We start from the raw sequence: 68,938 nt of genomic DNA, 5'->3' as shown, positions 1-68,938 counted from the left end.
TTTTTGAGACGGAGTTTCGCTCTTGTTACCCAGGCTGGAGTGCAATGGCGCGATCTCGGCTCACCGCAACCTCAGCCTCCTGGGTTCAGGCAATTCTCCTGCCTCAGCCTCCTGAGCAGCTGGGATTACAGGCACGCGCCACCATGCCCAGCTAATTTTTTGTAGCTTTAGTAGAGAAGGGGTTTCACCGTGTTGACCAGGATGGTCTCGATCCTTGACCTCGTGATGCACCCGCCTCGGCCTCCCAAAGTGCTGGGATTACAGGCTTGAGCCACCGCGCCCGGCTAGGAGCCAAAGTATTTCTATACTGCAAAATACTGAGCACATTTTCAATATGAGGTTTGTGGTATATGGAAATGTAGTTATTTATCTTTTTTTATCCCAACAACCTTAGATGGTGGCTGGAACATGTTCACACTCAGTGCATATTTAAAAGGAATAAAGTAAATAAGAAATGAAGAAACATGGAAGTCAGAGTAAGAAAAAAGGGAAGGAAAAGAGAGAGGGAACAGAGGAGGAATGAAGGAAGAAAAAATGATAGGAGATGGAAGGGGGAAATAAAGGAAGGGAGGGAGGAAAAAAGAAAAGGGAACCAGAAGAAGAGAGAGAAGGAAAAGAGGGAAGGAGAAAATAAAAATAGAGGAAGAAGAAAAGGGAGGAAAGATATGACTATTTATGTGATCAGTTGATTAATTTTGACTTTGACTTGTATATGACAACAACTGATTTAATCATGGTAGCTGTTCTGAGCTCCTCCAAATAAGTTAAGTAAATTTTTCAAAGTGACTAATGTTGCATGAAGTTTAGACCTGATGGTCCTATGTTGGAGTGGTTGAAGAAGTGATATTTGCTACTTTGTTAGTATTAATATTAATATTACTCCCTTTGAAGATGAACCAGAAAGAGATAGTTTCATTTCCAAATGCAGTAGCTAAGTGGAAATGCCTAGAGGAGACTCATACATTAAAGGGATTGCCCCTTTTTTCTACTTTTTACAGGATTTATTTAAAAAACAGCAGGATACTTCCTAAATCTTCTTAGATTCTCAGTCTTAAATTAGAAATAATTTCTTCATTTATTTTGTGCTTAAGCCTAAACTTGATTCATTATTAGGGGCACACAGTACTAGAGAATGGGAGGTATTTGTATCTTGCTTCAATGCAATAGTCAGTTAATTCTGTGTGTGTGTGTGTGTGTGTGTGTGTGTGTGTGTGTGTGTGTTGTGTTAGCCTTTTGACAACCTAATGCAGATTCATTTTTTAAAAGATGGTATTATCATTCCTCATGTAAACCAGTAATTCTGAGGTTGTTTTAGGAAGGAAGTGAGTCGGTGCTTTGGATGCATTTAATGATAGCATTAATAATCATCACTACCATTAATTAAGCACCTGCTCTGAGCAAGGGACTGCACAGATGCTGCCTCATTTAATTCTCATGGGAACACTGTGAAGGTAGCATTTGCATCACAGTTTTGTTGTTGAGGAATCATAGACTCAGAATAGTTAACTTTTCAAAAATACTAGCTGATGGCTCTCCTCATTATGTCCACCTCTCCAAGATCAGCGAGTGACTGCAGATCAAAGAGGAAAATTGCAAAGAAAAAAACCAACATATTTCTACACCTTTTTTCATCTCAGGGAAACAAAAACAACAAAAACCTAAGGTAAATACCGGTATGTGTGTGTGTGTATACACACACACACACACACACACACACACACACATACACACACACAAACATACAACAGTTTAAATGAGACACTTAGCATTGCTCTAAGTTCTTTGCGAAAGTATTTTTGTGAATCCCCTAGCACACTTATAAGAAGGACACTGTTTTCCTTATTTGACCGATAAGAGAAGGAAAGTTTGGGAAGTTAACTTGCCTCCCCCATTTGGCAAGTGATGGAACCGGTATTCGAACTTAAAATGCACATGCCTTGGAACGCTGTGCCCCTTTCCCAGGTCACATTGACCTTCACCGGTGGTACAAAAACACTTTATAAGCACAGGACACTTAAAGTGATACAAAGACAAATAAGACACATCCTTGAACTCAGCAAAGTCTCAGAAAATATCTCAGTTAATGCAACATTTATGAGGAAGTATGAAACGGTTTGCAAAATAGTCCTTTGAGGTCATAAACTGAAACATTAGCTGTGACCTTTGTCCTGTTGAGTAAATTTTTGATAAAGAAAGGGCCTTCTAGCATCTTGATGAGAGAGGACTTTACTGTGATGAAGGAGACACTCACGCTATATCACCAGGCAACAGATTTTGAAAGGTGAAAGCAAGCCTTCCTCCACTTTGCAGAAAAGGGTCATTTTGCATACATACTTTGGAATAGCTCTTGTAACAGCTCTGTGGGATGAGAACTCTATTTTCTCTTTTACAAATGAGAAAACTGAGGCTTGAGAAGATGAAGGAATCACCTTGGGTCAAACAGGTAGTAAGTGGTAGAGGCAAGACTCAAACCAGTGCGTACCTTATTCCAGAGATCTAGTTTTTCCACAGCATCGCCTTGCCCCTCATTGTGTATACAAATGTGTGTTGTGTATGATATGCATGTGGTGAGTGTGCATGTGCAAACAAATGGATGTATCTTGTGGCTCCTGAAGCCTGCTTTTGTATTTGTATTTCTTGTCTCCTGTTGCACTCCCAGGATAGCATGTGCATACTGGATAAATGAGGGATGGATTGAGGGAGGTTGGTGTGCTCAGTGGTAGAGATGATGAGGTCCTGAGCCAAGGAGAGTAAAAAGGCCTGTGGTTAGTAGAAGCTCTTCTCTATCACTGGCAATACTAGAAAACCAGAACAAGTGCCATAGTTCCTGCCTTGAGCATCACCAAACCTGACTTCACTATTTCCTAGATCTGAGTATACTGAGAAGATAAAATTGAGTTCAGCTTAGAACCTCTTATTTGATGTAGGTCACAAGTGTTTAGTTTTCAAAGACTTAATTCAAATGCCAGTTCTTCTAAAAAGTTTCTCTTATCACCTGCCCACTTAATGCTAACTTCAGGAATTTATTTTTCTATCAATATTTATCAAGTAGCTACCATGTGCCAGGAATTGTGCTAAGCACTTGTGTTTATTCGTTTATTTATATTTCTATTTTATAAGATACATCAATGATCATGTTATGCTATAATTGTTTTTCAAAATATCTGTACCATAAACCAACAAGGACAGCCTTTTATCTGTTTAATATTCTTAGCTTTTGGCATGGTTTGGACATAGAGTAAGTATATAATAAATGTATGTTTAATGAAGGTATTCAGGAAAAGACATGATTTCAAGTGGAAATCGTCTTGGCTGGTGATAGAAATCAAAGGTTGAGCTGATCGGTTTACAAGTCCCATGAGTAGTCTCATACTTCCTTGAGGGAACTAGTGGGCAAATGTTATAGAAAGCAGTTATATGACTGCACAAATAAAAGTAGTACTTTCTTTCTATTAAGTTATCCATTCAGAATGGGCTGTCTGTTGAGATAATGTGTTTCTTATAACTGGTGTTTAAGCAAAATATAAAGCATTTGTCTATCTGGAGTGATACGGAAGGATTATCCACATTGATTTTGACACAAACTTATCTAAGGCTTCTAACATTGATGTCTGCCATCCTGTGATCAGAAAATCTTTATGGAGGGAACAGCAATGTCTTAGTAAAGCAGGAGAGGATGGTTCATGTCAGAATGCCCCTCTACCTCTACCAATTCAAACCCTACTCATTTATGCTTAGTGCAGCATTGAGAGAGGTCACTCTGTTAATGGCCTACACTTGAGTGTTAGCACAGAGTTAGTTAATAATTCATGGATAATGAGCAGAAAGTTCCAACCAACGAAAGAATCGCCACTACCCTCTTTGACTGCTGTGATTGTCAACCTTAGGTTTTCACCCTCAGGTCCTTCTGGCCTAGTTTCTCTTTCATACCTCTGTTTCAAAAGCTTCAAACCTATGTTCCTGACTGAATTTCAGAAAAGTTACTACATTCTCTAAAATTAAAAAAAATTAAAAATCACCAAACTATTGTCAGTTAAAATGTAGTAGTAAAGTTCTGACACTGAAGCTAAATCAGTTCACTCAGCCATCAACTTTAGGAAAGTGAGCTTACCTTTCTGTGACTCATCTGTAAAATAAGAACACTGATCTAACAATCACTGAAGAATTTCTTTAGTTTAATTCTAAATAAGTCAAATCGTGGTTTTGTTTTGTTATGTTTTGGAATTCTCAGTCCCAAAGAATTTACCCATTGAGAATGGTAATATAAGGAAGCTTGAGTCCCCAAGAGAGTTACTATGTCATTATAGATTATTCTAAATGAAGATGAAGAGAGGCAAACTAAGCTGGCAGATGACAGTCTGGGACTGCTGCTGCTAAGGAGTTGTGCTTTATTACTCAGGGACAAGCAAGAGCAGACTTTCCCCACAGGGCCTGACCTGCTAATCTGTGAAGGATGACTCATTCATCAGTGTTGAAGATGACTGCAGCACTGAGCTGCAGCTCTGTCTTCCTTTGCACAACCTCACCCGATTCCCTGGGGAACCTTGGCTGGGCTAGTTTGTTTTGAAGCATTCAGGAATAGCAGCAGTGGTAGAAACAGTAGAGGAGATGGATCCAACAGTACAGAGAGTCAACTCAGAGGAGACAAGGAACATAATGAAATGTGGACTTGCATCTGTATGACAAAGTAAAGATTTTGGCTGTACTGTTCCAACTGCTGTTCTTCATATTCATTTATCCCAGGAGGCTTATAAAGAACAACTGCAGGTGGTGATTGCTCAGAAAGAGGTTTCCCGCTAAAAATACAATTGGGGATGTGAGTATACTTACGTCTGTATAATAGACTTGCAGTGTTCTCGATGATCCATACCTGGACTGTGAGCTACCTGCAGGTAGGGATTATATTAAAAATATTCCTACACCCCAGTATTCAGAAGGGAGCATTAACAGAGCTGGTGCTTAATATAGGCTTGATATATAAAAGAAAAATTGAGAATCATTTTTGTTTTAAGGAAATTGGATTATAAATGATTTTCTTTCTTTTCAGAAGTACCAATAACATTGTATATTGCTTTCTACCTGGAGGTGACTTACCTTCAGTATGACTTATCCTCCTGAACAGAGTTCTCTAAATAGAACCTTTTCCTTTGTTAAATTGCCAATCCACATACTCATCTCTTAGTCATACTGTATACATGACATAGGAAAGCATACCATCCAATCTAAGAAGCCCTCCAGCTATCCCTGGGGAAATCACCCTTTCTCTTCCTTAATTTCTAGAATACCCTGATTTATAAATCTGTGAGCTCATAGATTTACAGAGCAAAATGAAAAAAAAATAGCTGGGTGTGGTGGCATGTACCTGTAATTTCAGCTACTCAAGAGGCTGAGGCATGAGAATCTCTTGAAACCAGGAAGTCGAAGTCTCAGTGACGTCATAGATTTATGTAAACCAGGGTATACTAGAAATTAAGGAAGTATACTAGATTTAAATTGTCTTTAAATCCCTTTCTTCCAGTCACTTGCTATCAGGCTTAGGCAAGTTACTTAACTTTTCTGTGCTTGTTTTCTCATCTGCAACACAGGGATAATAACAAAAGCTATTAGCTGAGCAAGATGGCTCATGCCTATAATCCCAGCACTTTAGGAGGCTGAGGCAAGAGGACCACTTGAGCCCGGGAGTTCCAGACTTGCCTGGGCAACATGGTGAGAACTGTCTATACAAAACATTAAAAAAAAAATTTAAAAAGAAATAGCCAGGTGTGGTTGTACACACCTGTGGTTTCAGCTACTCAGGAGGCTGAGGTAGGAGGATTGCTTAAGCCTGGGTGGTTGAGGCTGCAGTGAGCTATGATTTCATTGCTGCATTCCAGCCTATGCAGCAGAGGAAGACCCTGTCTCAAAAACGAAAAACAAAAAAAGAAACTATCATGGTTTTGTAGTTGGGCTAAATGAATCAGCACACATACTTATTAAATGATAAGTGTTCAGAAATTTTAACTATTATCATTAGTAGTATTTGTCCCTCTTTTATGTTGTACTTTTAATAAAAAATTACTTCTCATATTTTAATAAAACTATCAATTCATTCTAAGACTAGCTATTGTTATATAAAATGATAATGGGGGGCAGTCTGCACATCTGATCATGTGTTCTTAAAATAAATGAAAAAATGGAAAAGTCTTCTAAATTCAGTCTTCCGATGATACGCACCTCTTATAACAAGCTGATATTGAGTTCAGCATTATTGGGTATGATTTTACTAACTATTAAAAATATCTTAAAATGCATTTACATGTAATTAAGTCTAATTAAAATTTTAAGTAAAATGCTGAGACAGACTGCCTAGTTTTTTTTTTTGTAAGTGAACAAAAGTAGATCAGAGGGTAAAAATACCCAAAGATTCAAAAAAAATTCCCGTTTGTGAAAATACTGTCAACATGACAGTTAATAGAAACATCAAAGTGAGCAGGAGGAACTTTAGATGATTTGCTTTAAAAAAACAAAGGATTGTATTTTCAAATAGAACCACAAATAATTCTATAAACACTCAATTTCTTCCTATGAAAATAAAAAGAATGAGTAACACTAAATAACACAAATTACTCATTATTCTGCTATTTTTTTGAATTAGATAAGATAAAAAGTAGGCTGGGCATGGTGGGTCACACCTGTCATCCCAACACTTTGAGAGGCCAAGGTGGGCCGATCATTTCAGGTCAGGAGTTCAGGACCAGCCTGACCAACATGATGAACCCCTATCACTAGGAAAAATTAAAAAATAGCTGGGCGTGGTGGTGTGCACCTGTAATTCCAGCTACTCAAGAGGCTGAGGCATGAGAATCTCTTGAACCCAGGAAGTGGAGGTCGCAGTGAGACAAGATCACACCACTGCACCCCAGTCTGGGTGACAAAGTAAGACTCTATCTCAAAAAGACAACAAAAAAGTAAAAGCTCTTCATCCCTATTCATTGAAATCTACCCTGTAGAGGTAAATAGTGTTAACAATTTGGTAGGCTTTCTTCCAGATCTTTTACTTACTCATATTAATCTGTTATATTTAGTTAACTAGTTAGTAAAAACAGTGCTGCATATAACATATTGTAACCTCCTCTTTCCTTTCAACAGTTTAGCATGGACAACTTTTCATGTATATATGTTTATCTAATTCTTTATTTTCCAGCCCAATATTCCCATAGAAAGTAAATTTCATTCTTATTAAAGGCTACATTTTTAATCTTGATTCTTAAAACCATCAAATGGATAATAAATCCGAGATAATCTTTAAAGACAGAAATAATGTTAAAAGATAATTTATGCTATTATGGAAAGAAGGAGGATAGATGCAAGTTGTTTTGGCTTGTCGATTTTTGTTTGAGGTCCTTTCATTGCACCTGCTGTCATCCTTACTTTTAAGTATAAGAAGAAAGAATTCCATACAAGATGAGAAGGAGTAGACAGCGCCACTCAGGCTGGTGCTTTGCACTGGGTTGGGAAATGTGTCCACTCATGCCTGGGAGGGATCCAGAGCAGGGAGGCATTTACCAGGAGTAGGATTGAGAAATCACTTGTTCTTTCAGAGGCCACTGGCCACCAGGTACCATATGGCTACTTACATGTTGTGAATTCCCTGAACACCAGGCACACTAGTATTCAAATGTCAGAACAGAACAATTTTCAAAACCAACCAGAAATTATATTTTGGTTACCCATAGTATCAGTTCCTTCTGTTAGCTTTGATGATTCAGAGAGAATGTATGTATTAAATTAACAAGTCTATTAAGAACTTTTGACATCTGTAAACTTTTCCTTAGCTGGTACACCAAACGCCTCTATAATTCTTGCCTACGATCTGTGTGTTTAACTGTGGACAAGAACAAAATGAGATAAATGTGTGTTCTATGATTAAAGAAGCAGCACCTCCATTTACTGTAAGCAGAAGGGGCCAAGAAGTAAAGAAGAAAGGAGGGTATTTGGACAGTGCACAGGAGGGGTGGGGCAGTGAGGGAGAATGGCAGCCTCCGGGATCATCAAGAAAATCTGAACAGGAAGGCCTGTGTCTGTGTGACCTTTTGCTGCTGCTTCTCAGGGTAAAATTGTTTGCTGTCTCCATGTCCCAGTTACAGGTCCCTAGGTTTGAATACCAGGTCTGCCCCATGCCAACAAGCTATAGCCAGGGAAATTTGCTAAATAAGAGATTCAGGGAGGCAAGGGGAGGGAGAGCATTAGCACAAATACCTAATGCATGCAGAGCTTAAAACCTAGATGATGGATTAATACGTACAGCAAACCACCATGGTACATGTATACCTATGTAACAAATCTGAACATTCTGCCCATGTATCTAGAACTTAAAGTAAAATAAAAAAAGATTCAGGCCGAGAAGCAACAACTTAAGAGTTCTTGAAAACAAGAGTTTGGTGCCACCAGAAGGGAGAGAAAAGCCTGGAACATGGCAAAAAGGCATCTTGAAGAGAAGTTTGTGCAGGGGTTTCTACCATGTCTGGGTAGGGTGGTGGTCCTGCGTGCTTAGTCCTCTATATGCATAACCAAGCTGTCACAACGGGCTCCTTCTATCATCTCGCCAAATCTCTTCTGAACTTCCTTTAGTTCTTCGAATGGATTTTTGCCCAGAAAAGTAAGATACATCTCACTTAGATCGTGGTGTAATCAGCCTTCTGTGAAAACTCCAACAAACCAGTTTCTCAAAGTTTGCTCTCCGCTGTGTTAGATAAGCATTTCGATCCCATCTATAAGCATCCTCTTCTCCCCATCCTTCTGTGTAAGTAGAGCGACAGCTAGTTGTCCAGTGTGTAGGCAAAAACTGCCTGACTCATCTAGTCATACCTTAATGACTGCTGTGCCTCAGGCTTCAAACTGTACTGGTTACTCAGATCATCTAAATTGGACATTCCTAATTCTAGAATCAGCAGCAAAGGGACCTAGGGACTGGTCATCTTACTGACTTTTTATTTTCTTAATTTAGAGTCAAGACATCTTGGTTGCAGTTATGAGAACACAGACTCCACAGTCTGCTAAATTGTATTTTCTCAAGAGCCCTATCAATGCCCTTAAAAAGACAACAGTACCGTCTGTTGTGCACCACCCACAATATCACGTATGGAGGTTCATCATAGAACAAAGATGAATCCTCAGTGAATACAACAAGAAATAAACTGACTCAAGTTCCAGATTAGCCAGGCAGTTGCTAGATACTTTGAAAGCAGAGAAGCCAAATCAAAGATGTGAAAAGAAATAAGTCCTGAGGTAGAGATGCTACAACGTGGCTTTGTAACAGAAATAACATATAGTGGGTTTTTGTTGTGATTGTTTCCCCAAATCCATTTATTTTTGTAGCACTGGTATCGTCATTGTCCTCTGAGCCACTCCTTGCCTACTTCCATCTCATGTTTTTCATGTAAAGCTGATTTCACTCACAGAATTCAAGAGTAGAATATGTGTTCTGTTCTACTCTTGTATTCAGTGAGGTCCAGCATAGTTACCTAATTCTATCCTGCTTGACTGAATGCAGTTTAAAAATGGGCATATGTCCTAAAGCAGGTCTACCAGAGAAGACACAACCTGAAGCCTTCTACTTAATGTCTCAGAAAAAAACAGACTCTCCCAACTGCTAGACAGGAATGAGATTCTGTAAGTGTGAAGCTGCCTTGGTGTTCTGGACAGAAATGAAAGCTGAAGCAGCTCTGAGGAAGCAGAGCTAAGAGAGGGGTAACATTGTCTGAGCTGGGAATCAATTTGTACTTTAAAAAGAATTAAGCCTAGATTTTTCAGTATGCATAGAGCCAAAAAAAAAAAATTTACTGTAAGCTAATCCACCAATGGCAAGACAGAAAGTCCTATCTAGATTGGCATTTTCTAATTTAGGAAATATTAGCTGAAACCCCTTTCTCCATCGAAGCTTCTCTGCCTCTCATCCAAGTCTTTCCTTACACAACCAGTAATGTTCCAGCATGTCTCTGAATTAATCCCCGATTGTCCAGGACCACTCGGTAAGCATCTGAGTAAATTCAGTCTTTTTATAGAGGTCTTTCAAGTTAAACTGAAATCTGGATGTGTATCTCAATTATAAATAACATGCCCGTGTGCTTCAGACAGACACGCAATGACTAAGGGGTAAATCCATGAAACAGTGGCCTATTTATTACCTATGAAAACACTATTTAAGACACAATAGAGGTTTCAACTTGATTCTTTCTAACATTCGACTCTTTCTGGTATGATAATTATGAATTTTCTAGTAAAATTATTTCTGCCATGTCATAATGGACTGGATTAAAAGACAAATGAATTACATGCTAACCTCATAGGTAGCTTGGTGGAAAATCCACACAAAAGTGATATTTTATACCTAGTGGCAAAAAGCTGACCCAATTGAATTTATTATTTGGGAAAATATAAATATCATATTAACATAAAAGGATATTGATTTGAGGCAGTACTCTCATGCAATGCGAAATTACTTTCCTAGTTCAGCCTGTGGTCAGTCAGTCTCAAAGGAAGTGAAGCTTTCAGTCTGTACATCTTCAAAGTTCACTACGTGTTTCCATCTGTGTTTATAAAAATCTTGCATTCATGAATATTATATGAGTTTAATATTAAAGTCTGGTCAGGAAAAAAGAAACCATACAAGGTATTTAACTGAGAAGAAAATAATAGGAAGGTTTGGTTTAAAATAGGTTAGGGAATCAAAAAGATGAAGAAGGAATGTTAAGGTAACACGGAGGTAGCAGTTGTAGCAAACAGCTACAATGGGAAGAGATGGGGCAACAATGAGATGGAATCACAAGGGAAGAGTTTGGAGATACCAGAATGTACAAGCTTGAGGAAGAGGCCATGTGGAGCCTGGAAACGGTCTCCTACAGCCACGGTGTACAGCCTTTGCAGGGCAATGCTGACGGAAACAGCAAGCACGTGGGGAAGGGAAGGTCTGTCCTCCCTTTTTGTCTTCAGTCTTTTTTAAGGGAACACAAACCAAAGAGCTGTTCTAGAAGATTTGGAGAAATGAAGGGTTGTTGTATGACAGATGACTAAAAATTGAATATTGGATAACGTTTTTAAAAACATCTCAGTCATTTCATCCGTGTGAAAATCCTCCTTGGCCTTATTTATTTTGGGGGACTCTCCCAACATGCTCCTGATCCTCTGATTTTGAACTTCCACACATATTCCCCCTTTTCTTAATTTTCTGATGCCTTTACTGTTTCTCTGTTGGGATTCCTGTAACAATTCAAAATTTTTTATTATTCTCAATAATTCAACCCTCTTTACCCCTATCATTTCTCATTTCAGATCATGCCCTTGGGAAGACTTCTTTTTCACACAGATTTCTGTGAAGTTTGTTTTTCTGTCCTGAGATTAATTTTGGTACTTCTTTGGAATAAGAACCAGCTACAATTAATTATTTTATTAATATTTTTATTTTGAAATATAGATTCACATGAAGTTGTAGAAATAATGCCAATAGGTCCAGTGTACCGTTTACCATTTTCCCCAATGATAACTTCTTGAAAAACTATAGTACAGTACAATCAAGATGTTGACATGGATATAGTCAAGATTTAGAACATTTCCATTACCACAAGGATCTCTCTTGTTGTACTTTTACGGTCACGCCCACTCCCCAACCCTACTCCCTGCATCCACTAACCTGTTGTTCATTTTATAATTTGTCATTTGTCGAATGTATGTAAATAGAATGAAACATTATGCACCCCACTTAAAATTAATTTTTGTTCAGTTAGATGGGTTTTAAATTACACTTCTTTAATGACTAATGATGTTGAATATCTTTCCTGTGCTTATTTGCTATCTGTATATTGGTGAAACATCTTATTTTGTCTTAGGCTCATGTTCTAATTGTATTGTTTGGTGTTTGGTTTATTTGCTGTTGAGTTTTGAAAATTTTTTATTATAATCTAAATAGTAGTTCTTTGTAGGTTGCAAATATATTTTCCTCTGTAGTTTATCTTTTCACCCTGTCAGCAGGTTCTTTTGAAGAACAAATTTTTAAAATCTTTATGAAGTTAGGTTTATCAATTTTTTCTTTTATGGATCATGCTTTTGGTGTCAAATCTATAAATTCTTTGCCTAACATTACACTTAAAAGAATTTTGCTTATGTTTTTATTCTAAAAACTTGATAGTTACATATTTTATATTTAAGTTCATGTTTCATTTTGAATTAACATAGAAAGTGTGACACAGGTCAAGCTTTATATTTATTTATTTATTGCCTATGGATGTCCAATTACTCCAACGTTATTTATTGAAAAAGCAATCTTTCCTCCATTAAATTGTTTTTGAACCTTTGTCAAAATATCAGTTGGGTATATTTGTATGGAAATATTTCCGGATTCTTCTGTTCCATTCATTTAAGTGTCCGTCCCTCAAGCCCTGTCACACGCCATCCATACCACACGGCAGTACTGCACACCTAGTCTTAATGAGTGTACCTAAAAAGCAAGTTTTGAAATTTGGGTAGATGAATTCCTTTCACTTTCTTCTTTGTTAAAATAGTTTTAGATGTTCTAGCTAATTAGCTGTCCAATATAAATTTTAGAATAGTTTTGTATGTATTCACAAAAAATCTTGGTGAGAATGTGATAGAAATTACTTTAAACCTGAATATCAATTTGGGAAGAACCGAAGTATGTACTGTATGGAATTATAATTGTTGTATGTTTATTTTATATTATGTAACCTAACTAAACGCACTTATTATTTCTAGGAAGTTTTGTGTTTTGTCTTTGTAAAGCTCTGGGTAATTTCTATGTAGACAATCATGCCACTGCATTTATTTCTTCCTTTTAGATTTGTATGGATTTTCGTTTCTTTCCTTGCCTTATTACAATTGCTAGAACTTTTAGCAACATGTTGAATAAAAGTAGCTAGAATGGATATCCTTGCCTTATTCTTTTAGGGGAAAAATATTCAGTCTTTATTAAGTATAATGTTAGATACAAGCTTTGTTGTAGATGGTCTTTATTAACCAAATTATTATCATGAATGAGTATTGAATTAGGACAAATGCCTTTTCTGCTTTCATTGATGTGATCAGATAACTGTTCTTCTTTAGCTCATAAATATAGTGATTGCATTAGTTGATTTAGAATATAGAACCAGCCTCGCATCCATCAAATAAATTCTACTTGGTCATGGTGTGTGTGTGTGTGTGTGTGTGTATGTATGTATGTGTATGTATATATATATATATATATATGTATGTGTGTGTATATATATGTGTATATGTACATGCACACACACATACATACACATATATATACACATACATACACACACATACACATACGTGTGTATATATACACACACACACACACACACACACACACCCTGAATGATATATATATGCCAGAATTCTATTTCCTAGTATTTTTAAGTATATTATGAGGATATAGGTTTGTAGTTTTTTATTTGTTTTGTATTGTCTTTGGTTGGTTTTCTATTGGAGTATTATCAATTTCATAAAATGTACTGGGAAGTATTTCATCCTCTTCTATTTTCTGGAAGACATTGTGTCAAATTGGTTTTAATTCCTCTAGAATTATCTAATGAAACCATCTGTGCCTGGAGATATTTTAGGAGTTTTTAAAATTATAAATCCAATTTCATGAATAGTTATGACTATATAATCTACTTTGTATTAGGTGAGTTGTGGTAGTTTGTGTTTTCGAAGAATTGATCCATTTTGAAAAATTCTTCTGTTAAGCCCATCTACTAAGTGTTTTACTTATTTTAGTTTTAGACTTAAAATCTCCATTTGATTCTTCATAACATCTTCTATTACTTCACTGTTTTTATCGCAGTTTTTATCGTTTGGCTGAAGCTTTCTATCTTTTCATTTGTTTCAAGTATGTTTGTAACTTCTCATTAGAGTATTTTTTAAATAATGGATGCTTTACAATCTTGTCAGGTAACTCTAACATTTCTGGAATTTTGGTGTTTGTTGAATATCTTTTTTATTCACTTTCATATCTTTCTGGTTCTACATATAAGTGACTTGAATTGAAAACTGGATGTTTTCACATTGTGTATTGAGATTCTGGGATCTTACTGAACGTGTTTTAGCTAGCTTTCTCTGTCATCTTGTTACCTGTAAGTGAAGGTTAAAGTTCAGATTCCTCATTTGGCTTCTTTAACACCTAAGATGAGGACTCCCTGTTATTTCTCGTTGGGATGGGAATTCCAGCTTTTCATGGGATCTTTCCTGACACTACGGTGGGGGTGGTTTCCTTACTGCTGGGCAGTTGTTAAAGTCTTGACTTGGTACTATGTTGTCTTTGACACCATCTTGGTGTGAGGTTGGAAGCTCAGCCTCCCCATGCGGTATACATTGACACCACAAGGGGTAGGGGAAGACTCATCACTGGCTGGTGGGATGAACATGCTAGCTTCCCTAGCCCTCTCTGGCACTATGGCAGCAGGGTTGTCGTGCTTCTTTGCAGGCTTGCAAAGATATGAGTCCAATCTCCCCACTTGCCTTAGCTGCTGTGTGTATGGGTGAGGCCACACTTCTTTTCAGTGCCATTAGGTTGCAGTAGAGGGGTTATTGTTTGAAAGAGTGGTTGTTTGGTTTTTTGTTTGTTTGTTTTGTTTTGTTTTTTTGGGGGGGGTTTACATTGTTTGTGACCATTGGCATTTCCAGATTGCTGGCTTCTTCAACTCCAATATAAGTATATGTAAGGCAAAAAGAAAACCCTAAAATTCACCATTTTGTAGCTCCTTGAGTCCTGAGGTTCCTAGCTTGTCTGTCTTCTTTCTCTATCTTTCAGAGTATTATTATATTTATTTTATAGAACATACAAGGTTTTCAATTGCACTTAATGGGATGAATAGAGAAATGTACTTCTACTGCAGCTTCCCCAAAACAGAAGTCCTTCATTATTTTTTTAAAGTTGTCCTTTACTATATGAGTTTATTTTTAGTACCTGCCAGATACCAAATACTATCTATTTTAGAGTATGTAGCATTGCTTTTTGTGATCAAGTTTGTATTTGTCACTCAGTTCCCAACCAAACCTCACTTGAAATCTATTTCTTTCAGGGTCTCCTTCATTAGAGTTCCCATTAAGCTGCTATTTATTAGTTAGATATTTAGAATGTTGACTGTAGGATGAGTATGATTCTCATTGATGTCTCTTCAATTATGAGTGCTGTGAATCCAGAGTTAGGATAGATAAAATCCATTGATACACACACACACACGCTAATCTACAATTATGTGACCTCCAGGAATCTGTACAATTACTCCATTGCAGTAACACACACACACCACTTGACATCAATACAGAAATAAAGATGTCGAAACAAACTAAGACAGTGTAAAGACTCTTGATATTTCTCAACTTAAATGACTACAGTGGTTTAGTGGCATATTTTGTCCTTCTCAAACTTTAAAACAGAATTAAAGTGATCTTAAAGAGCAGTACATTTGGCCAGGCATGGTGGCTCACATCTGTAATGTCAGCACTTTGGGAGGCCCGAGGAGCGAAAATAACTTGAGTGCAGGAGTTCAAGACCAGCCTGGGCAACATGGTAAGACCCTTTCTGTACCAACAACAAAAAAAAGAAATACAAAAATTAGGCATTGTGGCACAAGACTGTAGTCTCAGCTACTCAGGAGGCTGAGGTGGGAGGATCACTTGAGCTGGGGAGGCAGAGGATACAGTGAGCCACGTGCATGTCACTATACCCCAACTACACTTCAGCCTGGGTGAGACAGTCAGACCTTATCTCAAAAAAACAAAGCTGTCAAATCAATAATTTATAGTTTCACCTTAATAAACTAGAGAAAGAAGAGCAAACTAAATCCAAAGAAGCAGAGGGGAAGAAATATTAAAGAGAGGAGCAAAAGGGGATAAAATAAAAAACAGAAAAACAGTAGAGAAAATCAAAACAAAAAATGCAGTGCTTTGAACAGATAAATGATACTGATAAATCTCTTTTCATACTAATAAAAAAAAAATGTAAAAGGAAAGAAGACGGGACATTTACCCAGAAAAAAAAAAAAAAAAAAAAAAAAAAAACAGCAGCCAAGTTGGTTGCAGTTAATGTCACATTGGGGATCTGTTTACAAATCAGCCAGCATAAGTTGTGTCATGGTCTTAAACTAGTCTGCTTCCTAGTTTACCTTGTATGAAGAATGAGAGAGACACTCATCTCTCTCTGCCCAGACACAGTGAGATGATGAGTGAAATAATACAAGTGCTGATTTCCCTCAATATTTGTTACTAAAATGATCATTTGGAATAGGTCTCATACAGAATATTGCTAGACAACTCCGCAGAACAGGAAAGCAAGGGAGTTAATGGGATATGGAAATTGATATGTGTCTGCCTGTGTTTGATGCAAAAATTGAGAGTTCCTGCTTGTCATATATATGTAGACAGAGAGAGAGAGATGGAGTCTTACTCTGTCACCTAGACTAGAGTGTAGTGGTGTAATCTTCACTATGCCTTTGCCTCCTGGGATCAAGTGATTCTCCTGAGAGTAGCTGGGATTACAGGTGCACGCCACCATACCTGGCTAATTTTTATATTTTTAGTAAATGCAGAATTTCACCATATTGACCAGGCTGGTCTCGAACTCCTGACCTCAAGTGATCTGCCCGCCTCGGCCTCCCAAAGTGCTGGGATTATAGGCATGAGCCACCACGCTCGGCCCAGGGTCATACATGCTTACTTGGTGAATAAAAATTTACTGAACACTCCTACGGTTCGAGCAGCAGATATTTCTTTAGTACCTCTTTTGCATGTATACCTGTCACTGTGATAGCTGTTATGGTGAACCTAGAACTAAAGACAGATTCTTGCTCTTAAAAGAACCTGAAGTTTAGATGTGAAGGTGTATTAGACACTATTTATTTGCTGGAAATAGTACCTTCCAACACTTTGTATCATATATATGATAAATATATTTTGGTAGCCTCTCTTTTCTCACTCCAAATACAGAAATGGCCTAGTAGTCCAAACTGATCCAGAATTTCTCATCCTCTGACCACAGGGATACATGTGCAACTTACACTCATCACAGTCTGTCTGGATATCATCTGGCTGGAGTGAGTTAGAACATTTTCTTTCCTCTCCATTCAGAAAATGTAAAGTTGAGTTTCTTAAAAAGTCAAAAGGCACATCCCCGCCTGAGGTAACATGAAGTAAGATGGGATGATTTTGCTAAAATTACCCCACTACTTGATTCTCTTCCTCATTGCACCAGAAGGACAGAATCTATGTCTTTCGTTTTCATTTCCCAAGCACTGAGCATCCGTAAAATACTCAGCAAGTGCTTGTAGAATAAAGGAATGATGAAAGGAATGGACACTTCTGACATCACATATTTTCAGTAAGTTACAGGTATCAGGAAAAGGTGTGAGATTAACAGGGAAAATGTCAAGTGTTTTTTAAAAAAATTACTGAGGCTTATCAAGGCCAAGTAAAGAATATGCTTAATTACAGGTTGTATGATGTCACATTTCCAGTTCTTCCCTTCTGTTTCTCTGTAGGAATAAAACTCAAGGTCAGACCTCAGAGACACAGCCCCCCTCACCTGTCAGCAGAAAGAAGCTCTGCTCTCACTATCATCCCTGATGGGAATGCTTCATTACCTCTGCTCCTCCGTCTTGCTCCTTGTCTGGGTGTTCGGTGATGAGGCTGCTGACAGCCTTGACTTCTTGTCTGTTGCCTGTAACTTTCTCACCAAAAAAATGGTGGTCAACCTGACTGTTGATTTACTGGCTGCAATCATGTTTCTCCTTACAAATAATCTCTTCATTTTCTGATGGTTTTTCTCACCATGAGCTATGCCTGTTGTAGGAGTTTTGGAAAATCACATGATTGAGTACTTCTCAAATGTACCAGAAAATCACCCAGAGATCTTGTTAAAGTCCAGATTTTGTCCGATAGGACTAGTGTGAAGCTGAAATTCTGCATTTCTAAAAGTTTTCTAGCTGATGGTGCCGGTTTACTCACCAAACTGTGAAGGAGAAAAAACATGGCCATTTTGTGTCTCATAATTTTTTATTGTAAACCTGAAATGATAACCCTCTTTCCCTCATGAATTCTACAGTTCTAAAGAGGATCGAGGTATATAATAAAAATAAAAGGCTTTAAGAATTAGCAACTCGCTGTACAAACCTAAAGTTTATGCTTAGGTTGCCTGCTCTCATGATCACCTTAATTCAGCCATTCTCAACATCAAGAGTTATTCTCACAATGGAAATGTAAAGGTTAAGGTTTGAGGGGCACTGTCTCAAACTTCCCTGCTGGTATCTGGAGCTGAAATTCTCAATTGTATCATCTACGACAGACTAGAAGGAACACTAGGGTGTACCTACAGGAGTGAGTGGATTTCAAATCTTGCTGAAAGTCTGAATTGTCTGATGACTGCTGAAGATACCAGAACCCACCCTGAGCATAGTTACAGTTCCCACTTAGAGGAATCAATGTCAAGTCTGTGTGTCAAGTATGTCCTCCAGATGATTCTGACACAGCCATTCTCACTTTCATATAAAAGAATTTATATCAATTGAGCTCTAACTCAGATTTTGTAAATGAGAGGACCATGACTTGCTGAGTTGGCTATGTCTTTCATTCCTTAAATGCAGGGAACCTAGGAACTAGTCCAAAAGTGGGACTAGTTCTAAAATCCAGAAAACTGGAATGGGGAATTCTCACATAAGCCAAAAGAAAGTCCTAAAATTGAATAAAATGAAAAAGTCAAATAGATTCAAATCAACCAAGATCTAAGAAATCAGGATAGGGGAAATTTACCATACCCCATAGGAACAGAATAAGAGATAACCAACATTCATAGAATTCATCATTTTTCCTATTTTGGAGATGTCTCTGAATTTAATTAGGGACATGGAAAGACCAGATACTGGCTCTTCATTGGGAGATTTGTTCAATGTTGACCATTGAGTGAAGTAAAGACAAATAGCTAAGTTAAATAATTTTTATTGTTATTATAAGTGGATTTGTGGGTTGATGATATATGGCTAGGTTGGGTTTTTTTTGGTATTTTTATTATATTTTAAGTTCTGGGGTACATGTGCAGAATGTGCACGTTTGTTACATAGATATACATGTGCCTTGGTAGTTTGCTGCATTCATCACCCCATCATCTACATTAGGTATTTCTCCTAATTCTGTCCCTCCCCTACCCTACCCTCTGCTTTCTCTCCCCTATCCCCCCGCCCCCTGCTATTCCTCCCCTAGCCCTCCACCCCGCAACAGGCCCAGGTGTGTGATGTTCCTCTTGTTGTGTCCATGTGTTTTCATTGTTCAACACCCACTTGTGAGTGAGAACATGCAATGTCTGGTTTTCTGTTCTTGTGTCAGTTTGCTTAGAATGGTGGTTTCCAGCTTTATCCATGTCCCTGCAAAGAACATGAACTCATCCTTTTTTATGGCTGCATAGTATTCCATGGTGTATATGTGCCATATTTTTTTTATCCAGTCTATCATTGATGGGCATTTGGGTTGGTTCCAAGTCTTTGCAATTGTGAACAGTGCCAAAATAAACATACATGTGCATGTGTCTTTATAAGAGAATGATTTATAATTTTTGGTTATATACCCAATAATGGGATTGCTGGGTTAAATGGTATTTCTATTTCTAGATCTTTGAGGAATCACCATACTGTCGTCTTCCACAATGGTTGAAATAATTTACATTCCCACCAACAGTGTAAAAGCATACCTATTTCTCCGTATCCTCTTCAGCATCTGTCGTCTCCTGATATTTTAATGATCACTAGCCTAACTGGTATGAGACAGTATCTCAATGTGGTTTTGATTTGCATTTCTGTAACGACCAGTGATGATGAGCTTTTTTTTCATATGCTTGTAGGCTGCATAAATGTTTTCTTTTTAGAAGTGTCTGTTCATATCCTTCAACCACTTTTTGATGGGATTTTTTTTCTTGTAAGTTTGTTTAAGTTCTTTGTAGATTCTGGATATTAGCCCTTTGTCAGATGGGTAGATTGCAAAATTTTTTCCCATTTTGTTGGTTACCAGATCACTCTAATGATAGCTGCTTTTGCTCTGCAGAAGCTCTGGAGTTTAATTAGATCCCATGTGTCTATTTTGGCTTTTGTTGCCATTGCTTTTTGTGTTTTAGTCATGAAGTCCTTGCCCATGCCTATGTCCTAAATGGTATTTCTTAGGTTTTCTTCTAGGGTTTTTATGGTGTTAGGTCTTATATTTAAATCTTTAATCCATCTGGAGTTAATTTTTATATAAAGTGTAAGGAAGAGGTTCAATTTCAGCTTTCTTCATTTGGGAAATGAAAACTGGCTAGCCAGTTTTCCCAACACCATTTATTAAATAGGGAATTCTTTCCCCATTGTTTGTTTTTGTCTGGTTTGTCAAAGATCAGATGGTGTAGATGTATGGCATTATTTACGAGGCTTCTCTTCTGTTCCATTTGTCTATATCTCTGTTTTGGTACCAGTACCATGCTGTTATGATTACTATAGACTTGTAGTATAGTTTGAAGTCAGATAGCATGATGCTTCCAGCTTTGTTTTGTTTGTTTTCTTTTTGTTTTTTTGGCTTAGGGTTGTCTTGGCTATATGGGCTCTTTTTTGGTTCCATATGACGTTTAAGGCATTTTTTTTTCCAATTCTGTGAAGAAAGTCAATTGTAGCATGATGTGGAGAGCACTGAATCTATAAATTACTTTGGACAGTATAGCCATTTTCTTGATATTGATTCTTCCTAACCATGAGCATGCAATGTTTTTCCATTTGTTTGCGTCCTCTCTTATTTCCTTAGGCAGTTGTTTGTAGCTCTCCTTGAAGAGGTCCTTCACATCCCATGCTAGTTGTATATATACCTAGGTATTTTATTCTCTTTGTAGCAGTTGTGAATGGGAGTTTACTCATGATTTGACTCTGTTTGTCTATTACTGGTGTATAGGAATGCTTGTTATTTCTGCACATTGATTTTGTAACCTGAGACTTTGCAGAAGTTGCTTATCAGCTTAAGGAGATTTTGGGCTGAGACAATGGGGTCTTCTAAATGTACAATCATGTCGACTGCAAATAGAGACAATTTGACTTCTTTTCCGAATTGAATACACTTTTTCTTGCCTGATTGTCCTGCCCAGAACTTCCAATACTATGCTGAAAAGGAGTGATGAGAGAAGGCATCCTTGTCTTGTGCCAGATTTTAAAGGGAATCCAGTTTTTGCCCATTCAGTATGATATTGGCTGTGCATTTGTCATAAATAGCGCTTATTATTTTAAGATATGTTTTGTTGACACCTAGTTTGAGTGTTTAGTATAAATGGCTGTTGAATGTTGTTGAAGGCCTCCTTCTCATCTATTGAGATAATCATGTGGTTTTTGTCTTTGGTTTTGTTTATATGATGGATTACATCACATAAACATTTGTTTATGTTTATTGATTTGCGTATGTTGAACCAGCCTTGCGTCCCAGAGATGAAGCCTACTTGATTGTGATGGATAAACTTTTTCATGTACTAATGGAATTGGTTTGCCAGTATTTTGCATCAATGTTCATCATGCATATTGGCCTGAAATTTTCTTTTTTAGTTGTGTCTCTGCCAGGTTTTGGTATCAGGATGATGTCGGTCTCATAAATAAGTTAGGGAGGATATCCTCTTTTTTATTGTTTGGAATGGTTTCAGAAGGAATGGTACTAGCTCCCCTTTGTACCTCTGGTAGAATACCTCTGTGAACCCATCTGGTCCTGGACTTTTTTTTGGTTGGCAGGCTATTAATTGCTGCCTTAACTTCACATCTTGTTATTGGTCTATTCAGGGATTCAACTTCTTCCTGGCTTAGACTTGGGAGGGTGTAAGTGTCCAGGAATTTATCAGTTTCTTTCAGATTTACTGGTTTACTTGCATAGAGTTGTTTGTAGTATTCTCTGATGGTAGTTTGTATTTCTGTGGGATTGGTTGTGAGATCCCCTTTATCGTTCTTTATTTAGTCTATTTGATTCTTCTCTCTTCTTTATTAGTCTGGCTAGCAATCTATTTTTTTGTGTCTGTATCTCCTTCAGTTCTTCTGCTAGTTTTTGATATGTTTGATCTTGCTCCTCTAGTTCTTTTAATCATGACATTAGGGTGTTGATTTTAGTTCTTTCCTCATTCCTGTTGCGGGCATTTACTGCTATAATTTTCTCTCTGTATACTGCTTTAAATGTGTCTCAGGATTCTGGTACATTACGTCTTCATTCTTTTTGGTTTTGAAGAACATCTTTCTTTCTGCCTTCATTTCATTATTTATCTAGTTGCCATTCGGAAGCAGTTTGTTCAGTTTCCATGTAGTTGTGTGGTTTTGAGTTAGTTTCTTAATCCTAGGTTCCAATTTGGTTGCACTGTTGTCTGAGAGATTGGTTGTTATGATTTCCATTCTTTTGCATTTGCTGAGGAGTGTTTTACTTTCAATTATGTGGTCAATTTTAGAATATGTGTGATGTGGAGCTGAGAAGAATATATATTCTGTGGATTTGGGGTGGAGAGTTCTGTAGATGTCTATTAGGTCCACTTGGTCCAGAGCTCAGTTCACATCCTGGATATCCTTGTTAGTTTTCTGTCTCATTGATGTAATATTGACAATGGGATGTTAAAGTCTCCCACTATAATTGTGCAGGAGCCTAAGCCTCTTTGTAGGTTACTAAGAACTTACTTTATATATCTGCGTGCTCCTGTATTTGGTTCATATATATTTAGGATAGTTAGCTCTTCTTGTTGCATTGATACGTTTACCATTATGGAATGCCGTTCTTTGTCTCTTTTGATCTTTGTTGGTTTAAAGTCTGTTTTATCAGAGACTAGGATTGCAACCTCTGCTTTTTTTGCTCTCCATTTGCTTGGTAAATCTTCTTCCATCCCTTTATTTTCAGCCTATGTATGTCTCTTTGCATGTGAGATGGATCTCCTGAATATAGCCCACTGATGGGCCTTGACTCTTTATCCAATTTTCTAATCTGTGTCTTTTGATTGGGGCATTTAGCCCATTTACATTTAAGGTTAATATTGTTATGTGTGAATTTGTTCCAGCCATTTTGATGCAAGCTGGTTGTTTTGCCTGTCAGTTGATGCAGTTTCTTCAGTGTTGATGGTCTTTACAATTTGTTATGTTTTTGCAGTGGCTGGTATTGTTTGCTCCTTTCCGTGTTTAGTGCTTCCTTCAGGAGGTCTTTTAAGGCAGCCCTGGTGGTGACAAAATCTCTCAGCAATTGCTAGTCTATTAAAGATTTTATTTCTCCTACACTTATGAAGCTTAGTTTGGCTGGATATGAAATTCTGGGTTGAAAGTTGTTTTCTAAGGATGTTGAAGATTGGCCCCCACTCTCTTCTGGCTTGTAGGGTTTCTACCAAGAGATCCACTGTGAGTTTGATGGGCTTCCCTTTGTGAGTAACCCAACTTTTCTCTCTGGCTGCCCTTAGCCTTTTTTCCTTCATTTCAACCCTGGTGAATCTGGCAATTATGTCCCTTGAGGTTGCTCTTCTCAAGGAATATCTTTCTGGTGTTCTCTGTGTTTCCTGAATTTGAATGTTGACCTGCCTTGCTAGGTTGGGGAAGTTCTCCTGGCTAATATCCTGAAAAGTGTTTTTCATCTTGGTTTCATTCTCTGTGTCACTTTCAGGTACACCAATCAAACATAGATTTAGTCTTTTCACATAATACCATGTTTCTTGGAGGCTTTGTTTATTTCTTTTCACTTCTTTTCCTCTAATCTTGCCTTCTCATTTCATTTCATTGAGTTGATCTTCAATCTCAGATATCCTTTCTTCTACTTGGTCGATTCAGCTATTGAAGCTTGGGTATGCTTCGCAAAGTTCTCGTGCTGTGTTTTTCAGCTCCATTAAGTCGTGTATGTTCTTCTCTAAGCTGGTTATTCTAGTTAGCATTTCATCCAGCCTTTCTTCAAGATTCTTAGCTTCCTTGCATTGGGTTAGTATATGCTTCTTTGGCTCAGAGAAATTTGTGATTACCCACCTTCCGAAGCCTGCTTCTGTCAATTGTCAAACTCGTTCTCCATCCAGTTTTATTCCCTTGCTGGGGAGGAGTTGTGATCCCTTGGAGGAGAAGAGGCACCCTGGTTTTTGGAGATTTCAGCCTTTTTGCACTGGCTGCTTTCCATCTTTGTGGATTTCTCTATCTTTGGTCTTTGAAGTTGGTAACTTTTTGATGGGGTCTCCGAGTGGACATTCTTTCTGTTGATGTTGAAACTATCTTTCTGTTAGTTTTCTTTCTAAGAGTCAAGGCCCTCTGTTCCAGGTCTGCTGGAGTTTGCTTGCTTAGGAATCAACTGGGGGGTTTGCAGAACAGCTAAGACTGCTGCCTGTTTCTTCCTCTGGTAGCTTCATCCCAGAAGGGTATCTGCCAGATGCCAGCCAGAGCTCTCCTGTATGAAGTGTCTTTCAGCCCCTACTAGGAGGTGTCCCCCAGTCAGGATACACAGGGTTAGGGAGCCACTTGAGGAGGCAGTCTGTCCCTTAACAGAGGTTGAGCGCTGTGCTGGGAGATCCATTGCTCCCTTCAGAGCTGTGAGGCACACATGTTTAAGTCTGCTGAAGCTGAATACACAACCACCCTTTTTCCCAGGTGCTCTGTTCCAGGAAAGTGGGGGCTTTATTTATAAGTCCCTGATGGGATGCTGCCTTTTTTCAGAGATGCCCTGCCCAACACGAAGGGAGTCTAGTGACAGGCTAACTGCGGAGGCCTTGCTGAGCTGCCATGGGCTCTACCCAGTTGCTGTGTAATCTTCCTGGCCACTCTCTTTACAAAGGTGAAGTTTATACTGCCTACTGGAGCCTCAGCAATGGCAGACACCCCTCCCCGCACTGATATTGAATGTCCCAAGTCAAGCTCAGGTTGCTGTGCTGGCTGTGAGAATTTCAAGCCAGTGGATCTTAGCTTGCTTGTTTTTGTGGCAGTGGGATCTGCCAAGCCAAATCACTTGCCTCTCTGGCTTCAGCCCCCTTTTTTAGGGGAATGAGCAATTCTATCTCACTGGCATTCCAGGAGCCACTGGGGTATGAGAGGAAAAAAACAAAAACTGCTGCAGCTAAAATGGCCACCCAGTTTTGTGCTGGAAGCCAGGGACACTGGTGTTGTAGGCACCGGAGGGAATCTCCTGGTCTGTGAGTTGTGAAGACTTGAGAAAAGTGCAGTATCTGAGTCAGAGTGCCAGAGTGTCATGAAAAGTCCCTAATGGCTTCCCTTGGCTAGGAGAGGGAGCTCTCTGGCCCCTTGCACTTCCTGGTTGAGGCAACGCCCTACCCTGCTTTGGCTTGTTCTCCTTGGGCTGCACCCAGTGTCTAACCAGTCCCAATGAGATGAACCTGGTACCTCAGTTAGAAATGCAGAGATCACCTGTCTTCTGCGTCCTTCTTACTGGGAACTGCATACTGGAGCTGTTCCTATTTGGCCATCTTGGTGAAAACCTGGCTAAATTGTTTTTTAAAGATCAAGATGACTTGTACTCTACAACATCTTTCTGCCCATCATTGCCTCTCTGATTCTTCCCCTCTGGTATCATCTCAGGTCACCATCCTTCTATTCTTTTACTCAACAAACATACATTGAGTACTGCAAGATGGCAAGGTGTGTGCTAAGCTCTGAGAAATAAAGGAAGGAAGATAAGGTCTCATTTTGTCACCAATCTTGGTTTAGTGAAATACATATAATAATCATGGTTCTGAAAATAACTGCCGTATGGGGAGTTTGTGTAGTGTAAGAGAATTCATCATACTTAGGGGATTTGAGAGAGGCCTACAGAAGAGCAAATCATTTTATTTAGAGAGGTCTTAAAGACAGAGTAGATATTTTTAAGTGAAGAAAATGGAGGATGTAGTGGTATTTCAGACAGAGGCAACCAAACTAATTGTGTCCTACATTAAAGGTATGAGCATTTTAGAGACCAGTAAGTTTAAGTAAAAGAACTATAGTTCTACACTTCTATGAATCTCAGTCTACAGAATTGAGTATGCAAAACTGTAACTTATCTTTCTATTTATAAACCCATTTTGTGTTTTGATTTCCTGTTTGGCCAATTGGTAGAAATGAAATTGTATTCAATTCAAAAAGTCTTTCCTTAATATACAGATATACCTTACATTCTACGTTATACTTTAACGTAGAGTGTTAACATAGAAAGTCAGTACACAACTTCTCACACCTACATAGCCAGATCCATTGAGCCTCCTGTCATCCCCTATGCCTTAGAACTTCTATTTTGAGCATCCTATGGTCCCCTATGCCACAGGACTTCTATTCTAGTGGGGTTTAGGGTGTTTTTGTGTGCTTGTTTTCAAAAGAAGGGTATTGGAGCAGAACAGGGTGGTAGAAAATATGACAAGTTACTTGCTCATTCTAAATAATATTTGTTCATATGCTTAATTATTTAAACCTTTGCTTTCTGTTTGCATTACACTTTAATGACTCTTTTGGAGCAATAGATACCTCTGATCTAGCTAGACAAATAAAAGAGAGTCACAAAGTATCTTGAAAGGACACATGCGTAAATTTTACAATTTCCATCTGACCACAGGTATAAATTGATATAAAACTGGAATAATACACACCACTTTGCTGGTTTTCTTTCGAGAGTAGAATTAATTGTTTTGAGCTTCTGGTTTTGTATTCTAACTGATTGTCACCTGTATTTTCTACATTTTTTTGCAATTAGCATTACTTTTATTTTGGTTTAAAGCCACAGGCATTAAGATATTAGTTGAATGAAGTATATTTAAAAATATGGACAGAGGCTGACTCTGAAGAACTTTAAATGTCACTCTAATAAATAAGAGGTTTGGTCTGTGAATGGAAAAAAGGGATCGAGACTTTAAGCAATTCAGTAACATTAACAAATTGGAGTTTCCAAAAATTCCCTTTGACAGTAGGGTTGTCAGTGGATTGGAAGGGCAGAAAACAGAGAAAAGGAGAATAGGAATGAAGTCAGTGCTGTGGTTGATTAAGGAAAGAGTAGGAAGGACATAGAAGAGTGAAGGAAAAGAAAGGTTTCTACTAAGGCCAATGCCAATTAATTCATTCATAGTACCATAAACATAGGATGTCAGAGCTTAAAATGCCTTAGAAATCAACCAGTATAAGATGATCACATTTCAGATGAAATAAAGGAGGCAGAAGGAAACAGTCATTCACTTAAAGTTATAAAAACATCCATGAACCTCAACCACATTTTGTGCTCCTAAATGTAAAGGCTACCTTGTACACTTGGCATCTTTCCTGACATAATGAATATAACTGAGTGAAGATATTAAGTTAGCTTTCATTGAAAATCTTTGATGTAGCAGGCACTATGACAGGCTCTTCATATTTATTATTTCAAATTTTCACAATGATTATTCATTGGAAGTGGGATAATCCACTGTGATGGCCCACTTCACAGATGCAGAAGCTGAGGCACAGAGAAAGTACGTAACTTGCCTGAGTTCCCATATGCCACAGCTAGAATTTAAACTTTGATTTATCTGATTTTATTAGAAATCTCAGTTCAATAGTAGGGTAATACATACAAACTATGGTAACAGAACTTACCAAATATCTTAAAGGGTCCAATCTCTCTTCCCCCAAGTCTTCAACAGTGACCTGCCACTTGAAGGCTAAGATAGGGAAAGAATGTTTTAGTGCCCTTCAGAACCATGGTCAGTTATTCAGCTGTTTAATGACACATCGTCACCTCTAAGCCACACAGGGTAGCCTTAGGTCTTCTTTGATGTATGAGAACACCTGGAATTCAGTATTTGATTTGAAAACCATAGTTCTTCTCAGAGTCTGTAATTCCCATATTGTTACATGCATTAAAGGCAGTTCTTTTATTTATTTTTTTTTAAGTTCCGGGATACATGTATAGAGCTTGCATGTTTGTTACATAGGTATACATGTGCCATGGTGGTTTGCTGCACCTATCAACCCAAAACACAGCTCTTTTTGAGGGAAGGTATTGGGAAAATCAAATGTACTACTCTTCAACCTTTGTGTTCATACACACATTCATATCCACATGCACTCACACCTGCACAAATACATCCCCACAGCAACACGTACTTATGTACCCAAATTGCAGTTCAGCCTAAGCTATTGTATAGGAGATGGAAGTCTTCAAATGCTACTTAGAAATCTCTTTTTTTCTCTCTCTCTTTATCCTTCCCTGCCTCTCTCACAAAATACTGATTTAGCACCTATTCTGAAAGACAAAAGGGCATCCCTGTTACAAGGTGTTACTCCTGACATATTTGAGGGAAGTTAAGCCGTACAACTCTCCTTACTTGGCTTCCTTAGTTTTGGGGAAGACATGGCCAGTCACTTAGGCATGTGGGCTCTATAATGCCCTGCTACTGCTGTACCTAGGAGATGTCCACCTGGAGATGGGACTTCTGGGGTCTACTGCACAAAATTGTCTGCTAATAACATTGCCATTAGTCACTGGTACAACGAGAAAAAGGAAATCAACACAAGTAGTTAATTTTTCACAATAAAAATTTAAACATATTTAACTTGAAGAGCCATTTTTTTTCCTGAGATTGCATCCTTCTTGTTATTAAAAAGTCTTTCTATGGAGTGATGGCAATAGGATTTGGATATTTTACCCCGAAATAACCTTACATTGCAAAGGAAACAGCTAATGCTTAGTTCTCCATTAAAATAATATTATGAGTTCATGAAATACAAGTGTCTGGGAATCCACATTTCACCTACGCATGAGAAGGAGAAGGAAAAAGAGAAGGAAAAGGAGTGCAGAGATCCTGTTTTAGTATAGCCTAGCAATGTCTGTGAAGGGAGGATGAAGAAGGGAAGAACGTTGGTCGCGAAGATTTACAGTGTTGTGGGAGCACCCATATATTTATTTTCTCAGCTCATTTGTATAGATACTTCTAAGGAAAATAGAATTATCTCTGCTGTACAAATAAGCTAAAATTCAAAAGTTTAATTGAGTTAAGTAAGGTGACACAGCTGATAGTGACAAAACCATAACTTATATCCAAGAGCAAGCATTTGATTTTCCTCTCATGAAGACTGTGAGCCTTTCAAGTAGAGTCCATCAAATTCCAGCAGCCTGGTCAAACAGCATGCTACAGCGCTCGTACATTGCTGTACTATGTGACAAGAACACTGTAATATAACCCCTTGTATTCATATTTGAGCATCTCTGATCTTAGAACACTGAACAGCTTTGTAAAGAAAATCTCAGCAACTGTAATTTTTTTTTGACAACTGTGTTGTTGTCTCATTTTTAAACCAAGAAAAGAGTCCTTAATTATATCTATCTTTGCCATTGTTTGAGTTAATGAAAGGGAATATTTCAGAGAAAATAAATAGTCACAATTAGAATTCACAGGAACATGGAATAGTTAGAGGTGATAAATAGCACAACTAAATTTTATTCTAATTGTTTATAATCACAGTTTGGAGACCTCCAGAAAATTAGATTCCTGAGCATTTAGAATCTTTAAATCTACGTTGGAAGATGTGTCTTTGACATTAATTCTCATTTAAAAAATAACTGCATTGACATTGTGCTATTTTGCTAAGAAAAGATAATTGTGGCATCATGGAGCAAAATTTATTTTGCACTGACATAAAGGAAAAATCCTAGGTCTCTTAAGAGATACAAGATGGCTTTATTAACATTAAGTGCAAAGGAATTTGTATAACTTAATGTTCACTCATTTATTTTTTGAGTTATCTGTTCAATAAATTTATGTTAAATGCAGTTGAGCTGTTATTAGGTTGCTTCAGAGCCCTGATAAAGGAAAATTTATCCAATTTGTAGTTGGAGGATAGCAGAGGAGTTTGCCTGGGGAAGCTAACAGTTCATCCAATCACAAAAACATAAGGAGTGAGTTGGAATGAGGGAAGGCAACAAAGGGAATACAGAGAGATGCAGAGCAGCGTGTTGTAGAAATGCCAACAAAGTAAACATGACACAAACCATAGCTGGTCTATGTCTGATGCGGACTCTGGGCAAGCTGGCAATGTGATGTTCCTTCCTCAAATCCACACTTCTCATTTATTTGTTGGTTACAGGGAGAAAATAATTGTGATTATTAAATCATTCATATCCCTGCGAAAAAATTGAGAGAGGTGGTGGTAAAAAGTTGCGCAATAGCACAGCGAGGTACTTCTGATGAAATTATGACCAGGTGGGCACGAGTTAGTACTGCATTTAAGAGACCCTTGTCTCCAACATCATGGGAAACATGAAGAAGGGATCCTTTGAGGGGAGGAGCCAAAATCTACCAAAGCATAAACAGCGTGAAGCCAATATGTTATCCCTTTAAAATGATGCACCCCAAGCAGAACACCAAAAGAACAAAAAAGAAAAAGCAGTACTTAAATGACGATGTGAATGGAATAATGGAATACCTAAGACAGAATCCGCAAATGGTTCACAATGGGCAAATTATAGCAACAGACAGTAAGGAAGTAAAGGAAGAAATTGCAGTTGCTCTAAAGACAGACAGACAGTTGACAAAAAGGAAGAAGACCGAAAAGACAAGTGGCAAAGAAAAATGCAATTGTGTGTTTCCACTGTAGAAAACCTGGTCATGGAATTGCAGATTGCCCTGCCGCACTTGAAGAATCAAGATATGGGCACTGAAATATGTTACAGGTGTGGGTCCATAGGGCACAAAATAACCAAGTGTAAGGCTCAAATAGACCTGGCTCTTGGTGAATTTTCTTTTGCAAAAAGGAGAAATAGGGCACTTGTCTAGATCTTGTCCTGGTAACGCCAAACGACTCTACACTGATGGTGGTGGTGGCAAACTTTGTAGCTCTGTGACACATTTAAAGAAAGATTGCCCTGAAAGTCAGAATTTAGATCAGATGGTCACAGTTGGTTACTGGGCAAAGGGAATGAGTGCAGACTATGAAGAAATTTTGGATGAACCTAAACCACAGAGATCCACAACAAAAATACCTAAAGTTGTTAATTTTTGGTAACAACTAGCACTATCATTTGTTACGACCTCATTGTTGCGTTCTAAACTAGATATCAGTACGATCTGGGTGTGGTCAAAAACAATTTTCCTTTATTCTGTCCATCAAATAGTATTTCTACCACTGTTCAGAGAAAATTGAAGAAAATAATGAGATGATTAAATGGAATCTCTAAAAGAACATATTTTAAGAGGCAGAACTTAGATGTAACAAAGTGGTTGTATACTTAATTGTAACAATCATCTTTTATAAAAGCGGTATTATGCATAAATGTGAAACACCCCTACACAAAGCAGTGTTTGGGTTATATTGTTAAAAAAAAACCAGACATTTACTTATATAAGTAACAAAATATTTTAATTCATATGAATTTGATAGTAAGAACATCTTTGTCTCCACTGATGGATATTATTGGATTTGATAACAGCAATACCAATAATTATTTGTTCAGTTTGCCCAGATTAACAGGCACCCCTATTTTCTCATTTATTCTTGTAATGTATAACAATTCTTTACATTTCGGCAATATGTCCCAGTATTTAGATGTTTTTCTCCCTCTGACTATAGTGTAGACTGTCCTTTTGGAGAGATTACTTTGCTCCCCAAATAACTAAACTGCTACAGACTGTTTCTTTAGAACTCATCTTCAGTCATTGAAATGCAATAAAAAGATGGGCTTTGGATTCCAGCTCTGCCACTAATTTGTGGGGCCTTCATAGAGTTATTCAACTGTCTGAACTTTACCTTTTGGGTCTGTAAAACAGAAAATGATGTCTTCCTCATAAAGTTCTCTGAGGTTAGCTGAGAAGACTGAAAAAAATATCTAATATCACAGAAAGCAAATTCTAGTTCCCAACCTGCTTTGTACACTTCACAAAATATCCAGAATATTTGATTTCCTTCTTTTCTGTCAGAAGTAATAAGGCTCAAATAGTGTTTTGAATAATATTTTTGCCTGTTCTGAAAGATTAAATACAAACAAAGATACAAAACCTGAGGCTATGAGCAGATCTCAAGAATAGCTCCAAAATTGCACAGTGCAGTAATATCATCTTGGAAATCTGTGTGCAGTCTGTCTGAGGGTCTATATTGAAGTCGAGTTCCCATTTGGGTATTTGACTTTACATATTTATTGAAAGACATTCGGGGTATGTTTTATACAGGCTGTTGTCATTCCTCCCTGGGTCCTACCAACGTTGCATTACATAGAGGCCAGAGGGAAGTGCAGAGTGAAAATAGGTTCAAGACTGATTAGCCCATTTGGGAGCTGAGGTTTTAATTGTGTTTCCAGTGTGATTATTCATCTCTTATTTCTTTACCTGTGTTACCTTTCCATAGAGCTCTTTTGTGTCTCTCAAACTCTTGAACTTAATCGTGAGAATTTATGGAACTCATTTAAAAGTGGACCTCAGTGACCTCAAATGCATCCAGCAGTAAATTCCAGGACATTCTCTTGAAGCTAAAGGTCACACAGTTTTCAAGTGAAAAATATCTTTTTGCAGTAATTTTTAGAAACTAAACAGAATCTTGCTTCTGATTTTCTGCTGATATCGTGGTATATCCACATTCCCTTCTTCACTTCCTCCCTATTTATCTTCCTATTGCTCCACCTTCTTCAGAATGCCATATTCCTCCACCCCACGCTGGGAAGACAGTGGGAGCAAAGGATGCTGGTCCCAGCAGAGCACAGCTAAATGACACAAATGGGTTGTACCCACAAATCCAACATCACAGTATTGTAGTCCTTATAGGGTTCAGTACTACACATAGTTCTAGACAAGGGCACTATGTCCTGAGGACTGTAGAGGCCAAGATCCCCAGGGATTGGGGAGTTCAGGAAATATTTAATGGAAGAGGTTGCATTTGAGCTGGACTTCCAGGACTTTTTGTCTTTTATATGTTTATCTGATTAGAACAATAGCACATGTTTATTGATAAGTATTTGGGAAACGCAGATGCATATAAAAAAGGAAATGAAAACTATCATAAGCTCATCACTCTGAGATAACCACTTTGTGTCTTTATTACAGACGACAAGTATTTTTCATGTTTTAAATGTTTTTAATTTTAAAACATTGAAACATTAAAACAAAATATTTAAAACATTAAAATTTAATTTCAAAAACATTTTAAAAATTCTATAAAGTTGATCATTATGGAAATATGTCAATCTTAATTTACACAGACTCCTGATGAGTACTTCATGTATTCATCTAAGAAATATTTACTATGTGACCACCTATGTGTTAGACATTCTAGGACTGGAAGCATAATAATATACAAGCTAGATAAAGTCCTTGTCCTGGTGGAGCTTACATTCTCTGAGGAGAACATCAGCAAGCAAAGAGTTCATGTGTTTGTAAAGGAGGTAGTATGTGTGCATGCATGTATATCAAGTAGTGGTGAATATATAAGGAACAGGGGTTAGAGTGATGGGAGATACTTCAATTCTTTCCACCTTTTTAGTAATAAAATAAGTGTTTGGATATCTACACTTAGCAGTAGTACGGTAGTCCCCCTTACTGGCAGTTTCACTTTCTAAGGTTTTAGTTACCTGCATTTGACTGAGGTCTAAAAATAGATGAGTACAACACAAAAAGGTATTTTGAAGGACAGAGAAATAGAGCCTGCATTCATATACCTTTTACGACAGCACATTGTTATAATTATTATCAGTTGCCATTGTTAATCAGTTACTGTGCATAATTTGTAAATTGAACTTTATCAGAGGTAGGTATGTATAGGAAAAAAACACAGTATCGTAGTGTACACAGGGGTTAGTACTATCTGTGGTTTCAGGTACTCAGTGAGAGTCTTGCAACATAACCCCTGAAAATAAGGGGAAACTACTGTAAATGAAGATACTGTTTCCCCCTGAACAATACTCTATGTTTATTTTTAAATCCTTGTGCCGATTTTTAGGCCCAAGATGGAATCTTTTTATTTTTCCACTTACTATTTGTCAGGTTGAACAATTTCCATAGCTATTTGTATTTATTTATTTTTGAATTTTCTATTACTGTTCTGATATAAATCTACAAAATTTCAACAGGTGAATATGGAGGAAAGACATTCCAGCAGGAGGAAATGCTATGAGCAAAGAAACAGAGGTCGGTCCTCCTAAAGTGTGCTGAGGAATGCTGTTGATCCTAGACAGGGGTGCCCGTGTCCATGTAAATATGCACACAAGCTGAGATGAACAAGACTATCCAGTGAGTCTGAGGTAAAATGTGTGTGTGTGTGTGTGTGTGTCTCTCTATATATAAAATATATAAACATATATAAATATAAATTTATATATAAATATAAAATCACCATGGCACATGTATAACTATGTAACATACCTGCACATTCTCCTCATGTACCCCAGAACTTAAAGTATATAATAAAAATATATATTTATATATATATATTTTACTTTAAGTAAGTATATAATAACAATATGTATTTATATATATATTTTTACTTTAAGTTCTGGGGTACATGTGCAGAATGTGCAGCTATGTTACATAGGCATACATGTGCCATGGTGGTTTGCTGCATCTACCACCCTGTCATCTACATTAGGTATTTCTCTAACGCTGTCACTTCCCTAACCCCCCACCCACTATGCATCCATCTCCTAGATCCCACCCCACGACAGGCAACAGTGTGTGATGTTCCCCTCCCTGTATCCATGTGTTCTCATTGCTGAACACACATTTACAAGTGACAACACGCAGTGTTTGGTTTTCTGTTCTTGCGTCAGTTTGCTGAGAATGATGGTTTCTAGCTTTATCCATGTCCCTGCAAAGGACATGAACTCATCCTCTTTTATGTCTGCATAGTGTTCCATGGTGTATATGTGCCACATTGTCTTTATCCAGTATATCATTGATGGGTTTGTGGGTTGGTTCCAAGTCTTTGCAATTGTGAACAGAGTTGCCATATACATAAGATGTGCATGTGACGTATAATTTTTTAGTATATACCCAGTAATGGGATTACAGGGTCAAATGATATTTCCAGTCCTAGATCCTTGAGTAATCTCCACACTGTCTTCCACAATGGTTGAACTAATTTACATTCTCACCAACAGTGTAAAAGTGTTCCTATTTTTCCATATCCTCTCCAGCCGCTGTTGTCTCCTGATCTTTTATTGATCACCATTCTAACTGTCGTGAGATGATATCTCAATGTGGTTTTGATTTTCATTTCTCTAATGACCAGTGATGATGAGCTTTTTTTCATATGTTTGTTGGCTGCATAAATGTCTTCTTTTGAGAAGTGTCTGTTATCCTTCACCCACTTTTTGATGGAGCTTTTTTCTTGTAAATTTAAATTCTTTGTAGATTCTGGATATTAGCCCTTTTGTCAGACAAGTAGATTGTCAGACAAAAATTTTTCCCATTCTGTTGGTTGCTGGTTCACTGCTGTGCAGAAACTCTTTAATTAGATCCCATGTGTCTGTTTTGGCTTTTGTTGCCATTGCTTTTGGTGTTTTAGTCACGAAGTCCTTGCCCAAGCCTATGTCCTGAATGGTATTGACTAGGTTTTCTTCTAGGGTTTTTATGGTGTTAGGTCTTATGTTTAAGTCTTTAATCCTTCTGGAGTTAATTTTTGTATAAGGTGTAAAGAAGGGGTCCAGTTTCAGCTTTCTTCATATGGCTAGCAAGTTTTCCCAACACTATTTATTAAATAGGGAATCCTTTCCTCATTGCTTGTTTTTGTCAGGTTTGTCAAAAATCAGATGGTTGCAGATGTGTGGCATTATTTCTGAGGCCTCTGTTCTGTTCCATTGGCCTATATCTCTGTTTTGGTACCAGAACCATGCTGTTTTGGTTACTGCAGGCTTGTAGTATAGTTTGAAGTCAGGTAGCATGATATCTCTAGCTTTGTTCTTTTTGCTTAGGATTGTCTTGGCTGTATGTGCTCTTTTTTGGTGCCATATGAAATTTAAAGTGGCTTTTTCTAATTCTGTGAAGAAAGTCAATGATAGCTTGATGAGGATAGCATTGAATTTATTAAGTACTTGGGGAATTATGGTGATTTTCACAGTATTGATTCTTCCTATCCATGAGCATGGAATGTTTTTTTCAATTTGTTTATGTTCTTTCTTATTTCCTTCAGCAGTGGTTTGTAGTTCTCCTTGAAGAGGTCCTTCATGTCCTTTGTTAGTTGTATTACTAGATATTTTATTCTCTTTGTAGCAATTGTGAATGGGAGTTCCCTCATGATTTGGCTGTTTGTCTGTTATTGTTGTATAGAAATGCTTTTGATTTTTGCACATTAATTTTGTATCCTGAGACTTTGCCAAAGTTGCTTAAGGAAATTTTGGGCTGAGGTGATGGGGTCTTCTAAATACACCGTTATGTTGTCTGCAAACAGAGATAATTTGACTTTCTCTTTTCCTAACTGAATACCATTTATTTTTCTTGCCTGATTGCCCTGGCCAGAATTTCCAATATTATGTTAAATAGGAGTGGTGAGGGAGGGCATCTTTGTCTTGTGCCTGTTTTCAAAGGGAATGCTTCCAGTTTTTGCCCAGCAAATATGATATTAGCTGTGGGTTTGTCATAAATAGCTATTATTTTGAGATACATTCCAATGATAACTAGTTTATTGAGATTTTTTAGTACAAAGGGCTGTTGAATTTTGTTGGAGGCCTTCTCTGCATCTATTGAGATAATCATGTGGTTTTTGTCTTTGGTTCTATTTACTTGATGGATTATGTTTATTGATTTGTGTATGTTGAACCAGCCTTGCATCCCAGGAATGAAGGCTACTTGATTGTGATGGATACGCTTCTTGATGTGCTGTTGGATTCAGTTTGCCAATATTTTATTGAGGATTTTTGCATCAATGTTTATCATGAATAATGACCTTAAATTTTCTTTTTTAGTTGTGTCTCTGCCAGGTTTTAGTATCGAGGTGCTGTTGGTCTCATAACATGAGTTAGTGAGGACTCCCTCTTTTTGTATTGTTTGAAATAGTTTCAGAAGGAATGGTACCAGCTCCTCTTTGTACCTCTTGTAGAATTTGGCTGTGAACCCATCTGGTCCTGCACTTTTTTTGGATGGTAGGCTATTAATTGCCACCTCAATTTCAGAACTTGTTATTGGTTTATTCAGTGATTCAATTTCCTGGTCCAGGTTGAGAGGTTCTAAGTGTCCAGGAATTTATTCATTTCTCATAGATGTACTGGTTTATGTGCATTGAGATATTAGTAATAATCTCAAATGGTAGTTTGTATTTCTGTGGAATCAGTGGTGATATCCCCTTTATCACTTTTTATTGTATCTATTTGCTTCTTCTCTTTTCTTCTGTGTTAGTCTGGCTAGCGGTGTATCTATTTTGTTGATCTTTTCAAAAAAAACCACCTCCTGGATGCATTGGTTTTTTGAAGGATTTTTTGTGTCTCTATCTCCTTCAGTTCTTCTCTGATCTTAGTTATTTCTTGTCTCCTGCTAGCTTTTGAATTTGTTTGATCTTGCTCCTCTAGTTTTTTTAATTGTGACATTAGGGTGTCGATTTTAGATCTATCCTGGTTTCTCTTGTGGGCATTCAGTGCCATAAATTTCCCTATAGACACTGGTTTAAATATGTCCCAGAGATTCTGGTATGTTGTGTATTCATTCTCTTTGGTTTTCAAGAACATCTTTCTTTTTTCCTTCATTTCTATATTCATTCACTAGTCATTCAGGAGCAGGTTGTTAAGTTCCCACGTAGTTGTGTAGTTTTGAATGAGTTTCTTAATCCTGAGTTCTAATTTGATTGCACTGTGATCTCAGAGACTGTTTGTTCTGATTTGCATTCTTTTGCATTTGCTCAGGAGTGTTTTACTTCCGATTATGTGGTCAATTTTAAAATAAGTGTGATGTGGTGCTGAGAAGAATGTATATTCTGTGGATTTGGGGTGGAGAGTTCTGTAGATGTCTATTAGGTCCACTTGGTCAAGATCTGAGTTAAGTCCTGGTTAGCCTTGTTAATTTTCTGTCTTGTTGATATAATATTAACAGTGGGTATTAAACTCTCCCACTATTATTGTGTGGGAATCTAAGTCTCTTTGTAGGTCATTCATAACTTGCTTTATATATCTGGGTGCTCATGTATTGGGTGCATATATATTTAGGATAGTTAGCTCTTTTTGTTGCATTAATCCCTTTAATTAATGCCCTTGTCTCTTTTGATCTTTGTTGGTTTAAAGTCTGTTTTATTAGAGACTAGGATTGCAAACCCTGCTCTCCATTTGCTTGGCAAATCTTCCTCCATCCCTTTATTTAGAGCCTATGTGTGTCTTTGCACTTGAGATGGGTCTCCTGAAAACATCACATCAATTGGTCTTGACTCTATCCAATTTTCCAGTCTGTGTCTTTTGATGGGGGCATTTATTCTATTTACATTTAAGATTAATATTGTTATGAATTTGATCCTGCCATTTTGATGCCAGCTGGTCATTTTGCTTACAGTTTATGCAGTTTCTTCATACTGTCAATGTTCCTAACAATTTGGTATGTTTTTGCAGTGACAGGTAGCGATTGTTCATTTCCATGTTTATTGCTTCCTTCAGGAGCTCTTATAAGGCAGGTCTGGTGCTGACAACATCTCTCAGCAGTAGTTTGTCCCTAAAGGATTTTATTTCTTCTTCACTTATGAAGCTTATTTTGACTGGATATGAAATATTGGTTGAAAATGCTTTTCTTTAAGGATGTGGAATATTGACCCCCACTGTCTTCTTGCTTGCAGGGTTTTTGCCAAGAGATCCTCTGTGAGTATGACTGGCTTCCCTTTGTGGGTAACCCAACCTTTCTCTTAGTGTTTTTCCTTCATTTGACCCCTGGTGAATCTGACAATTACGTGTCTTGGGTTTCTCAAGGAATGTCTTTGTGGTGTTCTCTGTATTTCCTCAATCTAAATGTTGCCCTGGCTTGCTAGGTTGGGGAAGTTCTCCTGGATAATATTCTAAAGAGTGTTTGCAAACTTGGTTTCATTCTCCTCGTCACTTTCAGGTACACTGATCAAAGGTAAATTTAGTCTTTTCACATAATCCCACATTTCTTGGAGGCTTTGTTCTTTTCACTCTTTTTTCTCTAATCTTGCCTTCTTGCTTTATTTGAGTTGATCTTCAATCTCTGATATCCTTTCTTCTGCTTAATCAATTCAGCTACTGAAACTTCTGTATGCTTTGCGAAGTTCTTGTGCTGTGTTTCTGCCACATCAAGTCAATTAGATTCTTCTCAATGCTGGTTATTTTAGTCAGCATTTTGTCTAACCTTTTTTCAAGGTTCTTAGCTTCCTTGCCTTGGATGAAAACCTGCTCCTTTAGCTCAGAGAAATACGCTTCTGAAGTCAGACCCACCTTCTGAAACCTGCTTCTGTCAAGTTGTAAAACTCATTCTGCATCCAGTTTTGTTCTCTTGTTGGTGAGGAGTTAAAATCCCTTGGAGAAGAGGTGTTCTGGTTTTTGGTGATTTGGGCCTTTTTGTGCTTGTTTCTTCCCACCTTTGTGGATTTATCTACTTTTGGTCTCTGAAGTTGGTCACTTTTGGATGGCGTATCTGAGTGGACGTGCATTCTGTTGATGTTAAAAGAAAAACTAACAAAAAAAAAAAAGTTTCAACAGTCAGGCCTCTCTGCTGCAGGTCCCCTCTAGACCCTGCTTGCCTGGGAATCACCAGTGGGGGGCTGTAAAATAGCTAAGATTGCTGTCTTTTCCTTCCTTTGGTAGCTTCGTCCCACCAGGATACCCACCAGATGCCAGTCAGAGCTCTCCTGTATGAGGTGTCTCCCAGTCAGGATACATGGGGGACAGGGAGCCACTTGAGAAGGCAGTCTGTCCATTATTGGAGCTCGAGCACTGTGCTGGGAGTTTTGTTGCTTCCTTTAGAGCTGTTGGGAGGGACACTGAAGTCTGCTGAAGCTGAATCTATAAATGCCCCTTTTCCCAGGTTCTCTGTCCCAGGAAGGTGGGGGCTTTTTTTTTTATAAGTCCCTAATGGGTTGCCGCCTTTCTTCAGAGAAGCCCTGTCCAGCAAGAAGGGAGTGTAGTGACAATTTGTCTGCAGAGGCCTTCCTGAGCTGCCGTGGGCCCAGCCTAGTTGCTGCGTAAGGTTCCCGGCAACTTTAAGCCTCAGCAATGGCTGACACCGCCTCCTTGTACTGAGCTCGAACATCCCAGGTCGAGGTCAGACTGCAGTGCTGGCTGCGAAAATTTCAAGCCAGTGGATCTTAGCTTGCTGGTCTTCCTTGCGGTGAGGCCTGCTGCGCCAGATCCCTTGGCTGCCTCGATTCAGCGGTTCCATCTTGCTGGTATTCCAGCTGCCATTGGAACTGCTGCGGCTAAAATGGCCACCCAGTTTTGTGCTGGATACCTGGAGCACTGGTCATGTAGGCACTGGTCTGCAGGTTGTGAAGACCGTGGGAAAAACATGCACAGTAGGTGAGCCATAAAAAGTCTCTAACGGCTTCCCTTGGCTAGGGGAGGGACTTTTCAGGACCCTTGCACTTCCTGGGTGAGACAATGATCTGACCTGCTTTGATTCACCCTTTTTGGGCTGCGTCCCTGTCCAATCAGCCCCAATGACATGAACCTAGTACCTCACTTGGAAATGTGGAGATCACTCAACTTCTGCATTGCTCACGCGGGGAACTGTGGACGACAGCTCTTCCTATTCAGCGATCTTTGCGGAAATCCCATAAAATGTAGTCATGAATCTGGTGGTTGATCAGTAGCATTGATGATTGCTAAATATTCTGGATCCCCTTCCTTTGAATGTCCTTCATTTGAGAGGATGATGAATCCACGCTGTTGAACTCAGGGGTAAGTCTGTAAATTCTACCAATGGCATGACAGTGAAAACAACAGCCAGAACTTTGAGATCCATCACGTAATTCCCCACGTTCTCTCTGTCTCTGCCTTGAGTTTAGAAATGTTTCAGATAAAGACAACTTTTTCAGCCGTCTCTGGATAAAGGTGACTAATTGGTCTTCAGGGAGTTTGTGTGCTGTGATGTCACAGAAAGATAGAAAAAGAGTTTATACATAATGCAAGTCTCAATACCTAGTGAAAGACTGCATAAATGCATGCTTGAGAAGGAAAAGCCTTGTTGAGAAATTTCTGTGTCTTAACAATTCTTCCTCTGTTTCCTGTGAGCACTCAGAAAGCCATGACTAACTTTCAGGAAGGGACCACTCACCATCAAGAGGATCAGCCGCTCAGGAAGGCAGGCCCAATAAGGTATAGACAAGCCTGGGAGTAGGCTTCACCTACAGTGGCAGGAGGAAGTGGATTTGGTGCAGTGCAGAAAGCAAGGACACTTTTAGCTAAAACGTCATGGGCACCTACTGTGCTATATACATTATCTCATTGAAGAGTCACCCTTTCATCTGGGATGAAAAGCATTATCCTATGTTTATGAAAGAGGAAACAAGTGTCAGCTCCACCTGTAGAATCTCTAAAGGCAATATTCAAAATAAGCAGAGGAAAAAAATTTTTGAAAATCAGCAATACTGAATCATATATCCTAAGTAGCAGTTTGGAACAAATTTGGTAAAAATATGTTTGTTGAACAGACTGCAGGAGCAGAGTGGGAGCTGCAAAGCAGCTGTGGATCTAGGAGTATCCACTGGCCCATAGGTGCCCTGTCTGACTCCCCCAGGAAGTTTACCAGGAAGTTCATCAAAACCACATTTGCACTCTTCCACATACTTACATAATTTTTTCCTCTTCTCTTTTCTTATTCTTTAATCCAGCAAAGTCAAATTATAAAGAAAATATATTTTGTCTCTAGTCTCCAACTAGGATATTTATCAAAATTTCAGCTCCTGAAAAAAATATATATATACACATATGTGGCAACAATAGATGTGGGGGGTAGAGGGTAAGTGTTGAAAAACTGTTAGGTACCTTGCTCACTACTGGGGTTACAGGAGCATTCAGATCCCAAACCTCAGTATCATGTAGTATACCCATATAACAAACCTGCACCTGTACTCCTTGAATCTAAAATAAAAGTTAAAATTATTTACAGTATAAGTAGATAATATGATTTATCCTGTAGACTCTGTCAGTCTTTATAATCTATCAATCATCCATTGAACTAGGGATTCACGAGGCTTTAGATGACCCTTGTCATTTGAAAGTGAATATTTCCTACACAATATTGGTTATCTAGGCCACCTTTTGCACACTGTGGGGTCATGCCTCATAATTCATTAGTGAGTGATAAAATCACTAATGGGTAGCAAACAATATGCACACACACAAATAGGATGGAAAATATTGTATTTTGTCTTTTAACAACATATATCTATCAAAAGAGAAAGTACAGTTTTATAAAACAGTTGCTTCCATTTGTTATGTCTGCTAATGTAGTAAGTGCTAAACTAAAACTCTTTAAAAATCCTCATTCTACAGGAAGGGTCATACATTTTCTGAGCTAATAATTTTTAAAAGTGTGCATGCTTGCATATTTGTGTAAGTAAATTATTTAACTCATCTCAAAATGTTACTCCTCATAAGTAAATAGCAATGATATCAAGTCATTATAAAGGAGTGTTATAAGGAATAAAATGAGAACATATTGCAAAAGTCTCTCAAACTCCAGCCAGCAAATAGCAGTTAAATTGTAGCAGTTATTATAAAATTACATAGAGCATTGGATTAGAATCAAAGAGTCGTGACAAGAATAAAAAACATATCTTTTAATCATCTGCATTGGAGACCATTTGTGTGCAAGCTTAAATTCTTTGGGCCTCACCTCTTCATTATTCTCTGCTGCAGGGATTTGCTTCAGACAGGCTTGTATCAGCTACACCATGGCCTCCCTCTCCTGCCCCATGGTCTCTCAGATGCCATAGTAGATGTCTGTACAAACCAAAAGGTTAGGAGAATTAACCCCTTTGTGGCCAACGTTGTCCACTGGGGTCTGGAAACATAATTTGTGGGAGCTCAGAATATGATACCTCAAAACATGGCAATTAGCAATTTAAAAAGCTACAGGGGCAAGGCCACTCTGACTACCCCCACTTTTCTGTATGAAGCATAGTTATAAACTATTTTTTGATCTCCCTTGCTTCAGAGTAAGTCAGAAGACCCTTGTTCCAGAGGAGTACTGCTCAATACCTAGAGAGAAGGAATGATACACAGAGAAGCAAAGAAGAATTTGAACCTTTCAAGGCCTTTCTGGTTCCCTCCCCCCACCTTCAGTTTATTACCAGGAAGTTACACCCCCTTTTGTGTGCCGTAACATTGCTACAGGACTATCTATTCTTCATTGAACGTAAGTATAAAAATACAGTTTTTGAGGGGTCTTTGGGTCATTTCTAAAGGCTTTCACGTCACATAAAACATTGTTAAATAAATTGTGCTTTTCTCTTGTGAACCTGTTATAGCACTGTAAGTAATGACTTACAGTGGGTGAGGAAAATATTTACTTTTTCACTCCTACAAATTGATTCCCTCTTTGTCTCTGAGGTAGTCAGTTCTGAGATTTATGTCCTAAGTTTACTTAAAAGTTCCCTCTGAATCAAGATTCTTTGTCACAGAAGACAATGTGATCACACATCTTTGGGTTGGCTTTCTCTTCTCTCATCCACTGTAGGGGCAATAAGGAAATAACTTTTTCTTAACCATCATAAGGGGCACAGATGACATCCCTGTAACAAAAGACAGATTAACAACAACAACAAAAATAAGTTTATTTAACCAGAGTTTTATGTGACCCCTATGTAAGGTCTTTTAGGCTGACTGACTGCACCATGCACCACATGGTAACCTCTGTGACCTGCACAGATGAGTTCCTGGAACTAGAAAGTCTGAAGTAACTGGAAAACCACAAAAAGGAGAATGATCAACCCCTGCAGTGCCTAATTAACTTTGAGGCATTCTTCTGTTGTTCCTTATTCCCACCTCAATTGATAAGGCAATTGAACTTAGGTCAACCTGGTGACTTCAGACTCTATGACCCCCCTCCCAGCTTGCAAAAACCACCCTGAACTGTAATTTCTGTAACTCTCCACTGCCTACCCTAAACCTATAAAACCAACTCCTATCCCACTGCCCTCTGCTGACTGTCTTTTTGGACTCAGCCTACCCACCCCTGGGTGATTAAACAGCCATGTTGCTCACACAAAGCATGTTTAGGGGGTCTTTTCATTCAGAGCATGGGTAATATTTGGTGCCAAAACCAGGGACAGGAGTACTCCTTTGAGAGACTGATCCCCTTTCCCTGCTCCCTTTCTAAGAAGAGACCTTTCTGAGACCTCAACACATCAGACCAGCAGCTAATGATTAGTGTGCCAAACAGGTCTCGCCACCTTCAGATCAAGTAAGCAGTCTGTCTCTCTTTCTCTCTCTTCTCCTTTCAGGAAAAAGAGACAAGTTTCTCCCTCTTTTTTTTTTTTTTTTTTTTTAAATCTTTCTCCTAGGTAGAGAAAATGAGACAAATCTCTCCCTCTTTTTTTAAAATTCTTCTCCTTCTAGGTACAGAAAATAAGATAAGTGTCTCCCTCTCTCTTTTCCTTTAAATCTTTTTCTTCTGGTAGAGACAAAGGAGACATTCTTGATCCATGCAGAGACAGAGGAGACAAGTCTTTCCTTCTTGCTCAAAAAGTCCAACGTTGGTCACAGACTAGGGAAGTCAGTCTTCCCTTGGTGTCTCGTCAATAGTGGGGATGCCTGCCTTGATCACTCACCCACACTACAGCCCAGGACTCAGTCAGGGACGCCTCCTAAAAGCCCTGGTAGCTGCTTGCTCCTTCTCCTCATTTCTACTCTACTTCTCTCCTTAAAACTTATGTGCCTCCCCAGGGCAATATTCTGCCCTCTATTCCCTCTATTCCTCTGTCTTTGTTTCTAGCCTAGCTTGCATCCTAAAAAAACCTAAAACCTCTTCAACTGTCACCCTATCTGAAACCTAAACATCTCATTTTTTTTTTCCCTGTAACAGGGCATAGCCTCAATACAAATTATACAATGGTTCCAAATAGCCAGAAAACAGCACATTTAATGTTTCTATTCTACAAATTTAATTTTAATTTAATTAAAAATTTAAAAATTTAAAAATTAAAAATTTAATTTTTCTATTCTACATTGTCAACAAATGGGTAAATGGTCTGAGGTGCCCAACACTCAGGCATTTTTTTTTAATACTCCAATCCCTCCTTAATGTCTGCTCTCAAGGCAACCTGTCCGAAATTTTCCTTCTCTCCCTTCTGTCTGCCCCTCCTGTGCCTCCGCCAGTAACTCAGAGTCTTCCTTGTCCATTGACCATTCCAACCTTTCTCCCCACCTGTCTGAACCAGACCCTAATCCAGGCCCTAACACCTCCGCCCGAGCCTCCATCCTCTTCCTCTGCCCACAACCCACCTCTTTATGCCCCTCCTGTCACCTCCCCACCTCATACTTAGTCAGGCTACCTCCTCTACCCCGGCCCAATAATTCCCCTTCTAAGAGGTGTCTGGAGCCAAAGGCATAGTTTTAGGATAGACATTCCTTTCTCTTTATCTGAACTTTCCCAAATGGGTCAATGGTTAGGCTCCTTTTCATCAGATTCTACTAAATATATACAGAAATTCCAATACTTAACCCAGTCCTATAATCTCACCTGGAGTGACTTAAATTTCATCCTTCTACTCTCACCCCTGAAGAACGCTTAATATGCATTTTATCACCCAATCAGCCCCTGACATTACAAAAAGCTACAGAAATTAGAATCTGGCCCTTCCCCCACCCCACAACAGGAATTAATCAACCTTGCCTTTAAGGTGTTCAATAATAGGGAGGAAGCTGCCCAGTGGCAGCGCATCTCCAAGCTACAGATGTTTGCCTCTGTTGTAAGACAAACCCCCGCCATACCACTGGCTCACAAAAACTTCAAAGTGCCAAGACTACAACGTCCAGCCCCCCATCCCGGACCTTGCTTCAAATGTCAGAAACCTGGCCACTGGGCTGAGGAATGTCCGCAGCCCAGGATTCTTCCTCAGCCCTGCCTATCTGTGTGGGTCCCCACCGGAAGTCAGACTGTCTGAATCACGTCACTGCTCCTTGGTTTGGTAGCTGAAGACTAATGCTGCCTGAACATCACGGAGGCCCCTTGGACTGCCATGGGTGCCAAGCTTTGGGTAACTCTTACAGTGGAGGGTAGGTTATCCCCGTCTTAATTGACATGGGGGCCACCCATTCCACACCGCCTTCTTTTCAAGGACCTGTCTCCTTGGCCTCCATAACTGTTGTGGGAATTGATGGCAAGGCTTCCAGGACTCTCCAAACTCCCCAAGTCTGGTGTCTGGTGTCAATTAGGCCAATACTCCTTTCCACATTCTTTCCTCATCATCCCCACTTGTCCAGTTGCCCTGTTAGGCTGAGATATCCTAGCAAAATTGTCTGCCTCCTTAACTATTCCTGGGCTATAGCAACACCTCATTGCCTCCCTCCTCCCAAACCCATACCTCCCTCAATAGCTCCCCTTATATCCCCCACCTTAAACCCAGGGTGTAGGACATCACCTCCCCATCCCTTGCTACAAGTCACTCACCCCTCATCATCCCGTTAAAACCTAACCACCCTTATCCCACTCGACATCAGTACCTCATCCCAGCACAAACGTTAAAAGGCCTAAAGCCTGTTTATGACTTGCTTACTACAACCTAGCCTTTTAGTTCCCAGTGACTCTCCTTAGAATTCACCTATCCTACCTGTCCAAAAATCAGACAAATCCTACAGGCTAGTCCAAGATGTCTGCCTCATTAATCAGATTGTACTTCCCATCCACTCACTTGGACCAAACCCCTTTACTCTCTTATCTTTCATACATCCTTCCACAACTCACTAGTCTGTCTTGACCTCAAAAACGCATTTTCCACCATCCCCTTACACCCCTCCTCTCAGCCTCTTTTCACCTTCACTTGGACTAACCCCAACACCCACCAATCTCAACAATTCACCTGGACCATTCTGCCCCAAGGTTTCAGAGACGGCCCACACTACATTAGTCAAGCCCTTTCTCAGGACCTACTCTCCTTCCGTCCAACCGCTTTGCACCTCATTCAATATGTCAACAATCTTCTTTGCAGTCTCTCTTACAAATCTTCCCAGCAAAATACTCTTGCTTCTTCAACTACTATACTCAAATGGATATCATGTATCCCCTTCTAAAGTCAAAATGTCTTCCCCATCCATTACTTATTTTGGTGTAATCCTTTGCCAGCATACACAGGCTCCCCCTGCCAACCATATCCAGTTAATTTCCTAAACCCAAACCCCATCCACTAAACAACAGCTTCTCTTCTTCCTAGGTGTTGTAGGATACTTTTGCCTCTGGATACCAGGTTTTTACCTCCTAACCAAACCACTTTATAAACTTACAAAAGGAAACTTAGCTGACCCATAGACCCCAAATCCTTCCCCTATTCTTCCTTTCAGACCTTAAGAAGGCCTTAGAAACAGCCCCTACACTGGTGCTCCCCCACTCCTCCCAAACCTCCTGCCTTCACAGGGCAGAAGAAAAAGGCTGTGCAGACGGGATTCTTACAGAAGAGCCAGGCCCATGACCAGTCACCTTCTTGTCTAAACGGCTAGACCTCACAGTCCTTGGCTGGCCGTCATGTTTACGCACCACGGATGCTGCGGCTGTAATACTCCCAGAATCCCTTAGAAGTACAGGCTATATCCCACTTAACTTCTACAGCTCTCACAACCTCCGAAGTTTAATTTCCTCTTCACACCTTACACACATACTATCCACCCCTTACCTCCTCCAACTCTATTCACTATTCATTGAAACACACACAGTAACCATTGCTCTTGGTCCTGACTTCAACCCAGCCTGTCACTTAGTACCTAACACAAACCCTGAATCCCATGACTGTATCTCCCTAATCCATATAGTATCCTCCCATTTCCCCATATTTCTCTTTTTCCTATTCCAGACCCAGACCACACATGGTTTACTGATGGCAGTTCTTCAAAGCCCAGTTGGTTGGCACCAGCCAAAGCTGGCTATGCTGTTATATCCCATTCAGCTATTATCGAGGCTGCCACACTCCCCTCTACCAGTTCTCAGCAAGCTGAGCTAATTGCCTTAACCAGTGCTTACTCTTGCCAAAGTACTACATGTCAATATCCATTCTTACTCTAAACATGCCTTCTACATTCTACACCACCACGCTGCCATATGGGCAGAAAGACGTTTTCTTGCAACACAAGGGTCCTCTATTATGAATGCCGCACTTAAGGCTGCTGTCCTCCCAGCCAAGGCCAGAGTTTTCTGCTGCAGGGCATTCAGGATTCAAGCCACTCCTAAAGAAACCACAGGGTATAGCCCCTTTGAGCTCCTATATGACCGCACCTTTCTGCTTGGGCCTCACCTTATTCCAGACACCAGTTGTCTTGGTGACTAACTTCCAGTCCTTCAGCAGGCCAGACGTGAAACTCGCCAGGCTGCTAATTTCCTCTTATCCACTCCAGATACCAAACTATATGAAAACATCCTAGCTGGAAGGTCGGTCATAGTTAAAAGCCTAACCCTCAGTCTTTTCAACCTTGATGAACCGGACCCTTCCTGGTCGTCTACAGCACCCCAACTGCTGTCCATCTACAAGACACCACCCAGTAGGTCCATCATTCCAGGATAACGCTGTGTCCATCAGACAATCAGCCTGACTCCTCTACCTCCTCTTGGAGGTCACAAGTACACTCCCCAACCTCTCTAAAGCTCACTCAAATCCGGAAGAAACTTGAATGCCCTGTTCTTGTTTACGCTGACAGTTTACACTTTTCCATCTGGCAATCATGGCCGATATTTCATGACTTTACCCCCAGGCTGCCACCCACGACTCTCTTTTAGAGTGGTTAGATGATCTTCAGTGGCAAGTAACTCTCCAGCTCTTCCACTCTGATGAAGTCCTCTTCTTTTCTGTTATACTCACTATAATCTCACTCCTTTTCTCCTGCCACCCTCCCTGATTACCTCCAACATACCATAAACCTAACTCACCCTCTCCTAGCCGACTCAAACCCTTTTATAGCCAGAGATTGCTGGTCATTCATTTCACTCTCCTCATCCCACTAGATTGCCATTCCTGCCCTAGTAACCAACTGAATGAAATCTGTTTCTCTACAGCTCCAGCTTTCCTTCAACACCCTCACCTGTATCCCCCAGAACTCCTCTATCTCCTAGCGTCGACAGAGATACCCCAGATGTCTCATCCCAACAGGCTACTGCTCTTCTATGCACCTACCTATGTAATTTTTCCACCTATGTCTACTCAACATCCCCCGTTATTGGACCTCTAACCACACAAACAAATACTCCTGTCACCACTCCCTTATGCATTTCGCAACAATCACCCACTAGAATTCCCGTAGAAGACCTGCCACCCCCTTTGTGTTCTTTTAAATTTATTTCCAAGGCCCGGTGACCCATGTTAACAAAGAACTAGGAACAAACCAGCTTTGAATTATGAAAAGGCCCTCCCTCATTACTAGAGCAAGTTTTGCCAAGGTAGGCATTTACCCTGTCTCTCACTCCATCCTTGGCTGCCCTCCCCTTGTTCATCAGATTCTCCACTAAACCCCTCTCCTAGATACCAAATGCTTTATCCACACAATTACCCTATAAAACCCCACTACAACATTTAACAGCCATGGACCTTGCTGGTTCCTTTGATATTTGGGTCCAAAGCCCCAGCCCCCTCAGAACACTTTCTCACCTTTTCAATTTATACTTCCAGTTCTGTCTAAGCCAAGGACTTTTTTTCCTATGTGTTTCTTCTTCTTACATCTGCCTTCCTACCAACTGGACAGGAACGTGTACCGTGGTTTTCCTTATTCCCAAAATTCACTTTGCCAATGGAGATGAAGGCCTCCCTGTTCCCCTTGAGATCTTGACACGACACTAGCAGGTCATTCCATTGATCCCCTTACTTGTAGGGTTAGGAATTACTACTGCACTCCACACAGGCATAGCAGGCCTTACCACTTCAATCACCACCTTCCATAGCTTCTCTAATGATTGGTCTGCTAGCACTGCAGAATTAATCACTATCCCTCCTTCAAGCCCAAGTAAATTCACTCACTGCAGTTGTCCTCCAAAACTGCAGAGGTCTTGATTTACTGACAGCCGAAAAAGGAGGTCTTTGCCTATTCCTAAATGAAGAATGTTGTTTTTATGTAAACCAGTCCAGTGTCGTATATGATGCCATGAATAGATTAAAAGAGCACAAAAGGTTGCTCATCAGGCAAATGGTTATTCTGGACCTGTCTGGACTGGCTGGACACTCTCTAACTGGGTGTCATGGCTTTTTCCAATCTTTAGTCCTCTGATACCTATCTTTCTTCTTATTTGGACCCTATGTTTTCTGATTAATCTCTCAATTCCTACAAAATTGTATACAAGCCAAAATCAATCAGTCAGTATGGCAAATGCTCCTTCTAAGAACCCCACAGTATCACCCCTTGCCCTGAACTCTCCCAGCAGTCTAAATTCTTTCCAATTCGGGTGTCCGTGCTACCCCGAATCTCGCTCAAAGAAGCCCTGAGAAACATTGCCTCATCACTCCTCTGTGCCGGACTTCCTAATATTCCACAACCCTCCACTCTTCATTTCTTTTTCCTTTATATTACTAATATAAAAGGAGAGGAATGTAAGGTCTTTTAGGCTAACTGACACTGCTATGGACTGCATGGTCACTTCTGTGACCTGCATGTACGCTCCAGATGAGTTCCTGGAACTAGAAAGTCTGAAGTAACTGAAAAAACACAAAAAGCAGAAGAATGATCAACCCCAGAAGTGCCTAATTAGCTTTGGGATGTTCTTCTATTGTTCCTTACTCCCACCTCAACTGATAAGGCAACTGGACTTTGTAACCTACCTTGCTCAACTGATAGGTCAACCTTGTGACTCCAGACTCTACGACCCCCTCCCAGCTTGCAAAAACCTCTCTGAACTGTAACTTCTGTGACTTTCCACTGCCTACCCTAAACCTGTAAAACCAACTCTTATCTCACTGCCCTCTGCTGACTCTCTTTTTGGACTCAGCCTGCCCACACTGAGGTGAATAAACAGTCATATTGCTAACACAAAGCCTGTTTAGGGAATCTCTTCATTCAGAGTGCATTTAACACCCCATACCCAGAGAAAAATGTGTGCTTTTATTCTAAGTCTGATGAAGGAAGTGAAAAGTTGTAGAGAAGCATGATTAGACAAAGAAAGCAGGATCTCATAGTGATCAAGCGAACGGAGACCCAGCAAATCCTGTTTGTTCAGATTATTTTTGGGCTCTCTATATGGCATTTTTTTTTTCTCAGGATGTGGGGCAGGAACTCTCTAGAATAAGGCCCTTATGACCTACTTTCAGGGAAGGTAGGTCAGAGAGTAATGTCTCTGGGTTTTATGGTTTGCTTGGGGGAGAGGAGTTCTAGTTTCTATGATCTTAGGTGGGGAGAGAAATTCTTGACACACTTTGGAGGAGCATGAGGAGAGGAAGAAAAGAGAGCATAAGAAGGTCAGAGTGATCTTTTTTCTGAGACCTTTCTAATATCCTTCTGTTCAAAATACTTGGCATGCCATGACGCCATATTTTGAGATACTGTGTTCTGATCCCTGATACGTTCATTTCTCTTCCCTAGAATCACTTTCCAAATAAAACACAGGTGGTCCCAGACTTAGAATGATTCAACTTATGATTTTTAACTTTATGGCGGTTTGAAATCCATATGCATTCTGTAAAAACTGTACCTCAAATTTTGAATTTTGACCCCTTCCCAGGCTGGCACTGTACTGTATTATACTCTCTTACTGGGAGCTACTGCTTCCAGTCAGTCATGCACTTATGAGGGCAAACAACCAGCACTCTATGGGACACTAAACTGTTAGATGATTTTCCCCAACTATAGGCCTATGTAAGTGTTGTAAGCACATATAAGTAGGCTCAGCTAAGCTACAGTGTTCTGTAGGTTGGGTGTGTAACATACATTTCTTTCTTACATATTTTCAACATATGATGGGTTTATCTAGACATATCCATTTAGTTAGGAAGCATCTATACCTGCATGATAGCCTCTGTCTCAGGCTCTGCTCTTAAGGAGATCTAAGCTAAGAAAGCCTCCCACCTCCTTTTTTCTTACCTATTTTGTTCTTTCCACTGCTAGTGTTGTTCTTAGTAATTGAAGAAAATGAACCCCAGGAAGCGAGGCTCTTAGCAGTGTTATGATATACCTAAAACACTGTGGTCTTCATTTCCAGCCTCTGCTGTATTTTGTGATGGAAGTAGACAGCAGGAAACCTAAAGATGTCTTTGACCTTATTATTTTGGAGATTTCAGAAAATACTGCTTTTTGTTTATTTTTCTAAAAGAGAAAACTTAACAGACAAATAGGTATCAAAAAGAATTTTTGATGTCAAGACAAATAGGACTACCTCCAATAAGGAGCACTATTCTTGAACAGGGCATACGTTTGCCTTGTGTGTAAACACAAGGCTGCATTTCTTCTCCACCAGAGTAAGTGACATATACAAATCCTGTTTAATATCCCCTTTTTAAGAGGCCTGCTTATTTGCTTTTTATGTTTGTCTCTGTAAATTGATTAGAGAGGAATTTGTTTATACCCCAAATAAGACAATAGAGAATTATAATTATATTTCATCACAGGCCTGCAATTTCTGCCCTAGAGAATATAATGAAATGAGGGAAATACCTCCTCCTCCTTTGGAACTGAAAGCTGTGCTTTAGGCGATTGGCACGATATCTGCCATGCACACCCCACCAATCATCAAATGCGTCCTAGGATTAAGATCCCTACCTTCAGGCTGAGGGCCCAAAGCTGCACAGTAATTGCAGCTTAGATGATTTTGCCCAACTATAGGCCAACTGTTGCCTGCAGTTGTATTTGATAAGGAATTAATGACATGTGAAACATTCCAACAAATTTGGGATATCTCCCGCCTTATTGTAATTAAGGGAATCAAAATACATTCTGATCTAGAAATGAAGGTAGCCTAAACCCTCCATTATTCTAAAAGCTCCACAGTAAGTTTATTACCTTATATAGTTTCTATTTTTAGAAAATAAGGACATTGAATCTCAAAGAAGAAATCATCTTGCCAAAGTCAAATACTAAGTTGCTACTGGAACACATATTCATACTCATGTCTGTCTGACTCTTCTATACACGATTCCATCTCACATTAGCATTTGTGGAGAGCTTCCTATGTGCTGAGCATTGTACTATGTATTTCTATGAGTATCTATTTTACAAGCCTCAGAATACCAACAAATCCTGAATTTGTATAAGGTAGCTGGTCAGCCAGCTCACAGACGCAGTCTCCAGTCTCCCACTAGTTATAGCCAAATATCTAGGTTCTCACCAAGGGAATATGAACAGAAGTAATATGAGCAGCCTTTGCTTACTTCTTTAAAATAAAATTACTTGTTTTTCTTTCTCTTTCTGTTTTCCCTCAGGCAAGAAGCTTGACATAGTATCAGTGAGCCCAAGTCAACCATATGAACAAAACCATGTCCCAGGAGAGGGCAGCGTAGCAAGTCAGAAGAATCCTGCGTCCTTAGATGACCTCGTAGAAAACAGCCACAAACTCACTCTGGGTTACCCTCATACCTCTGAACTATTATGCATAGAGAAATAAAGGTATTCAAATCACTGTTTTTGGGGTTTCTCCATTCATGTAGCTTAGCTTATGACCTAAATAATGACACTCCAGTGAACACTGTACATGTTACAAAGGAAAATCTAGAGTCAAAGAGGTAAAATCATTTGCTGAAGTTTTTGTAACCCATGAGTGTTCAGAGCTAGGATTGGAACTCGAACCTTGTCTCTATTTTCTTGGCTTTTAAATCAAACTGTGTCATTGACTTAGAAAAGTGCTTCTCAAAGTTTAGCAAATATTAGAACCAACTGGAAAGCTCAGCAAAATGCAGATTCCTAAGCCCCTTCCCTAGAGATTCTGATCAAGGTGGTCTTGGGCCAAACCTAAGAATTGGCAGTTCTAACAAGCCCCATATGATGCTGAGATTGCCTGTCTAGCAACCACATTTTAAGTATTAATAACAGTGATTTCTTACACAAAGACGGAAGACCAAAAAAAAAAAAAAAAATGAGAGAAATAAGACTTTATTTGGGAGGCCGAGGCAGGGGGATCATCTGAGGTCAGGAGTTCAAGACCAGCCTGGCTAACATTGTGAAACCTTGTTTCTACTAAAAATACAAAAAATTAGTCAGGCGTGGTGGTGCCTGTAATTCCAGCTACTCAGGAGTCTGAGGCAGGAGAATCTCTGGAACCAAGGAAGTGGACGTTGCAGTAAGCGAGGTTGTGCCACTGTACTCTGGCTTGGGCAACAACAGCAAAACTTCCTCTCCAAAAAAAAAAAAAAAAAAAAAAAAAAAACCGATGACTTTTCAAAGGACAGAAGTCTTGGCCATGACTGAAACCAAAGGGAGGATGAACTGGATCATGACAATGCTGATAATGATGATGATAAGAGCCAGCATTTATTGTGTACCATGCACTATTTTGTTACACGCATTATCAGATTTAATCCTTGCATTCTATGAGGTACTTTAAACAATGCTTCTCATACATGAGGAAACTGAGGCTTAAAGAGATTAGTTCCTGTTCTTCTGATTCCCCACTTTCTACTTAACTTTTTACCTTTAGAGATGCAAATACAGCCTTTTACCTCCTCTTCACCAGACACTCTCTACAGGGCAAATACATCTGACTATATGATGAGGAGCTCCAGGAAAGGAATCTCACCCCACACGAGGTTGCCTCGGGAGGTAACAGCCAATTTCTATGAAACGCTTTCCCAGCTGGAGACTACCTCCAGAGATACAAGACTTTCTCCCTCCTGGGGAGTTTTTGGCCTAGATTAGTCCTGCCCAGAAAGGTACCAGTAGTCAACAGCTCAACCGCCCAGTAGATAAGGCACCCAACCCCTCTCCTTGCTCACTTCCTCTGCTGTCTTTTAAAAGTCCCCTGTGTTCTGCTCCAAAAGCAAACTGGTACCCTTAAATCAGGAAATATATACTCTTTTTGCTAGCTAGCTTTGGAATAAATGACTTTCTTTATACCAGACCTCATTATTGTTAATTGTACTCTGCAAGAGGTGAGCGACTAACTTGCATTTCGGTTACATAACTTCAGCATAACAGCTCTTTGATACTTATTATAAACACTGTTCATAAAGGAGTGCCTGAAAGCTATTCATTCCCTAACTCTTTCACTAGATGTGCTAAAATCTAACCTCCTATTGAGCCAGACCAGCCAAAATCTACCCAGATGTCTCTAGGTCTGTTTTGCCCATTTGTAGCATAGTAATGCCTTGTAGACACATTGTAAAAACTAAAGCTGTCATGTGGAGATGGATTCAGTAAATAAGAGTGATTACTCACATTTAGAAAGAACGGTCTAAGGAAGGGAATGAAAACAAATCATTCCTGAACAGAGAAGTCTCAGCACAGTGAAGGGAAGTAAAAGGCAACTTTAAACCTAACATTTTTAATTATTCCATTTCAATGTCTCTTTTCGTGCTGTACCTATTAGAATAAAACAAAATTTTCGAATCTGACCCCCTTCTACCTGCTCCAAAACTTAAGGCATTTGTGGTGTTGGTCCTCCTTTCAGCTAGAATGCTGGGACGAAGAAGTTGTGAAGAAGATTGTGATCCCAGCCAGAGCAGACTGGAGGACATTTAGGAGTCATTTGTCTTGTCTAATAATTTGAAATTGCCTGCGGACTAACATCAGAACCTCAAGACCCCAGTAAATGCTTTAAAATAACAAGTTTAAGGAGACATTGTGCGATCCACATAATGCTGAGATGAAGTGATTGACATCAGTGCCCTGAGCTGACTGGAGGACAGGTGGAGGTGCCAGACTATTTTCTACAGAGTATCACAGCCATGCACGTGGCCAGCCATGGCATCCTGCATGCTGGAAGAACCCAGGATGCTGACAGTATTCATCCCCCAACATCAGGATCTCCATAAACCCACCTGAGGCCCACATCTAAAATCAAACACAACTCCAACTGGATTTGACTTTCTCCGAAAAAGCCAATCTCTCCTTTTTACACTAAAGCTGATTCTGATGGTTCTACACCCAGGAACTAAAGTCCTAGGAGCCAAGCCTGGATGCCAACTGTGGCAGGAACGTCATACCATGAGCTGAAGAATCACCGTTAGGTAGCCACAGACCGAGTATCACACTCTTTGGAATTGTCTTTAGCTCTAACAGAAAAATGTGTCATGGGTTCCCTAAATAGTAGGGCTGCATTATTTTTCCAAGAAGACTTGAGGTTTAGTAAACTATTGTGTAAAGTGAGACAATGAGGATGAAAGAGGACCAAGACTTTAGTAAGAGCCATCTTTTCATTCAGAAAGCTTTCATATTGGTCCTGGTTGTCTGATCTTAGCAATTTATCCATGTCTATTTCCTTATCTGTAAAAAGTGTTAACTGATTACCAATTTTCATTTGTTAGTAAGACTATCTTATGAAGTAAGGATGAAAGTTCTCTATCAATTGATTTATCCTCCCTCTCTCAGAAAAAAGGAATGCCTCAAGATTTCCAGGCTTGCCAATTTTCCCAAAGAAGGCATCTTGGTGTGAAGGAGTAGGAAGAAAAAGCATCTTTTTAAAAAAATCCCCAATTTGGCATGTACTACCTGGAGCACAAAAGCCATCCACACTCCTTTTTCTCATCTATACGATGGAATTTAAAGAGAAGAATTTTGTCACAGATGACTGCATGAATGAACCTGTAGGACATTATGCTAAGTAAAATAAGCCAGGCACAAAAGGACACATACCACATGATCTAACTCACATTAAGTGAAATCTAAAAAAATTGAACTGAACCTGAGTTCAGGCAAGGAGTGGAGTGGTGGTCACCAGAGGCTGGGAGTGGGGGAAGGAGGATATGCTGGTCAAAAGATATGAAGGTAGAAGTTCTCTATAAATGGATATATCATCAGTTTCTCTCTCAGAAAAGAAATGCCTTAAGATTTCAACTAAGATATAGTACTCCAAGTCAAGGAAATACATTGAAATATAAAAGTGAATGAGAAAGCTGTTAACATATGAATAGCATTGAAGCTCCCCTGAATTATTTTTCAGACACGAAAAATTAGTTTTTTGAGATTTATTGCACGGCATGCTGACTATTGTACTGTATATTTCAAAATTGCTAAGAGTAAATTTTAGATTTCACCACAAAAAATGTTAAGTATTTGAAGTGATGGATATATTAACTAGCTTGATTTAAACATTCTACATTATAGACATATACCATCACTTTGTGCCCCCAAAATATGTACAATTATAATTTGTTGACAAATTTTTAAAAATTAAAAAATAGTACCTGTATCTGAGGGGTGCCATGAAGACTAAAGGTGAGACTGTTGATATAAAACTCCTTGATAAAATGCAGAACTATTTATGAATCACAGTGTTTATTATGTTAACTATTTATAACAATTAGATATAAGTAGCAGTAAGCATCCTGGGAACATATTAGTGTGATAAAAACTAACAGAATATTAATTCTCAGATTTTCCTACCAACTCACACATATAATACACACATACATACAAGCACTCACATGCTGAAACATGCCCAAAACAGAAATAAATGTATCTACAGATTCCCCTGTTTAGATGCTTCTTTGATCCCTCAGAGAGGCCTGAGCAAAATTCCTAACCTTGTGTCTTGGTACACAAGTCATTCATAATCAGTTGTGAGTAAGGCACAAATAATGTGATTCTCAAAAAATGTGTGGGCATTTCTGGTGCCTATAATGCAACATATATATATATATATATATACACACAGTTCTAAGAAACCTAAATTCTATAAAATCACAAATTACAATAATAGAACTAAATAAACCTAGGAATCGGACAGGCTACTCATAGTCTATGCAACATTTTAATCACAGAACTAACAAAAATAATGGTGAAATATGTAATAAAAACACAAGCAGAGTTTAAAGATCATATTAAATTCCTAGTATGTAAACAGATAAATATGACTGAAGGTGACCTGATGGAAGAAAGTTTAAGTCATAGTAGATTCTACTAAGTTTGGAGATAAGAGAACAACACACAAAAATCAAAGGTGACCGTGCAATAGTCCTCCAAAAATAGAGCATGTGGCAAAAATAAGCCCAGAAGAAATTACAGTTTTTATATTAGTGTGTCTATAGTGTAACTGGCTTCGCTGACTTGGGCCAGGCTTGACTGATCTCAGCAAGAGATGCAAGGACCCTTGCATCTGTGATCAGTTAGCAGGTCAGCAGTAGCCTGGCTAATCAAGAAAGAACTCAGGTAGAATATTCTCTGCTTGAAAAAATTTTTAGGTCTTTAGCAGATTCATCTGGACTTATTCACATAGTAGTCATACAGTTCAAGTTGAACAAATAGAATTGTGGAAGGTCTCTTGAGGCCTAGCCTTGAAACTGGTGGACCATTAATTCTGCCCCAGTTGATTGGCCGAAACAAGTCACAGAGCCATTTCATATGGGGTGTGGAAATAGACTTCAGCTCATCATGATAGGAGCTACAAAACGCAAAATGACATTGTGAAAAGGTATAAATATAGGATGGGAGAAGATAATTGAGCCCATTTAACAACCAATCAATTAGCAAGAAATAAGCCTTGCATACAGTACTATCTTCTTCCTCCTTCTGGGTTCCACTGTGGCCACTTGGTGGTATAAAACACTAATGAGCTAGGAAGAAAAATTTTTCTTAAATTACTTCCACATTTTCCTGGCATTATTCCTCTATTTACAATCACAGATGGACTAATTCAGATTACAAAAACATATGTTATAGCAGAACAGGCCACCATAATTTATAAATGATTTATTTTACTAAAAAAAATTTTCAGGAGAGTGTCAATGTTATCTATATATTAACAGCTTTCTCTCTCACTTGAATTTCAGTATGTTTCCTTGATTTAGAAACAAACAAGTGAAGTTATATCTACAGCAGAGTTTATCAACTTTAGTACTGTTAACGTTTTCAGCCAAATAACTTTTTGTTGTATGGGATTGTTTTATGCATTATAGAATGTTTAGCAGCATCTTTGGCCTCTACCCACTAGCATGGCCCTCAGGTTTTGACAACCAAAAATGTCTCCAGATATATCCCATGTCCCCCAGAAGGAAGCATAATCACCCTCAGTTGAAAACCACCATACAAGAGAATCAGAAGTGTGCATAACCTACAGCCTATTACAACTATGCCACAACTATTAGTCAATTTCAAGATCTCAGGTAAACATCATCTATTAATGTCTCAATTAAAAAAAAAAAAAAGGAGGATTACTGTGCTTGGGAAGGGCAGACTGTTTTTAGAGGAGAATGGTAATTCTCCACCTGGAGATTGTCTTTCATAAATAGGGAACACTTCTGACACCCTTGGCCTTTGTTCACACTATCGCTCTTCCATGGTTACTAAATTTGAGAGAGGAATCCTGTACATATTCCCAGTTTATGTTCATTTACTTTTCACTCAAGAGCAAACTGCTCACACATTCTGCTCAACTCCTTCAGTCTTTAGGGTTTATAGGGTCAGGCTCTTTTCCTGTGGTGTATGGAGAGGTGAAAGAAAGCTATTACAAAGAAGTATTATAATACAGTACATTGATCAGGACAACTGGGACATAGACGGTGACGTTTGGTTTGGGGCAAAAAACATACAACTACCGGAGCATTTTGATATGGCCAAGGCAAGGACTTCAGTGGCCTGCAGGAAACAATGAAGCCAGTTTTTACAGGTTGGGTTTAACTTTTAACTGTTATAACCAGGGCAGATGCTGTTAGGCATAAGGTAAATGCAAACGGGAATTTGTCCATTATGGGATAAGACAGTTTAATGCGGCTTTGATCTCAAGCAAGTGGCTTATGCTTTTATAGATGGAACTAAACATGCTATGCCTTAGAAAACAATGCACCTATCTGCCTATTTTAAGGAAAAGCAAGCGCCCAGCAAAGGTGTGTGTTGTAGGTCTCAGTAACTCATGAAATGCGTAGACCTCAAGCCCAGGGAAGATACAGGCAAAGGACCTCAAAAAAAAAAGTTTCAGGCCTCAGGTTCAGCAAAGACAGAGGGTAAGGGCACTCAGACATCCACAAAGGCACCAGCCACAATTACCAAAGATATAGGCCGGAGGAACCTCAACCAGATGATAGTGGCCTGAGAAAATGCGGATCAGGATAGGTTAATTTCACATAAAGGAGAATCCCTACCCTTCATAGAGGGAAGGCTTTTAAGCCTAAGCAATCCTGTGCCACAAGAACATTGGATCAAGTCTGAAACTACTATATTTACATGCAGAGGTGTGTTGGTGCTATATCACTAGACACAGCCCATACCCATTTCAGCACTAGGAGATGGAAACACTGGACTCCAAGGGAAAAGAGAAATGGCAATAAAGAGGTTTTCCAAGGTACTCAGATGGTGGGGAAAATGCATCTCCATTTGGACAGGGAATATAAATGTGTATTTCTAAATTCGCAAGAAAGCAACAATGCCAGAAATGCCACAGGTAAGAGAGGAGACAGTTTGTCTTGGTGATTTCATTCTACTCCATATAATAAATCAATAATGCTAAAATTAACCTCATTTTTGAATTTACAAAGGACAGGTCATAGATTTTGGACAAGGTATCAGATGACTGGCATTGTCTAGCCCAAAACAAAAAGCTTTTCTCCATTTTTCCTCCTTTATATAGACTCCCTCAAGTCCCTGCTATAATTCTTGGCAACATTAAGTACATAATTTTATCTGCATAGTTTCTCTAGGGGCTGGGAATTGGATCATTTTCAGAATTTATTGGGTGTGAGCCAGTGCTGTGATGATCACGTATGTTCTGTTACCTCTTTGGATATTTCAAAAGAGAGGCTTATCAGAGCTTTGCATTGAACAAATAAAGCTTCTAAGGTCCCGAAGGACTCACAACTGTTCCTGTGGGAGCCTATCTGGCTTCAGCTACTGAAGGAATCCTAACTCCAGCCAGGCACGGATAATCCCTCTGGCTGAGATTAAGCTGAATATTAACTTGGAGAGGAAATAATGAAGGCAGTCAAAAAATTTGATTTTCAAATTTAATTCCTTTGAACTTTAATGTAATTGGACTTCAAACTACAAAGATATTTATATTTTCACCTTTATTTTTCACCCTATTTTGAGAAGCATTTGTATCTAAATTTGTAGCACTTCTATCCTGGCATTATTAAATTATTGTAATATTGTTATTTTATCTCTTTAAATAACCCATGAATTGACTATGCTGAGCAAAATAGCTGAATAAATTTGAGTGGAAAATAATTGCCTTGAAATGAAATCAATTAATGTGTGGTTTGGACCAATTTCAGAGCCTTCTGGGGTCATTAGCTATACTGCCCACCAGTGGGTCTAGGATAATATATTTTTTTAAATAGTGGTTAATTTTAAAATATCTCCATGACAGCAAAAACAAGACTACCCTTAGAAATGGTGAATCTGTGTGCATGAAGGAATAGTGATCCCACAGATCTATCATCAGCTTAAGGGTTAGGCCCAGTGCAATACATTAAAAAAATGAAAAGCTGGACAATGTGAAGGGCGAGGAATGCCTCTTCTTCATTTCTAGTGTTTCCTTCTAGGTGGAGGGAGTTGTTAGTTTAACACTACTGACTTTCTTCCTGGCTCTGAAGCGGTCCTCTCCAAAGAGGAGGAAGTGACTGATTTCATTAGAAAACTGAGAAGGAGTAAAATGAGTGAGCTCATTTCAGTTTCTTCCTTTCTCTTTTGAAATTAATCTTGTCCTTGAGATTATGTGCTGAAATCTGCTCAGTCTTTCAATAGGCATAATAGGAAATGCCCTGTGAGGGGTGGGAGGGTCAGGGATGGCATGGGGGAAGTGTTGGATGTGTATGGGACACTACATTTATTTATTTAAATCAGAATAAGACTTACGTATCAGTGAGTCCATCCATGCCGCTGATAAGTAAGTCTTATTGTGAGGTTCTTTACTGAAAGTACCTTTGCCTGCAAATAAAGCCACATTCTCCAATATATACTTTTTTGGTAATCAAGTTGATATATGGCCTCCTGTTTGCATTTTATTTGGCTTATTTTCAAATGGCTTATAGCTTTGCAAGAATGAAGAGAGATGTTATTTATTGTACCTTCTTAATTTCCCCCACACTGACATTTTTTTCTATTGCACAGTTTAATTTTACTTTTTATGTTATAAATTTGGTTTCCAGACCCTTACTGGTTTCAGCCATTTCATGGCCTGACAGTATGGGTGTAAAATGTGGTATCTCAGAGGCCATTAATTGTCCTCCATATCCATTTTTATTTATTTCAGTATTATGACTCAAGTTTTGGCGAGGCACATAGCACCTAACTAGAGACTATATTTTACAGCTTGCCTTGCTTCTAGGTGTTGCAGTGTGACTAAATTATGGTCAAAGAGAAGTGATCAGAAGTAATATGGGCACTTCTGAGGCTCTCAGAAGGAATTTCTGTGCCACAAACATCTTCTTTCCATAGACTGGAACACAGATATAGTGGTGAGTCAGCTTCAAGCATACAGATACAGACAGTAATTCTAGCAGTATTACTCAAAGTTGCAGTACACAAGGAGATAAGGAGCTTCCACTATACTAGAGTTGAAAATACTGCTTTCTTAATTGAGAAAATCTAAGAAAAATAACTAGCTGGACAAAACAGTGTGCTTAGTTGTGTTATTAACTTACATACTAACACGAGTTTCTTATTTCATTGCAGACTTGTAATAAAGAGTTGATATTTTGAGCAGAATTGCTTAAGAAAATGCCATAGTAATTTAATCAAAAATATGGGCTTCCTAAGCTAATGTGTACACCCGGACATGGAGTTTTGAATAATGAGACATTGGAGATTCAGAAGGGTAGGAGGGTTGGGGGCAGGTGAGGAATGGGAAATTACTTAATGGATACAATGTACATTATCTGGGTGATGGTTACACTAAATGATTAGACTTCATTGCTGTGTAGTATGTCCCGCATACCTTGTCTTTAGGCTTTGAATAACCAGTGTCTAAGTATATGTGTTAAACAGACTCTTTGACTCCCTCTTGATCTTTTTCCTATGGTCTTTGACATGAGTCTTTGAGAACAAGGGAGAAGACAAAAGGTACATTAAATTCACATTACATTAACAATAAAAAATTATGATGTAAAGGCTTTTTCCAACTTGGTATTAATCAATTGCAATAGAAGATCCTCATCTTCCATAACCATCATTATCCTTTGGCATAGTTGGCCAATCCTTCTCCAAGCCAAATGACCACCCACATTCCCCCACACACAGAATATGTGAATGAATACTGCCATACCCAAATGTGTCCTTAATTCCTAAAGTAAATATTCGTTGAAAACAAATTATCGCGATGAAGTTGGCAGTAGGTTAACCATTTTAAAAAACGTAATCTCCAAATGTTGCATGGTATGTGGCTATATTACCTAAAGGAACATTAGACATGAAGAATGAAGTCTAGGGCATTGAGCAAAAGTGATTTAAGAAGGTCCTTAACTCATAATTTAACTATTATTACTCGATCATCCAAATTTTCTAACATCCAAAGAGGCAAGTCAACATAATAGAACTTGCAGATCAAAGAGCCTGGAAATAGACCTCAGACCTACAATGTATCAGGCTTGTGCTGGGAGATTATATTTATCCAAAATAAACTAGAATTTCAGTATAGAACAGATGCATTTCTAACACATATCTTACTGCCTGTAATATGTTTGGTTTTCTTTTTCTTTACCCCATCCCATTAGTTAGCATAGCCTAGCAGAAAGGTAACAGCTTTTAGAATTGGCAATTTTGTTTTTCTTTCTGTGGTGACACTACAATGGATTCTGGAGATTTTAAGCTCAAATACAGCAGTGACCAGAGAAGCAGAAAGAGCCCCGGATCTGAGGAGAGGTAGCGTTCAGGAAGCAGGTGGCCAAGCCATAGAGAAACCTGTATAACCAAGGTCCAAATAAGGAAGTCAGGTTCAGTGGGTAGAGTGAAAGTTGTAAGACCAGTGAAGGCAGAATCAAAAGATTCAAAGTGAGAAGGCTGACATGGAAGAGTCAGGCAAAATGGGCTCAGATGGAGCACTAGTCTGAGAATCAGGAACAGAGCTAGGACTAATCTAAAGCAAGCTGGCCCTCAACTGGGGAGCGGAATTGAAGGGGACACAAACAATCTCAGTAATCTAGACAAATGATATTTTAATGTGGTATTTAAAGAATTAAAATGCAAAATAAATTCATAATGAACGAAATAACAAAATTTTAAGTAAAATCAGGGTCCAGCCCTGTACTTGTGCAGGCCTGCCTCACTCATCTTCCCCTAATCTTAGCCCTGTTAGATTCTGTCTTTATTTAACATTATGATATTTTGTTCTTCCAAGAATGTTTTATACTAATTTTGCTTTTTAAAAAATATTCCATTAAAATATTAGTTGTCTTAATTTCTGGGTTTATTTGTTCTCTCTTACATTTTGTTCCTGAGTGCCTCACATACTTCACCCAAGTTCTCACCCTGGACATGGAATGCACATTCCTACCGTAGCCAGAGCATAGACTTGCTATGCTATCCTAGAAAAGTCATTTCTTGTGTTTTCTCTAATTCTTCAAAATGAAGGACTTAAACTAATGATCTTCAATATCTGTTCCACCTCTGACACTCTCCAGGTAGTTTGAGAAGGGCACTGGGGTGAAGGAGTGATAGCTGGGGCATGGTGTAAATATGAGAGTATAGTTAAGCTGGGACTTGCAGAGGAAGCAGAGCTGATGGGTGAAGAGTTAGGGAGCTGCAAGCTGACAGCTGACATCAGATGGTACATTGAGCCTTACATTTGGGGCTTTTGTTACTCTTTTTCCTTTTGGATGCTGACACAAACATTTACACAAGGCTGGTGTGAGATGGCAAGGGATAAATGGAGTCCCTGAGTAGCAGCTAAATGTCACTCTAGAGCTCTGGTATTTAAAAAACAAACAGAGCACCCGAGTAAAGGAAGTCATGACTGCTCTCAGATGGGTACTAAAAAGGGTCATTTTACACCTAGGGCCATGTTCCAATGCGGCAGTCTTCAGCACTGAATAGTTCTTCCATAATTTCTCATTCCAGTGATGATTTCTGCCTGGTTATCAGTTTGGCTTTTCAGCTGAGTAGATTTCAAGCTATTGAAAAGCAATAAGGAAGCAAAGACTAGGCCTCAGAGCTGAGCTGCAGTGGATTTAATTGACTATGAGATGCTCTGGCAGAGAAGGGGGATCCAGGCAGGGCAGTCTCAGAATGCTGAAGTGCTGATGTAGCTGTAATGAGGCAGGAAGAACACTGCTTCAAGGGTGTTTCCAGATGGGTTTATTTTGTTGAAATAAAGTCAGGAAAGACAACAAAGAGCCCTACAAATTGTGTTTTAATGTTTGGAAATGGCAAGGCTGCCACTGATATGTCTGCAAATTGGAGGGAGACTGGACTAAAGTGCAGCTGGGAATGCGCAGGGAAAATGACCTCCCTTCCCGGCACACCTGTTCACTTCTTCTCTCCCTGATGCTCCCACTCTTGCCTTTATGACCAGGTAACAGAGATACAATGGGTTTCTTGAAGAAAGCTACCAGCTTCTTTTTACTAAAGTTCTATAGATACAGAGTGAAAGACAAGAGATGCTGATGCAAGACAGAGGCATAACCAGGTTCTAATATGTGGAGGAGTGAGTGTGGAGGAACAAGATATTGTTGGAAGAATAAGCTTAAATAAAAATTTTGAGGAACCACCTTTTGATTATATCTTTCTCCGTCTATGCCTCGGTCTTACTTTCACACTACTCAAAAACAGTAATATTGTTTTTGCTGAATGTGGTAGAGAGAATGCACATGTTCACTGCTATGCCCTCTTGAAATCCCACTAAAATATATGTAAAAGGTTTTTGTGGTTTTTTAAGCTATTTAAAAAGAAGGTAACAATCCACCTGAATTAATTCCACTATTCCAGTAGATGGGATGTAGACATGAATAGTTGTTGATAAAGCTGTACACAGAGGATGGAAATTTTCTTCAGAGAAAGTTCAGTAAGAAAGGTGATTAACCTCTCTGCATTATAGAATGCCTTGGAAATAGGAAGAGACAGTTATGTCTGATGGCTTGAAAACAGTATGGAACTAAAAGTAAAAGAAATGATTGAACATATTTATAAGGTGCTCCACACCTCAGAACACCTTTCCTAGCCCACATAGCAAGGTGAGTATACCTCCCTACCTTTGCCAAAAATAAGAAGTTTGTTATCTAAACAATTTGAACACAAGAGGTTCTGTCAGTCATAGATGATTGCAGAAGTGAAACATATTATTGAACATGCGGAGAAGAAAGTGACATCTTTCAGTCAAATAGTGGGGAGAATTGAAGTATACTCACTGATTTCCCAGAGCACTGACATCCAGGCTTATAAGCCCTGGTGTTAAGTATGATAGAGACTATGCTGAATGAACAGATATAAAACATAGGCTTGCTCCAATTAGGTAGCAGTTCATGTTTATTTTTCCCACATTAACAGATGTAAACGAATCGTCTCTGAGATACAATAGAATACCTACTGACCTCTGGAAGTTCCTCAGTAAGCAGCTAATTCCCCTAGTCAATCACTTTATGGTGAGTTATATCACTGAACACCTTCTGTCTTTGCAAAGAAGTTTCCAAACAGCTTTCTATATAATTTTTACCAATATATTTGAGGTAGCCTCTTAGGTCAGAGACCAAAATAATTTTTTTTTAAGTAAAAGGAAATACCAATGTGATATGGTTTGGACTTGTGTCTCCACCCCAACCTAGTGCCAAATTGTAATCCCCAAGGATGGAGGATGGGCCTGGTAGGCAGTGATTGGATCATGGAGTCAGGTTTCCCCCTTGCTCTTCTGATGATAATGAGTAAATTCTTATGAGATCTGGTTGTGTAAAAGTGTGTAGCAACGCACTCTTTCCTCTCTTCCTTTTGCTCTGCTCATGTAAGACGTGCCTGTTTCCCTTCCACCATGATTTTAAGTTTCCTGAGGCCTCCTCAGCCATGCTCCTTGTATAGCCCATGGAACTATGAGCCAATTAAACTTCTTTTATTTATAAATCAACTAGTTTCAGGTATTTCTGTATAACAGTATGGGAATGGACTAATACACAAGGAAAGAAAAAATGTAGGGAGCTAAATAAACAAGCAAATGATCATTTATACCTCCACAGAAATAAGAGAACATATTTTGTCAGTTAAAGAAAAGACTACTATAATAATTATCAGAGAAAAAAATAAAATTTTTAGTTCTCTAGATTCTTGCCATGAAGGAATAGGTGTGTAAGACTTGCCCACCTGATGCAAATAACTCTGAAGTGGACACAACACATGAAGCAGTTGTCTTCAGGAATCGGACCATTGGCACCTCAGTATTGTAAGCTGTGAAATGAGAGAAGCACAGAGGGAGAGCACATTACCAATGCTCTAGGTCTCAGGGTACATTCCTGTCTACAGTGCTGGAGACCGGGTAGAGTATAGCAGTCTTGCTGAGCCAAAGAATCAGTTAGTGAAGAGGGCTTCTGAAATGGTTGGAATTTGGGGTACGTTACCAGATAGGACAAAGCTGCAGTGTGAAGGGTACTCAGAAGCCTGTCTGCTTTCCCCGTGAGACTTTATCAAAGACTGGTTACACACAAAGAAAATGAGAACCTGTGAATACCAAAAGACAGAGGCTGATGCAGGGCAGAGACCTAAATGTAAATGTCATAGGTCGTTCAGTGCCCGAATATATTGGAAGACCAATCCAGGTTAGAGTGAAGAAGTCTTGGTAAACACTTTGCTCATTCATCTGAGATCTCAGAAAGGCTCCACATTAAGAATAATCCCATGCCCTATTTTGAGGGATTTTTCCCTATGTTTAAAATTAAAATACATCTTCCCAAACAAAGAATAAACGCAAGCCTGATATGATCAATAAAATCCATCTTTAACTGTATTCTAAAAGAAAAAAACACTTTTTAAAAACATAACTCAATACTCCTACAATGCATCATCAACCGTAGACCAAAATAAAATAAAAATTTGCAAGACAGTCAAAGCAGTAGGCAAATGAGATACGTAATCAAGCAAAAGAAGACAGTAGAAAGAGTTATCAAAATGATCCGGTTATTAGAATTTGCAGAAAATGAAACAAGCTGATGCAAATATGTTCTTAAGTACTTAAAGAGGCTACAATGAGAACACATATGGTGAAGCTCAGCAGAAAAATAGAAGGTAAAATAACAAAAGAACAAAATGGAACTGAAAACTATAACTTTGAAAGAATTGAAAACTGTAACTTTGACAGGAAAAAAATCATCAGCTGGGCTTAACAGCAGATTGGATATCGAAAAATAAAGCAGCATGAATTTCTTTAGAACAATCAGAAGTATCCAATCTCAAGAAGAGATAAAATAAGGCTTTTTAAAAAAACAAAAGTCTCAATGACTGTGAGGTATAAAAAATAATGTAATATGCTGCAATCAAATCTCAGGAAAAATAAGATACAAAATAGGTCAGGAGAAAAATTTTTTGAGAAAATAATTTCTAAATTTTCTCTAAAATTTAGCAAAAATTATAAACCTACAGGCTGAAGCAGCTCAGAAAATACCAAAAAATATAAATAGAAAAAAAATCACAGTAGGATTTTCTTTTTTAAACCTGCTGAAAACCAAGTCTGCTGAAAAGCAGCCAAAGGAAAACGATACTTTATATACAGAGGGATTATTATATAAATCACAGATGTCTTTAAATCAGAAACAATAGTGATCAGAAAAATAAAAGAGCCATTTAAAAGCACTCAGAAACAAAACAAACAAAACTCTCTAGAGCAACAAATTCATTTCCTAGGACTACCATAGCAAACTACCACAAACTGCGTGGCTTAAAA

At 38.9% G+C, this 68,938-nt stretch overlaps 1 pseudogene; it reads left to right on the top strand.

Annotated features, from left to right (window-relative positions):
- Nucleotides 1-30,176: 30,176 nt before the first annotated feature.
- LOC108293818 lies at nt 30,177-30,986 on the top strand (annotated as a pseudogene).
- Nucleotides 30,987-68,938: the final 37,952 nt, after the last annotated feature.

This window comes from Cebus imitator, unplaced genomic scaffold, assembly GCF_001604975.1.
Source record: "Cebus imitator isolate Cc_AM_T3 unplaced genomic scaffold, Cebus_imitator-1.0 Scaffold549, whole genome shotgun sequence".
NCBI lineage: Eukaryota > Metazoa > Chordata > Mammalia > Primates > Cebidae > Cebus > Cebus imitator.
The sequence above is the reverse complement of the archived record's forward strand: the minus strand, read 5'-3'. Positions and strand labels throughout refer to the sequence as shown.